Raw genomic sequence first — 65,160 nt, forward strand, 5'->3', positions numbered from 1 at the left:
GGCAATAAATTCTGCTTAGAGCGGAGCGCTGGCTCTGCTCACCCGATGCAGAGTGTGCTATCCGATGCAAAGGGAACAGTCGACACATTCAGTCCAAGCCGTGGATTGGATTGGGTTGAATTGAGGGCGTGACACTAGGCTAGATCGAGTTAGAGCTACTAGGTTTAGTAACAAATGAAAAAGCCGCAGACCCCAATCTGATCCAAGCCTTAAGCCGAAAGTATCCGAAGGTGTGCATCTGGCGCATGGAGAATAGAAGGGGGCATGACGTCAGCTGCATAGCCTCCACAAGCCATGCTCCCTTGACACCTCGCCTCTTTCTCATTTTCCTCCTTACGCTCCTCATTTATCACACTCTATAAAAAGCCCGTGCGTCTGCTTTCCCGCAGAACACAGGAGAGCCAATCAGCGCAACTTACGGAGGCAGCTCAGCGAATGACGATGCCGAAACATATGTTTAGACCAAAAAACAAAAAAAAAAAAAAAAACGTAGTCTGAGTTGTGACATTAAGCAATGCAAGCGTGACGTTTTGCATTGCTTAATGTCACAACTCAAACTGCGTTTTTTTTTTTTTTTTGATCTAAACATATGTTTCGGCATCGTCATTCGCTGAGCTGCCTCCGTAAGTTGTGCTGATTGGCTCTCCGAGTGTTGTGCGGGAAAGCAAGCGCACGGGCTCTTTTTAGAGTGCCCCCCAACATGACCAGATCACGTGACCGTCGCTAGCCTTCGTCTAGCCTTCGATCTGATAAAACCTATCGGACGGAGCGCGCGCAAGCCTGCAAGGAATCCTACAATCAACCATCCATCTCGCACGTGACATATGTCACGCGCACCAATTGCCAGGGAGATCTACGGTCACGCTGGACACACAATCGTTTAAACTTTTTATGACCAGGCTTCGCCAATATTGTATCGTGCCCCCTCGTAGTATGTACTTCTATTCTCCTTGATCTGGCGGCCATGCTGCCATTCTGTTATTGAAGTGTGTGGTTGAGCGTCGTGTTTTCATCGTGTTTCCGGAAGTGGCCTCTTCACTGACGATGTCGGCGGCAAGAAAGTGCTCGTTTAATCCGGACTGGACGAACCCGAATATTTCGGAATATGCAAGTTGGATCGAGCCCCTGAAAATGATCCTCACAGTGCTCAATGCGGTGTGTTGCAATGGTCTTATATATTTAACCGCCTTTACAGAGGTCAGAAAATTTCACCTGAAATTGTCAGGGAAAACCTGGAAAAGTCAGGGATTTTCAAAATAATAATTTGCTAGACACCCTGGCTGTTCCGCCATTGTGCTGTGGTTCTGACCTTCTTATAACTGGCACCTGGCTTTCGCAATGCGTCTATTTTATAATATATTTCGCCTCAAACCTCCCACTTTCTCTTCATTCCTTTTTTTCCGTCGTAGTTTCTCTGCTGGTGTCATCAGGAGGTCATCTAAAAACAAGCGGAAACGCACACTCTACGAACGTTAGAAACTAACACTTGTTAGTTTCCGAACAGCATGCTTGTCTATAACAATATGTTAGCCACTGTTGGCTAAAACTCAATTTAAGACACTTCCACGTGCTTCACAGAAAAACGAACCGACGAAACTTTGTTCAAAAGGTGTTTATTTTTGTATAAACTCATCTGCCACCATCTCTCCGTGACTCCTTCAAAAACAAAAGAAATCCGCTGTACAATAAAAAAAATCATCATGAAAAAAAAAAGCGAAACTATAAACAAAACTGGAAGTATACATGAACAGGACGTCTCGAAGACTTGAGGTAGACGTCCCTTGACACTTCGGAAGCTTTGGCAGAGTATCCATTCAGTCAAACACGCTTCTTATGAGACACTATTACAATCTCAAGCAGAAGATAAAAAAGAAAGTCATCTAGTATATTTCTACATTATCAATCGAAAACTGCGCGTGTGCACTAGGAAAGGTTTCGTTCAATTGCATCTAGTCGGCCCCTTACATGTACTCTCGATTCGCATCTGGAAAGAGGTGCCTTGAGACATCACACAAAAATAGCGGTGCAGCATATGTTACAGGCAGAGCCACCGTCATTTATTGCGAAATGCAAACCTCGCTCCTTGATTACTTTAAAGAAAGCTCGAATTATTAATCCAATATATGAATACTTCCGTAAATGCTCGTGCTTACGATACGACGTGCAAGTTTTCATCTTACAGGGGAGCAATTTTTTGTTTATTTTTGCATATAAATTATTTTTATTTTGAAACAGTTGTGAATATGCGGGACAAGTTCAGGCGTGCTCATATATTATAAACGTGATCAGGTACAAATAAAACTCTGAGAGAGGTCATTTTATATCGTGCCAAATTACACTATCAACAAAGTTCTGCCACACAATTATCGGGGAACGAGGCTACTTTCCCGATCAAAAAGTCAGTGGAGCGCCACGGGGAGGATTAGACGCGAGCACTTCGCTTCATAAACCGTCTCCTCTCCGCGAATGTTCATGCTAAAAACAAAAGCATCATATTCCAGAAAACAACCCCATCGTCTGACCACATCAGGGGTGCGCGTGCCCAGAAACCAGGCTGGCCTGATGTGCAGCATCTGCGCATGCGCCATGCCGACAGCAGCGCCACCCCATGCCGACAGTAGCTCCACCAAAGTGGCTTGACGTCGAAGAGTTGAGTTGGTGTTGGTGCAGAGCTGCGGGCTTTCGCGACTGTGCCTCAAATGGCGCTCGTTGAGCATAACTATAGTGAGAGATATCTTTGACGTTTCTTACGTTAGTGATTTTCGGAACCCCATTCGGAAAGAATAAAGATTTAACGAACGCAAACTGCAGGCAGGGCTTGTTTTAGTCTACCAGATGGAAGTCATGATACGTGTTTTTGGCTGGCCCTCGGTTCGAGAGTAGAGAAGTACACTCTTGACCACAGGACATCAAAGTATTGTTGGATAGCTCACGACAAAGACTGCCGAATCCGTGTTGCTCTTATACAGGATCCGTTTTTAAATCTTTTACTTTCAATCATGGCATTGAACTCTTGGAAACATCTTGTTTCAAAGTACAGAGAAGAAAAGAAGAAGAAAAAAAAAAAAGAGGGGGAAAGCCAGAGACTTTGAGAATACTTCCCAGAGGTTTTCTTTTCATTAAAAATTTCAGTTCATTACTAACACACACAAAAAAAAATCTTTAATATACATATGTGTGTTGTTTTTCTTTTTTTTTTAACAAGCCCTGAATTGCGGGGGATCTAAGTTATATACATATGCATATCAACATTAAAAATGATAGTTGCATTTTTGTGATGAGTGCGATGTTTACCTGAAAGCTACACCCCTGTGACTGAACCTTCACTACCAAAGGCAAGCAAGGGATTTTTTTCTTTTACTTAAACAAACTAAATGATTATGAGAAGTTTTACAATATGCGATGCATTCTATAACAGCGCTACTGAACATTTGTATTTACTAGTTTGATCAGAGCAGCTTTCAAGTCGAAAGGTGCATAGAACATTTTCTTCACACAAATTGAACTCACCTTCTGACATACCATTTAAATGCAATACAACGTTTTCGGGTAAATCACATCGGAGGCTTTTATAGAACTATGTGTGCTGTATAATAGTCATGTCACAGATAGTCAAGATTTTGAAAAGTTTGGTAAACTATTGGAAAGTTTTTTTATATTTGTTTTTAGATCAGACGACATTATTTTAATATTTATAAATGAATCGACTGGCCTTTGAACAACGTAACACTAGGCCACACGCGGTTTGCGAAAATATCTTTAAAGGGGTTCGAGGGCAGTACATTTCTGAGTCTTATCGATGAGCAATACAAAACCTTCAAAAGCAAAAGGTTTCATAATTAACCCAGCAGCAGCTCATTGGCAGTAGAGTGCACTGGAATATTAAAACTGTACCGTTCTGGAATTACAGCCTTACACAATTCTGTTTGGCGCATTCGCTTACATCATCATCGGTTCCTGCACCCTCCCCACCCATCGCTCTAATACTGTGACGGGCAGGACGCGCTCAAGAGATGATGCAGTTCTTGTCCGGATTCTTCTTCTCGGCCGGGCTAGTCCGTGTACGCTGCTTGGCCACAGCGAGGGCATCGCTGCTAACGTACGATATTCTCACACCACCGTAGGCTCGTCGCTGGGGCAACTCGTACGGGAAGTCGTCCGAACTCGAACTAGAACACGTGCTGCAATCGTCGTCTTCCAGCGGGGCCTCAACCACGGGCCGTGAGTTCCGGCTGCAGTGGGGCCGCTCCGGCCTGGACGTGGCACCGCTGTCCGATGACCCTCGAGCAGCTCCTCCGTCTTTGCTCCTTCTCGTCCTGTGAGACTTGGGCTGAGAGTGCACGGTGATCCTCGACGAGGACGGCGTTGGGTCCTCGTAGCCGTCACTGGAACTGGAGTCGTCGTTACGATGCCGCCGAGATCGTCGCGCCCGCTGCATCCGCCTGGAGTCTCCGTCGCTCTCAGCCTGGCCCAGGCTCGGGTCGAAGTGAACGGACAACATCTTGGCTGGTCCCGGTTGCGCGATAGGAGTGCTGCTCGTCAAGGGTGAGTGCGGCAGCCCGCAGGTGTTCTCTTGTCCGCTGCAAGAGGACGACTGCTGGATGTGTGTGTGGCTGAGGGACAGGTCCGGCATCGAGAAGTGCGATCCCGAGAGGCGGTGGCTACTCGTTCGACTAAAAGGACCGTTCTGGATTTCTTCTACGACTTCTACGAAGACCTCGGAACTGGCCAGGAGAGCCCCCAAGCGCAGGTCGGACACGTTGAGTGGCTCGCGTCGTCGACCGCAGGTTGGGGTCGACAAGACGGCGTCGCCACTGGCCGATGTCGTAGAGACATTTCCCTGAGGACGGCACGCGAGCTGGCGATCAGGGCTGTCGCTTCGACGTCCGTGCAAGCTCTCGCCTTGGCTGAGGATGCCGCGAACCATCTGCGTTGGTGACGGCATCGGCGGCATGGGACTTATCCCGGATGGATACCGCCCACAGGGACTTTGAGAGAGGCTTACGTGGGACCCGGATAGGGACGCCGTCCCCTGAAGCCTCGGTCGCACCCTCGGGCTTTCGGATGGCTGAGAAAAAATGGTCTTCTGCCGAGCGCCGTAGATGGAGGATCCAACAGTCGGCGAAGGCGGAGAGAAATTTCGGCCGAGGTTCGGAGACAACAACTGCTTGGGCGGCGTCGTAGGAATACCCAGACCGTACTGCTGACTGGCGGAGCCCTGCAGCGGCGAAACCGTCGATATCGTTCTCCTCACACCGCTGGGAGAATTGGAGAGCAAACCTATGTTTTGCCTCGCCGGTGTGAGACTCGGCGAGGTCGGGAAGAGCTTCGTTCGTAGCTGCGGCGATTCCGATGCCAAACTGGCGGACTTCTTGAGAATCCCTGCCGCCGGCGGTATCCCGTACGCACTCCCATGCGAGCTCCCTTGCACACTTCCTGCAGGCGATGCTGCTCTTGCCTTCGGTGGCGTGAACGAGCTCTGTCGAGATGCCTGGGAGTCCGGGGTTTCGGACCGTACGCCCGAACGCGGCGAATCAGAGCAAACGGTCGCTGTGGTGTCCGAGTTGCCGTGTGACGACGCCGAGTCGAAGGACCGTTGATGAGCGGACTCGACAGGGAACGAGGGGTCGTCTTCGCAGGGTGGTGCTGTCGAGGGTAACGGTGGCGGCGGTCGATCAACGTCGTCGGGCGGGGGAAGAGGCTGCTTTCGAATCAGCAGTGGACTTTGCCGAACGGAGCACTGTTTGCTTGGGGAGTTGGATGCGGTAGTCGTTGTGGTGGTGGGGAGCAGGGCCTTGCTTAATGCGGGAGATGCGGTCCGGTGCGAGGGGGACTTGGAGTCTCCTGCAAGAGAAGAGAGTTCAACTTTGAGCCGAAATACATAAGAAACACTGTGTGAAGATAAATGGCTACTATGATATGATTGTAAGCTAACATCGTGTCTTCTGTCTTTTTTTTTTTTTTTCTGGTACAGTTGATGCCAATTTTTGCAAACAATGAATAAATGACAACACTGAATATCTATTTTGTGTGCACGATTCCCTGGTGTGCTCCCGTGAGTTTTCATTTATTATCGCGCACGCTGTATAATGCTACGAGGAACCGCGACCCGCACACACCTGTAAGTACAGTGCGCCTTAAATTGAACACGCGAGCCATGGCCCAAACGGATATCACCACCACCTAACGATGATGCTACAGAGAATAAAGCGACCCTTGCCGAGACTGTCGCCATTGCCAGATACAAACTGCATGGCTTTCTTTTTTTACTCTGTCGGCCTCACCTTCGATTTTTTTTTTACATCCCTGTTTATTATTATTTTTTTTTTATATATACACCTGCATTTCTGTTATCCTTGATATGACAGTGCGAGCCACAGAAGAAGGTGATGCTTAAATTCGGCACACTTATCGTCGGAATTCTGTCTTTTTCAAAACATTTACCGTGTGATACATAGTCCGGCAGTTGACAACTCTTTTGCGGTACTGTGTTATTTTTTTTTTTTACCCTTTGCAACTGAGAATACATTACAAGAGGACGGCAGCATGAGCTGCCGGGATGTACACCGGTAAATGACGCAGGCAGTCTGTCCGGCCTAGAGCAGCTGTATATTCTCTGCTTGCGGAGCAGAGTATCGCAACGGTCTTTACTTTTTGACTTCAAATATTGAGATAGAAGCGAATTTCACTCTTGCAGGAGACGCGATGGGCACGACGGATCCACAGCGCATGCGCCGTCGTGCATCTCTCGGATTCCTCGTGTCGTCTGCTTGCGCACAACCACTCCGAAAGTGCGCTCGCGTTATAAAAATAACGCAGTTACACATATCTCAGGGGCACACACAATGTTCGAAGGTTTAAGAAGCTCCCTGCTCGTCATACCTCAGTGCAAGATCTACAATTCGCGAGCGCAAAGCGAAACATCTGACTCGCCCCAAAACCCGGCGCTGGTTTAGGCGGCTTCTCCGCAAGCGCCTAAACCCATCATTTGACGCATGGGCCCCCTTCGCCGCCAATGAGGAGTCGGCGGCCGATACTCGGGTGTTATATTTAACGGTTGAACACACTGAGTACATATTTCAAATCAGGTCGCAGTTGAAAGACGGCTGTGAAGCGTGCCTCGGGCGAACGCACCTTTGCTGCACTGGAGGGAGCAGTAGATGAGCCCTTTGCGGGGCAGGAAGGGCCTCCCCAGGAGCGACGTCTGGCAGGCCGAGCAGCGAAAGCAGGCCTCGGTGGCGTGCCAGTGCTGGCCCTCGTGCGACATCTGACCCTGGTCCACGCCCACGGGCTCGCCGCACGTGTCGCAGTACTCGGCGAACATGGCGTCGAAGCAGTGCAGGCAGTACGGCCGCCCGTCCCTCATGATGTAGCGCTGGCCGCCCAGCTGGCGGTCGCACTCGAAGCAGCAGAAGTGCCGCATGTGCCACGCCTGGCCCTCGGCCTCCGTGCACTCGTCGGCGAAGATTATCTGGTGCGGGTACGAAGCAGAAAGTGGATATGAAATCACGACGTACTTTAAATAATAAAAAAAGAGAGAAAACGCTAGACATTTTCTATAGAAAGAAACCAATATATTATTTTCAAAAGGACGCGCCATCTAGCAGCTGCTGCGCCAATTATCCCTCATACATTTTAAATATTTTATGTAAACAATACTAATAAAAAAAAGATTACCCCCTTTCTCTCATATATAAGGCAATTAATTGCAAAGTTCCAAGCGAGCTGGACAACAATGATGAAAATAATCCCTGGAGAAGAGGAACAAGAGGGACAAACATAAATCTCCAAACACAGCTTGGAGATTTGTGTTTGTCCTTCGTCCCCCTTCTCCAGTGATTATTTTCGTCATTCTTGTCCAGCTCGCTTGCAACTTTGCATTTAATTGCATTATAATCATAACCTTAAAATGCAAGCCTTTCACCCTTGTTGGTGTTAAACTGATGGCGGCTGATAAAACCTGTTTGCTCTACTGACGCCTAACCCCTGGTTAGTAGTTGGTAGAGCGCTCCACTGGAAGTGGAGAGGTCCCGGGTTCGATACCCTAACGAGGCGGATTATTCTGGTCGCGCACCAGTCACCAAGCTGTGTTTGGAGATTTGTGTTTGTTCCCCTTCTTCAGAGATTATTCCGTCTTTCTCCCGAAAAGTTTCGACGTACCTGGTACCCTATTAATGTTTGTGAAGTACGTTGCTCGACTAATTGGCGCATTTCGATACAAATAAAATAGCGCATGTGTAACAAGGAGAAGCAAGTATAGTATAGGACAGGCGCCTGTACTATAACTTACACGCTTGTCCTTGTCATATTTGCGCTGATCTGTTTGTATCCAACCCACCTCGTCACAGGCGGCGCATCTGGGCTTGAGGCTTTCGGCGTGGTGTCTCCCGCAGTAGAGCTTTCCGTCGCGGTAGAAGTAGATGAGGTCGACGAGGAGCTCCCCGCAGGTGGAGCACGTGAAGCAGCCAGGATGCCAGCCGCAGTCGGGGCCCGCCCGGGACGCCAGGACGCACATGTCGCCGCCGGACAGGGGCTCCTCGCACTGCGGGGTTCATACTAAGTCTAAATTTCTAGCGTACAACGGGCGTACTGTACAACGGCACATAAGGGGTGGTCGGAATCCTCTCCAACATTTGAGACACACACTTGCCACCGTAGCTGCGTCCGTTGCTTCCGATCGCGTGATGTTCCCGCAACTTTGCCGCGCGCAACATACACCTCCCTGCAACAGCATTGTTGGAGGGAGGTGTATTAATAAGAGAATCGATTGTTGCTTGTCCCGAACGTGCACTTTGTGACATACGAGAACCAACGTGTGGTTACAAAATTTGTAGATGTTCGCATATTGTTTACTACACTAGGTCGCCCGTGGGGTGGCGTCGCTGTCCGATCGGTCGAGAGCTCACTGCTTTCGTCGAAGGGGCTAAAGGTAATGACAGAGCGCTGACTTTGACAATAGTGTAAAGGCCATGGTGACTATACGAGATTCCATCGCATTTCTTACATACGCCATCGAACTAGCCGTCTGCAACCAATAATCGCAATTTAAACGCCGAGACAAGCTAACATAAAAAAAATAAAAAGCGCAACATGATAATTTTTTTTTTTTTTTTTAATATTGGGAAGTATTATACTCTGGTAAGAGTGAAAGGTACACCGCGAAGTGACGCTCGACCTACCGCACATTCACGACTCATACGCACGGGGGGACGACGTGGCGCTGTGTCCTGGCATCCAGTCTTCTCCACGTCGTGACAAAAAAAAACCACCAAAGATTGCCAGTGTCACTACGCGGATCAACGCTGACCGAAGCCGTAGCGCGCAGAAGGTCGGCGCACCGAACACCCACCGAGAGCAACGACGAGTGTGTTTCCGGCTGCGAACATCGAATCGACCCTGTGCCCGAGCCCCAGCCGTGTTTATGAGTCACACGGACAGGGGAGCAGCGGGAGAGCGGAACCCGGGGGTTTTCCCTCTTGTCCTCTTTCCTATTCAACTGCTCCCGTATGCGGAAAGGGAGCAAAGATAGCAAGAGGGACGGGGTTATGAAACGCACTAATGGCGGACGCTATAGCGGCGCCGGCGAGAGCACCACGATAACAGGATTGCAGGGGTCCGATGCCGGAGCCGTAAAATTAAGAGTGGAATGCATTGCCCCGGCGGCAGCGTGGCCCCATATGTTGCAGATATATCGTTCGGGAGGCACTCAGCCCGCCGACGAAATTACGATTTTGTCTTTACGATGGGACCTTCGCTATACGGAGGAACCGTTTCGGATGCGGCTGCAGCGACAGCGCCGTTCTCCGGTGTCCGTTTGAGACGGTCAGAAACGGAATGTTGTTTAATATACCTTCCTAAATTGCGTTTTTTTTTCTCTTTTCCTTAGTGCATTTGCACAATATTTCTAAGGAAACATAGTTATGTTTGAATTTCGTTTGTTTTCCCATCTTTCCGGTTCGGAGGGCGGTCGTCCGTGTGTCGCATTGGTTGCGCGAACACTGCGTATAGCGTGCGATGCGAATGTGGCATTGATTTGAGCTGCAGAGGTACAGCTCGAATCAAACTTTCTCTCTTCCATGCAAGGCCGGTCGAATAGGAACAGAACGACGTGGCATATTGATAGCGCAGTCCAGCGGAGCGCCGTCATAAGGTTCCAAGGGCTAAAATAGTAAGGGTGCAGGCGAGCTGGTGGATGTTAACCATGTTGAATACACCTGAGACTGGGGTAGAAAAGAACATAAAAGTCGAAGAAACAGAAAGGGACAGGACGACGTCTCAATGAGACGTCGTCCTGTCCCTTTCTGGTTTTTCGACTTTTATGTTCTTTTCTACCCCAGTCTCAGGTGTATTCAACATGGTTTCCAAGGGCTGCACGGGGCACACGTCTCGTGCAGTCTTTGGAACCACTAGTAGCGAGAAAACACACCAAACGGGATTCTTTATAACTGATTATACTCTGTTTCATACTTAGCGTGCAACGCTGTCAAAGCTACAAGCGCGAGCTTGGGGCTTGATCTCGTTGATCGTTTGCACGCGTTCTCGCGCAAACAAAACCATAGATGAAGCCACGCGCTCGTGCCAGTAGCTTTGACAGCGTTGCACGCTAAGTATGAAACAGAGTATAGATTCATATCACTGGCCCCATAGGCATTATATGCATTCTTACATGCTAAAAGAAATAACTTTGTGTTGCGTCTTTTGATACTGTTTAAGCCTTCGGAAGATTGATGTAGTCAGGCACCCCGGCGAAGTACGTAAAAAAATGTACCGCCATCCACGAAAAATGTTGCGCAAAAAAGGCAAGCTACAAAGTTCTCGTGCACCTCAGCGCTGAGATAACGCACACTGTCAGCGCAGCATCAACTGTCAGCGGTGACTCAGCGTTGAAATAGAGCTGCAGTGTGTGTATAAGCAAGAAAGAGACGGGGTCATGTGCATCGGGGCGTTGGCACAACGCTGTTATAGCGCAAAGCCAGCGCTTTGTGCGTATAGGCCAGCGCTGCGGTCGGTTCACACATAGATCGTAGCGCTAAATAAACACTATAGGAACAGTGCCGCCGCAGTGCTGATTTGAACACCACTTAGCGCTGATGTGGCACTGCAGCTCTATCTATAGCGTGAATCCAACGCTTAATCAGCAAGGCCAGCGCCGTTTCCAAAGCCGACTAATGGCGCTGAGGTATAGCCAACGTTACTAGAACAACTCAGTCGAAAAACTGCCATAGAGCCCGCTTTAAAATGTGGTTCCGATCCGTACTCGACAACCGAACTAAAGGCAATCGCAACGCCGCCATTCCTCCCGCAGCGGCCACACCGGGAACTGCACGGCTGCACGTTTTGGTTTAGGTTGAGTCGCGCAAGGGCCGGTGGCGCCATCTCGCAGTGCCATTTCGCAGTAGCAATATAAATCAACTTTCATGTTTTGACTCGTCACTAAGCAATCTTAGAAATAGGGGATGTAGTACTCACACCAGGGATGGGCAGTATTTCAAATACAAGTATTTTAAATACGTATTTCAAATACTTTGTGTATTTTGTATTTGTATTTAATTACAAATTGGGTAATGTATTTGATGTGTGTATTTAAATACTAAAATGTGGGTATTTCAAATACAATTGTAATTAAATACAATTTTGTGGGCGAAAATACATCCCTCAAATTTATTGTCACTGTCCAGAGCAGGAAGAAAACTACGTTCTGCACCGAGTGCAGTGTCTCTCAATCAAGCACAAGCGTTTAGTGACTTTCTGATTACGGTGCTACTCCAGGGCAAGAATAGTGAAGAAATCGACGTTCACAGTCAGACTGGCTAAATAAGTGCCTGTGACAACTTGTGATGCTTTCCAGCCTGATTTCCATCCATATTTTTGCCTGGAACATTCTAAATGCACGGGTCGTCCAGATTTTCGTAACTGGTGCGAGTTGCAACAACAACAAAAAAAAATCTCTAGCTAGTGCTGCGCGTCTTGGTCGTCTCAGTTCTTTGTTGGTCTATACCAAAATGTATAATCGACAAAAAAAAAAAAGCTGCTTGCAGCTCTGTACTTATTTCCCTAGTACGTCCAAACTGATTACATTTTTTTGTGATTATATTTCTATTATGTTACTATAGTCGGTTACAGGTTAAGAAAATAGCGGCAAATGCCCCACAAACGGACTCGTATATCCCCCCGCCATCTCCGAATCCAATAGCGTCTCATTGTTTCCGTGACGTTGCGGTCGACGCGCGAGGAGGGTTTTGCCTGCCTGTAAATATTTGCATTATCTTTCGACTTTAACTTAGCATTGTGGAAGCCACAAGAGGGAGATTAGAGTTTTCCCCCTCCGATGAAAACAAATATGACTTTCGGGGACAAGCTTCCCCCTTTGATGGATACAAAGGCTGCTTTCAGGGGCTCGGTTTCCCCTCCAATGAATACGAAGGTCGTTTTCTTAAAAAGTGTGATCGGAGCCAAGTTGGAATCTATTGAAGCGGAACAAGAAGCGTTTCCAGTGAACTCTTTTTTCGACTGCGGAGAGATTTGAAACAAGCGCATGACGCTTGTGGGAGGAGCTTCTCCTACCTTCTTGAACTCCCGAGTGTGCGATGTAAAATTAAAATGAGATACCCAGAAACCCGTTGCAGGTGCCCTGAAGTCGCTGACGCAAATTTCGAGGAATGTATTTGGAAAAGTATTTGGAGGAGACCAAATACATTTGGTTGTATTTGTATCTTGTATTTAAATGCTTTTTCGGAAATGTAATTAGATTTGTAATTAAATACATTTTTGACGAAGTATTTTGTATTTGTATTTTGATACATATTTGCATGTATTTTGCCCATCCCTGACTCACACCCCTTGTCCCGTATATAACACATTCAAAAACTACAATTCGACCTTCAGTTTATTGACGTCGAACAGACGATACCAACTTTCACCAGTGATTTGATAGTCGAGTGATACAACTCATTAAAATAGCTAATGTGCGCATTAAAGACTACAGAAAAAAACTCAAGGTTTTGTTGGCCCTGCTGCAAAACGTCAGTTTCTCTTTTTGGCAGTCTTTGGTACGCAGTACATTAGCTATGTAGTAAGTTATGTCACACGGCTATCAAGCCACTCGTAAAAGTTGATACCTTTCAGTGGACTGAACGCCGAAATGTAGTTTCGGCGTTCAGTCCACATCGGGACAAGGGGTGTAAATCCTACACCCCTTCGCTCTAGTGAAATGCAGCTCCAGGGTCGCCTCGTAGTTGGCGCCAGCGTGCCAGTGAGCGCTCTCGTCGTAAGAGATGACAAGAACTCGGTCGTGAATGCGAACGCAAGTGTGAGGACGTACGTTCTGGCAGAGGACGGGCAGGGCGAGGTTGACGGGTAGCTGCCGGACGGATCCCCTGCCGAGAGCCTCGCGCTTTCGCTGCCCCGAGAAGAGGCGCAGTTCGCGGCGTTCTTCCTCGCAGAGCCCGTTGCAGTAGCGCACCTCGGAGTCGTGGGGCGGCAGCTGGTGCAGCAGCTGCCGAATGCGGTACTTCTCGCCCACGCTGTTCACGTACGGCACCTTGTCCTCGCCCAGCGCCGAGAAGTACAGGTGCACCTGCAAGACGACCGGGAACGTGGTCAGACCGACTCCGCCCGGTGTTTGTACACATTCCTCCGAAACAGGAACGAGAGCTACTTCCTCGTTCGCTCTCAATCTTGGAACGAGTTCCCGTTACGAGTTCCCGTTACGAGTTCCCGTTACGAGTTCCCGTTACGAGTTCCAGTGGCAATTCCAAAGGAACGCGATCCCGTCACGTTGTCAAGATTGGAACTTGTCGTTACATTAACTTCACGTTTACGTATTTTAATGAATTCTAAATAACCAGTAAATTAATTTTAAAAAAAACACGAAAAACAAGAAGCAAGTTGAAATGTTTACATCGAACTACAAGTCGAGTCGCCGCAATCATTCTTTTTTTTTTTTCGATAATTTCTCAGAAACTTTCCCTTCTCTTGAAGTCAGACCTTAGTGTAGCGCTCGAGAAACGATCAACCAAAGTGATCTGCCGCAACGCCGCGTTTTGACAGCCACAGGTATAATCGGGCCCCACGTGGCACTGGAAACCAACTTGGTCAAAGTAAAACAAGTGCCCAAGTGAGGAATATTGGTACTTAACAAACATAAGTTCGTTCAGGGGAATATGTCTCGAAAATAAAGGGTAAAAGAAGACGTTGATATATCGTTATCTCATTGCTACTTTGCTCCTACTCCCCTCAAGGAAAAAAAAAAAAAAAAAAGGAAGACGAGAAAAGAAGAAATGATCCGTGAACTACTAAAGTTTTCTTGGCGGGCCACACCACCAAAGTTCCTTCTCCCTCACTTCCCATTTCTGTATGGACTCGCTCTCCACATCATACCTCCCGCCGGATGCCGATTTCACGTCAAGGAAGCATTATTTTGTATAAAAACAGATGAAAACTTGGAGCTTTTTCTTTTCGATTGGGCCTCTCGATACAGACCCTGACTACAAACACGTTTCTTTTGCGCGCATATTCGTAAAGAGAAATGAAGATGCGCAGTGTTAAGGATGGTCGAGCGGCCTTTGGGTTCCCCCGGCCGTTTTGTTTTTCTTCTGCTGACCGGGCAAGGGGTCATCTCTTTCCTCGTGTGCTTTCCGCCGGCCACGTGTCGGTCGTATGTGTTTTGTTTTTAGTGGCGGGGGTCGTTACATTCCTGCGAGCCCCCTCCGGGGCCGATCATGTTTTCGGCAGTGGCGCCGTGGTGGCGGGGACCAACAGACAGCCGAACCATAGAGTGTCGTCGGTGCTGTCAGCCCGGGTCCGTTGCGGGCTTGACCAATGTCGACATCCACCATTTGTGTGTAAACGTCCAGTGCTCTCGTAAAGGTATAAAACAACTGGTCGCCCTTTGCCCGCGGGCAAGGAGGTCGATGTCCTCAAAAGCTTGTGCCCAGTCGAGGGAGAGAGCGATTTATTGGCTGGGATTTTGACCCCGTAACCGGTCAACCAGAATCCCCCATAATTTGCAGAAAGATATCATATATATATATATATATATATATATATATATATATATATATATATATATACACTGTTTGTGAGAGAAGTGTTTGTGAAAACATGGTGAATCGGTCTTAGGGGTGGGCGATCTGGGCGGTCGCACGGGGAGCCGTGCGACCGTGCGACCGTGCGACCCCCCACCTTTTATTATTGATTAAATTGAATTATTATTATTCTAGAAATATTATTGATTGAATCAGAAACAAACAAAAAATCAATAGTAAAAAATAGGGGGGGGGGGGGGGGGGGGAGGTCGCACGGGGAACCGTGCGGCCTCCCCCCTCCCCCCCCCCCCCCCCCCCCCAAAAAAACCTGTTATTATTGATTTTTTGTTTGTTTGTTTTTGATTTATCTGAACACAGCGCCCGACACGATGCAATGTGCTCGATCGCCGTTCGATTTTGGAATGCGGTTGTCAACTGACAAAGCGCGCATGTAAGCCACTACTCACCTGTTTACTAACGACGTGATGTCGTAACCAGTAAATATGGGAGTATAAAAAGGGAGGGGGTAGGGGGGGGGGGGGGGGGGGGGGGCGACACGGCCGGAGTTCGCCGAGGGCGCTTAATCGTGTAAGGCCGGCCCCGTTTGCACTGTAATACCACGAACTCTCCGTCGCGCTCCTCCCAATCAACGCCGAAGAAGACCGCATCGACCATCGACCCGCAAAACACCGCGGGTACGAGCAACACCATCAGGGGCCCTAAACTCGTCGAACACAAAGTTGGAGCCCAAAGTTAGCGGAGCGCGCTGATTGGACGCCGCCGAAAAAAGTGCCAAGTCATCTTCGGGATCGTCCAATCGGTGCGTTCCGTGAACTTCGGCCCAAACTTTGTGTTCGACGAGTTTAGCACCCCAGCTCTCAACAACAAAATAACCATCTTTAGACGCAGCGTCAAAACAAGCTGCTGTCAAAGCGGTCATTGGGGAAATATCTTTCATGGCGGGCGACTCAGTTTAACGATTGTGTGCGAAAGGATGCCGATTACTGCCCACTGCGATACATTCAACTATACTAAGGTATGGTTATTTTTTAATATATTGCAATGACGATGTGAAAGAGCGAATATTGCCGCAGTCGTCGTCGTTTACTTTGTACTATTAATTATGTCTCTGCGTCTCTGCGCCTGTTCTCTCAAACGGTGTGTTCTTTTGTAAACAAGAGTTGGTATGCATCTAAACTTGAGCGACACAAAGTGTGATGGGCTCCGCTGCGCTGTTGTTAAAAGGGAGTGCTGAATTAGCAACCAATCCCTTTAATTAGTGTTTACCTAATAGGAACGGCGCGACGCGTACAACACGTCAATTGCTTGACTCTGCTTAGATAATGTTACTGTCTTGTTTTGATGTGAAAATACTTTAACACGATGTTCGACAAACATTGAAGCACAAATAAAACGTGGAAGATGAGAAAAAAGAAAGAAAGAAAGAAGCCATCGGCGCCAAAGGGAGCTTCGAACAGTATCCAGGAATCGCTTGTGCAACGAACGACTCCGATATTCCCCCTGGACCCTTATCGGCCGATGGTATCTTCGCTACCTTTCGGCTTTTAAACCCGGCCTGAGCCAACAAAAGCAGCCCGAGAAGCCCACATTAAAGACCCCCGGCACGTCTCCACTTAATAACACGCGCCCGGAGGCGCATCTCCAATCACTACCAGCCATCTTGGACGCCGTGCCTGCATAATTTATATGGGGGAAGGGCTTCGGAACTTTAATAGTGCAGTCCAACGCTATTGGTTCCCACAGCGCCGGGATCAGGAAACAAGCTAATACAGTCGAAGAGAAGAGTTTAAAATCGTCCTTCGAAAATAAGAAAATAAGAAAAAAAAAATCCTGTCAACTTTCTTTACGGTATTCTTGCAGGGATGTAGGACAGACAGCAGCGAAGGCAGCCAGAAAGCGACGGGAGACAACTTAAGAAAGCGTTAATTAAAAAGACAGAAAGAAAAAAGTTCTAGGCTTCGTATGCGATACGAAATAAACAGAAGGCAACCAAGCAAGGGCGGTTGACCGCGCTACACGCCTAAAAAAACGTTTAAAAAAATGCGGCGTAAAAAAAAAAAAAAAAAATTACGCGGCATCCTGCTTTGAGGAGTCGTAAAAGTTTACCCCTCGGCGTACGTGCCCTGAATGTCCTCCCGCTCGCGGCGTCGAAGAGAAATCCGCGCGCGACCGACCGCGCAGACGGAACAAGAAAGAAGCGTCGGGCCAGAAACCGCCAACTTTTTGCGGCGGAACGGCGAATAGAACTCGGACGTTCTTGGCTAAAAGAATACAGAAGGACCGGTGGCCCGATTTGGCTCCCGCTGTCTTAATAAATACCAGCAGTCTCGAGACGTGTACGCCACGGGGCGCCCTGAGCTGCGGCGGCGGCCTTTCCTGATTCGGTATACAGCAGTACGCCCTCTGGCCAGCATACACATTCATCGCTCCCCCTCTGTGTAAGTGTTGGGGAAGTAGCACACTCTTCTGCAGTGCACGCAAGGTATACCGATCCCCCCCGCCTTCCTTACGACTGGGTTATCGGGTTTGTCCAGCGATGAGGCGTGAAACGACTCTGCCTCCAAGGGACCTTTGACGTTCTACCGGTTCTACGTCTTTCTTAGGACCAGGTGCTAACCCCTCTTAGTGCAAACAAACCAGGTAATCAAGAAAATCGTGTTGTGCTTATGACCAGACAGCGAGAAGTGAGTTATCCACGGCTGGGCATCTCTCCTCTGTGGGGTCTTTAAAGGGGTCATGAAATGAATTTTGGACTGGGATAAATTATTTAAGATTGGAATTTTACTATCGCGTATCGTTTAGGATGCCAAAAGGAAGAGGGCGGAAAATCAATTTTCGGTACGAAAATGTGAAAATATAGCGGACCATTTCTTTTTTCCTAATTCCGCCGAAAGCTCTCCGCCTTTTCACTATGATACATCCGCGGTATACCCAAATCGCGTCAGCCGACCCCAGCTTACCCATTGGACATGAGCACTGCGTCTCTCAGACGGACGCGCTCGCCAGCAACCAATCCGTCGACGAATATTTGGATTCGCGTTTGTGGCCAATGAGTGCCGTGAAGGGGCACTTATCATCACTTGCGAACGACAAGTTCCATGGTGTGCTTAAAAAAGCACGGTAAAAGCTTGAGTTCGAGTCATCGTACCAATGCCTAAAGACGTCACGACCAAATAAATTCCCATTTTACTTTTGAAAAAAAGAAAAAATTTATGTGTATACACTCTAGAACTTGGTCTGCATCAACGGGCGACGACTCTCCCAGCTGTAGATGAGAAATTTAGCTAGTGCAGTACAACCGCTAGCCTGGGGTCTTTAACGTGCATCACGCAGTAGTGATACACGACCGCACGCCGGTGCAATGCTCATCCAGATCGAAACGGGCAGGCGTGTGGATTGAACGTATACACATTGAACCTATATACACAAGGCCTGCGCATTTCCTCCTCGAAACGTCATCACTAGTAGATCTCCTCAGCGCCCCCTAGCTAGCACGGGTGAGCTCCATCGTCTGCGACATCTTCTGCTCCATCGCCTGCTTCAGTCGTATGCCCGGTCGCGCTCTAAATCTGCGATCGGGCACTCAATGGCTCCGTCGTCGAACTGCCAGGCTTTGTGGGCATAGAGGAGGCTATGTCCCCCCTCATGCAATGCCGACAGGCCTTTGAGGTATTTTGAATAAATAAATAAACAGATGCTTTTCTAGCGGTATTTTAGCGGATCTTTTTCCGTGCGATGATTTTCGTCAGACAGTATTCCGTAACGCACGGAAATACAATTTGTTAAAAACGTGATTAGTTTTCTTAGGTCTGCCCTGTTCCAAATAAGAGCAAAATCAAAATCGTATCTTTGTGCAAACGCTTCAGACTGTTGCAGACGGCATATTTCAGTCATTCCGTCTGCGTTTGCCATGCGTTCGTCGTCTGCAACAGGCCTTTCGACCCGTGTCGAGGACCGGAAGTTGCCGTGGCAAATATTTCAGAAAAACCCGATTCTCGGCAAACTCGGCAAAGTGCAAGTGTGAAATCTAGGCTTTCTTTATCTTTTATTTTTGAACGTTTAACATCCACGCCCGAATTTTGACCCATCGTTCCATCGGAGCGAAATCCAGTCCCGTGTGTTTGTCCGCACTAACGCCCCTAGCAACGGTTTGTCTGGAGCGGTGACGGCACACATACGCGGTCCATTCAAGCACAAGGAAGCCGATTGTCGCTTTTAAACCTATGGACTGAGAAAGTGATGGGGATGAGAAGACGAGAACACGCGGGCACGTGAGAAAGCCGAGCTCTGGTTGGAATTATTATTGGGTAAACCCTTCGTCTCCAGTGCACCCGTCGAACGTGCTAGAACACGGAATGCCGGCGTCCGGCGTTTGGCTCTCGCATTCGAACGCGTTAGGCGACTACAGTGGAGACAAAGACGGCTAGTTTTAGGTCTACCCACTAATCCTTCCAATCAGAGCTCGGCGTTGTGACGTCCGCGCGCGCTGTCGTCTCCTCCTCCCCCTCAGTTTCTCGGCGCATTGCTAAATTACCCAAGCATCAACGAAAATGCCGGGAACGTATAAGCCTACGCGCCGCACGCGCTCACCTTCCCCGTATGAAAAGATTCGAAGTTAATAAGCAAAATAAGGCGTTGACGAACGCGCGTGCAACGATACTCGCAGTAAGCTCCTCGGTGCTTGGGCAATAACATATAGCCTTCTGTATTGGGCAGGAGATCGAACTATAGGGAGAGCTTTATCGAGCTTGCTGTCCCTACAGCCCGCTGTTTACTAACACAGAATAGCAAAGAAATTGAACCTCGCCATGTACGGTCTGAACACGAGTGCTTCACTCTTACCAGTGCTTTGGTTACACGAGGAGCAGCCATTCGAATCGTCACCATCGATATCGCTGACCAAAAACAAACAAGGAAATTCGGTCTGTTGTCCCCACAGCTGAAACGTGCCGCCAGAGGCGTGACTGTTGGTTCTCCTCCCCAATACTCACAAAGCCTGGCAGATCGCCACAAGAAGCGGCCGCCGAAATGGAAAAGGTGCAGCGGCAGACAATGGATGAGAGGAGAGCCATGTGGCTGGCGCCCCGCTGCGGCGAGACGCGAAAACCCGAATGTGCGTTTCGAGTCCTCGCCGCTGCAAAAGCTCTGCGCTGACGTCCAGGTTCCCCGAGAAATCAATTGTTGATGCTCTGTGCTACCAGATCCTCGCGCTCCAAATCTGCGACCGGGCACTTATGGCTCCGTCGTCTAACTGCCAGGATTTGTGAGTATTGGCGATGTGAGCGATCAGAAGCGTTGCAGCGGTCGGCGTGTCACGATCGGCCGAATACTGACTATGACATCAGCAAAGGTTTTCTTATCGACGGAAAGAAGAGTAACTTGATAACTTCAGTTTTGATGGAGGCGGCAGTGATGGTTTTAGTGCGCAGTGATTTCAAGCTTCCACCTTGTTCTTGTTCTTGAACTTGTTCTTCGCAAGTTAAGTACGTCAGGAGAGGAAAACGTTGGAGGGCGCCACTAGGACATCTCGTCGCGCATAGAGGAGGCTATGGTAATATTTACAAGCCCTCAGCCCAGCGTGCGATCTCCTCAGCCCAGCACGTGCATGTTCGTCGCTTCGGAAAGCGATAAATTTACGCGCCATACTCACGAACGAACACTGAAAATGGAACTGGCCGGGAGCCCTTTTTCTTTTGGAAAAGGTCTATTGCGAGGTTTTCCTCGCAACTTTTGACAACTACAAAGGAAGAAAGAGGGGGGGGGGGGGGGGGATTGGTGGCCGAGTGGGCTAGCGCACACTAAAGTTACTGGATCCAGTACGATGATGCCTCATGGTGATCTTGGCGCGACTGGTTTAGAACGACCCTCTGGAAGCTTCGAAGCTTTGAATGGACCGAGATATGCCGATTTCCATGGCAACGTAGACAGATGAGCCAATCGCGTTGCGAAGTTTTGGTCGTCTGTATGCTCGTATCTGTTTGTGTCCGGCTAGCAGGTAGGGAAGGCAATGGCGTATACTTTCCCAGGATCCGCTCACTTTTGGCACACACTTGCTCGGAGCACGTGGAGCGAAAGCTTGCGCTGCAGAACCCAGAGATCCTGAGTTCAATCCCACACCTAGTGCCACTAAATAAGCTACGCTTCAGAGTAACGACACTTACCCATCTTGTGGCTTAATATCATGATTGCCAGTTACCTGAAGCTTTATCTGAAATCACATGAAACTCTGTTCCGTACTCCGCAAATGTTTAAACAGTCTGCGACAGAGCAAAGCAATATTACATGAGCTTCATAACACCGAATCAAAGGCTGAGGAAGTCGCACTTTTGAATCATGACGATCGGCAGTTCCGTCTGCTCTGCACAAGCACCAAAATGGCGGCGCCCACAACAATGTCGGGGAACGGAGTGCCGATACTCTAAGCGCAGCTCATTTAGTGGTCCTACCCACACCTGCCCGTTTCAATCAGAGTGAGCACCGTACCGACGTACGGTCGTGGATCACTACTGCCTGATAAACGTTAGGGACCCCAGGCTAGAGGTTGTACCGCACTGCCTAAATTTCTCATCTACAGTGGGCAGTGGCGTACGCAGGATTTCATTTCGCGGGGGGCCGGACCAACGAGAGTAAAGGGGGACAAGATAAAAAGAAAAGAAAGTCCAAGAGAAAATAAAAGCATGTTCATTTTTTTTTCTAATAACTATGCATTCTTCTATTAAGTAATTAAAATAAAGTTGTCATATTGATCTTGGGATGATTATGATACATAAAAATGATGCCCCGGAAATTCCCCACCAGGAAGGCATTTGCATCTTACTTTTTGTTTATTTACAAGTCACGTCAAAAGGAGGCACCAGAGTAAGCAGAAAACAAGAGTCATAAAAACAAATATTTTATGAAGCACGACTCCAATGCACAAAGCCTCCAGTCATCGGGGCTGATAAAACAATTATGCATAAGTAGAAACGCGGAACATCTTGATGGATAGACGATAAGCACTGGAAAGCTGCTCCACCATAAAGTACTCCCTATCTTAACCTGATCTAACCAACAAAAAGCTCACGTGATTTGTTCGTTGGTGTCGATTTCTAAGGTTTCCGAAGTCCGCTCACAAAAGAAAGTCAAGGAAGTCACACAACGCAACAAAGGGACTATGTAAAATGGTTTGTACACTCACATATTGCACTTGGCTCTCGTCCTGAGGCAGCAGGTTGCGGACTCGCGCCCCTATCTCGCGCGGTTCTCAAACTGCCGATGAGAACTTCCGTACTCGAACCTTGAACCGCAAATCCCGCGTCTTTAGGCGCCTATATTCCCTTTTCTAAGACCTTTCCCGGCATCCGAAAAATCAATCAGATATAGCTCTTTTTAGACCAATAGGAGCCACGCGGTACAAAACAAACACATGCAATACAAAATCCAATTAAGAAAGGACACGTGCATAGACCCCCGAAAACTCCTAAAAACCTTCGACCTAACTGTCGACCGTCAGCCGGACACCGCTTCAAGGAAAAACCCCTGGTCGGGGTGCCCAAGACGCTTCTTCTCAAAATAAAAAAAGGCTACAAAACATCGAGGGGCCCCGTTGCGCTCGAGCGAGGCACAGCGCATGGTACGCACCCAGAGCGGGGTCCTCGAGGAACAATGAAGACAGGGGACACGGGGGCCGCTCTGTGGCGACGACAAACCAGCCCTGGCGGCTCCGCGAGAGGGACATGGGGCACTCGCGAAACAATAAAAGTAGAAAGAAAAAAAGATATTCATTAATTGATTAGTTTCCAGTCATATTAAATAAAAGACGTTAAAACTACACGTTTTTGTATTATTTTTACTATGTCATAAATGGCATATTGCATTTCCTTCCTTTTTTATTTCCTTTTTTTTACAACTTCTCCACGAAGTTTGATATTCATAAACACGAGAGTCAGTAACCTCGCTAACTCCCCCCCCCCCCCCCCCCCCCCTCGGAAATTTCGGAGGGGGCCGCGGCCCCTTCGGCCCCCCCCTGTGTACGCCACTGACAGTGGGTAACAATGTCGCCATTGTTCTGACAGACCAACCTCGCGCTGTATAAACAACTAAAGACTAATTACTGTTTTAAAAAATAAAAAGGAAAAATACAGCAAATTTAGAAAGTCGAGCTTTACGTCGGCACAGATTGATTTCGGGACTAGAACTTAGGGTGCCCTAGAGTACTGCAACGATCCACAGTGTATAAGGACACCAGGCAACATCAAGCGGACAAAATAAGGACACGGCAAAGAAACCAGTCCGAGACGCGTGCCGGGGACCGTACCGTACATATCTTGGGCAAGGGCTTCAAGTATATTTAGCGGTTCAGATCTGAAAAAAAAGTCGCTATGATGAACACCCAAATTGACCACGGGGTGATTCAAACGGCTGTAAAATAACGAGGAAAAAAAAAATGATAGCTTGGTATGAAAGGTTACGACGGGGTCGGCCTCCCAACTTCCCGAAAATAATCGATTGCCTTCAACTTCGCAGTTATCGCGCAATAAATGCGGGTCAACATTCCCAGTCGCCAAGTTCATATCTTCGCAAGTTCATAGCAGGCAGCGCGCCCAATCTCGCGGCCAACCGTATCGAGGAGGGCACCAGAACGCACGCGGATGAACCAACAACAACAACAAAGCACGAGGTACGTACAAAGCGGGCCCTTATTTCCCTTTTTTTTTTTCGTCCGTCCCCCGCTGCAAAAGCAAAGCCCGCGCAAAAAGGACCACCGACACGGCACCGACTTCTACGCAGGACGGCCCGATAAGTCCCCACCATCCATCACACCTCGGCCCGGGCTGACCTCCGCCACGCTTTGGCCGCCGTGTATACGCGGTCCTTCAGAATCACGACTTGGGGGCCGAGAGATAAATGTTCGGCGCCGGCCGGAGCGCAAAGGGTTCTCGGTCGAGGTGTCGTGAACCCCATGGTGACACGCGCGAGTGGGTCTGGGTAATACAACCTAGAAGACAAGGCTTCGCCTCTCAGTCCCTATTTGCGTCATCACTAGTTGGTCCACGCAGTGCCGCCTGTACGGAGCGCAAGTTCGTCTGCTTCTTTTGCGGGGGTTGTGGTGACGTCAGAACGCCGAGCTCTCATTGGCTCTGATTGAAGGATAGTGGGTAGACATGAAAGGAAGCTGCCTTGAGGTCTACCCCCTATCCTTCAATCACAGCCAATCAGAGCTCGGCATTCTGACGTCACCACAACCCCTGCAAAAGAAGCAGACGAACTTGCGCTCCGCGTAGCTTGCATCAGTATCGCCTCCAGCGCGTCTATACAGCGTCTCAGAACGGACGCGACGCTAGCACGCTGCAACGCCAAGACGAACGCGTGTTTGCAGCCTAAGGTGGGAAAGGGGGGGGGGGGGGGGGAGGGTTCACTAACGATGACGTCAAGCGTAGGCCTTGTCTTCCAAATGGTATTCGGGTCTGGGCCGGGCGATACGGCGGGGACCGTAACTCACCTCTATGAGATATGAGGCACCCTCGACACGCTTTCGCGAAGGGGTCAGTATTTGCTCTTCCAACGGCGCCGAGATCAAAAGCAAAAAGCGAGGAGACTGAGACCAACGATTGTCTGACGGCGCCTCCCACGCGGTGTGGTCGGTGTGCGTGTGTGTGTGTGGCGTGCTGTGTGGAAGTGATATGAGACGAGGGTCAGTACCGTCCAGGAACTTCCATGAAATGCCGAAGCTTAGAGATGACTAATGTGACGTCATCAGGTGGATAAAAAAACGACGCAGGAATAGACGAGGTCAAAAGTAAGAACGCCATTACATTGTCCGTCTAGTTCAAGGATGCGGCTTGTGCAGGGCAGTGGCTTCAAATTTGTTCTCTCTACCATAGTCAATAGATTTATAGAAAAGGTATAGTAGTGTGCATCTTCACGGTCCTCACAATTTGGGTTGTGATGTGCTGCTTAAAGTTCTGGCATATCGTCCAGCTTCATTGCGTTTGGCTGCGATTTTGAATTTTATTTGGATTGGGTTCTGTTTCATCTGAAGTTCGATCAAGTGTCAATAAAGTGGCAGACGTCACTCTTGTCGCGTTGACGAGGATAAAAGTCGTTTTTTTTTTTCTTAATAAGATATAGATTATGGTGGCCTGCAGTGCTTTCTGGCCGTCACCAAGAGTCACTTGAGCGTTCCGTACAGGCAGATGCAGTTTCCTGTGCTTTGTGCCCGTGCTTTAGTGCGGAACAAAATAATAAAGCTAGATTAAACAAACGCGCCTAACATAGGGTAGTGGGCATTTTGACATGTTTATTTCCCATTCGAAAACGGCCGACCTTCCCGTAATTGTAGCTAAAAATAGTAAAAAAAAAAAAAAAGCAGAACTGTTAAGTTATAACACCCAGTTAGCCTTTTGTTGAGATATAATGCCTTTAACACTGCGGGGAAGACAAAAAAAGTGGAATAGCGCAAAATCAAATATATAATAGAATGGTGCAAAAAAAGCCCAACAAAATCAAACATTAGAATGTAAATGATCATCCTTGCGATTCAGCAACACGCCATTTGGTGGGACCGTATTGCCAGTCGTGTATTGGCTAGACCACTCAGCGAGGCGAAATTTATCTTTTATTCGCGGTTCGGTTCAAAGACGGATTGATCCAGATTGAGAATAAACGACGACATCTAAGCTCCGTTTACATTAACCCGTCCTCAACGGGCTTTGCCTGGGAATTTTTATATATGAAAGAAACATCCCTCACACGTCGATTCACATTATTAATGGTTTCTGGTCATACTTTTTGACATTTTTAGTATGATCGGGAAGTGATTCAAACTTCAAGCAAAACATTCCCTGCTTTCCTATAGGTTTCGGCAGGGTTGAGAGGAGTCGAGTCAATAATATATATGCCTGACAGACTAGAGCTCAGCAAAGTAGGCTAAACATTTTTTTACGTATTTTTGTTCTGCATTCCGGCACCGAGGGAAACAAACAAAGTGACGTCCGTCAAGACCACCGAGAGACGACCAACAAACGCTGAAGATGGACACTCAAACATAAGTCCTAGGCAGGGCTAAATAAACCGAATGCATAAAAAATGAGAAGGCCCATCTCTCACGAGGCCTATTGACCTTTCTCGCGACCGTAATATACGCGCACGAATAAAAATTGACAACCCCAATTCATCGATCACAGCGCACATATTCCTAGCCGGCCCGGCCACCCTGCCAGGTTCAGGTGCATGCATAATCCCCTTTCCGCATTGAAAACCTGTATTTCCTTTTTCTTTTTTTAGAAAGAGCACCAACTTGGCGTTTGAGCATAACTTAGCAAACGGGGAAAGCTACGGCTCCTCCAGTGAGCCAATCAGTGCTGAGCTGTCACGTACTTGGCTCCGTCACTCTGATTCGACTGGATGCATATATGAGAGCCACTCATGACGTTTAACAAGCTCACGTTACGCGTCCCAGTTAGCATGCCGTGACCGTGCTGCTAAGTACAACGTTCACTTTTAGATGCAGGACTATTTTTTTTCTCGGCCCGTTTAATTCATTTGGCTCTCTATGATGATCGCATTCAATGTCTCTCCCAGTCTTCTTTGAGGAGAAAGCGACAAAACAGATAGGACCTCGCGCGTCGAGTCGGACTGCGCCGACCGAGGAGAGGCAAACATGCTACGTCGCAGAACTCTACTCAGTTTAATTTCACGGTGGAACGCAGACAACGCCATGAGCCTGCAGCGGTAAAACGATAACCGCAGGCATGTCTATCGCACAAAGACATGTCACAGGGATGTATTGCACGGTGACGTGGTCCCGCATACCGGACCACGAGCACTGCCTCTGCCCGAACAGTGCGTGACTGACTGGCAGGGAACGCAGCGGCAACAGCTATATAGGACGGTCTTCGGACGCTCCTATTGTTTAGTTCATTTTGACTGTCGTGATAAAGATTGATAAAGATTAGTAGTTCTTTTTTAACCTGCAAACGTATTTCAGTCGCTACAAATGTTCCACTTGGATCCGGTGATAAGCTTTCACTATATCTATTTGTGAAAAGATAGTTGTCCATTCCAACAATGCAGCGAAATCCGTGATGTGTGGTGGAGCATATTGGTCTAGAACGGGGGAGTTGTTCAGGGAGCGGTGGTCACCGTAAATTTACCAATCCCCTGGGGATTTCTTTTGCACCATACGGAGGGGTGATGCCCGTGGACTTGACGAAAGTCTGATGATTCCGAACTCAAGCATATGCTGAAACTCAGCCTTCGCGATCTTCAACCGATCTTCCTGAAGTCGTCGAGGGCGAGAGCGAGGGGTCGTCGAGGGTGAGTGACGTCATGTTCCACTAGCTGCAGAAAGTTGGCAGGACGTCTGAGCGTAAGGAACCGTTGGAGCAGATCTTCTAACTATGTGGGGGATGGAGTGCAGCGTTCCGGGAGTGATGAGGTGGATGCCATGCCAATTGGACTTCAAAGTTAGTCGTTGTATCCACAAGGCGCAGCCGCTGCATGTCCACTAGGAGTTGAAGTGGAGAAGAAAATCTGCTCCTAGGATTGGATGCGTCACGTCGGCAGCCAAGAGAGCACCCATCTCAGAGGTCGTCTCAAGCCAATGTTTAATGCGAGCGCTCGTTCGCCGTAGGTTGCAATAGGCCAATAGCGGACTTGTTGGCCGCTTGCAGGGTGACGTTGGAGCGATCTGGCTTGATGGAGATGGACGTTACCGTAAGAATACTCACTTCGGCGCCGGTATCGACCAGGAACCGTAAACCAGAATTCATGTATGATACAAAAAAGAAAAAAAAAAAAGAGACGGCTTGTTTTAGAAACGGCACCACTCGCCGGCTCTAGTGGTGGGTACAGCGACTTCTATGACGGAGTCCGCGAGCCTTGCCGTCTCTTTCTTTCTTGTTTCAGACAAGAATTCTGGTTTTAGGTTCCTGTGGTTATCGTTTGACCGTTATAAACCGCTAAAGCCAAATCCAGGCAGCGAGTTTGTGTGACATGTGACGCACAAACATGTGACACTGTAAGCATACCACATGATATGCTTACAGCTCTGGATTGGCTATGATAACTCATCTGCGGTCCATCGTAAGGTGAAACGGAAATTAGTCGCATTTTTGTTTCCGCGTAGTCCAGCTGCCTCGAACCAATCAAGAACGTATACAAGAAGACGACTTTTGTGCGCGTGAGGTTCGCGTTCCTTGCCGTAAAGTTCCATCACCTTAATCGTCCTCAAGATGAAATCAAGTACACATATACACTAATTCTGTTAAAAAAAAAAAATCTTTAAATCCCCGGAAAAGTTGTTTCGAATTCGTCTCTTCCTCGCATTCCAATGCTCGGCGGTTTATCACGGTAAAAAAAAATAAAAAAATAAAAAAAAACAGCAACAACAACGTAAAATTGGCCTCTTGTGCGGCCCCTTGTCGGCTTAACCCTGCGGGAGACTCGTCAGAGGAGAGTGGCCGATTTGGACACGGTGCCCGCGACCGGAGGCACCGGCGCCGTATCTCTTCGTCCAAGAATGAAGCTCGGAGCGCCGTCGAAGAAGAGGCATTTACGAGCGAAGCCTCTCGAATAACTCAGGGGAGACGGCTCATGACCGCTATCCAGGATTTCGGCCTTGTTTGCCGTGGGAAACGAACGAGACGGCCCCCGGATGCCAAGTCTATACGTACGCTCTCGCATGGCCGCGGCGTCGGGAACGAGGCAAATGGGGAGCGGTAGCAGCGAGACGTTTTCTTTTTCACAGGCTGAAAAGCGACCTTTTACGTAACAGAAATTGGGGTTATCACCGTATCTCTCATTTAAGCGCCCCTTTTTCTTGGAAACGCGTGCCGCCACTTATGATAACAATTAAGGGTGAGTGTGCGCCCTCCAGGCGACTGATGGCCGCTGAGGAAACCCGCCTGGTCAGGGATTCAATCCGGGGACCTCTCCAAAAGAGGTCCCCGGATTGTCCCTGGGCTGTATCAACTAACTAGACTAACCAGGAGCTAGCAGTCAGCAGAGCAGAAGGATGTTAACAGTTCCCCCCAGTTGATCATAACCGCAAAAAGGGTGAGGTCAGACGTTAATGATCGATATAATTTTAGGGGAGGTCACCTGGGCGGAGAAGGTATACGTAATAATAAATTGGCTTCTTCTCCACCTTGGGAACGTCCTTAGAATTATTATATCAATCGGTTTGGAGCATTCACAAGGCCAGCATATGGGTACCTTTGACGTGGTTCCCTTTACAATCGGCGAAACAGCTTGCGCTCTTGGAGTATACATGCGCGAAGCATCGCAGACTGATTGGCCATCAACCTTAAAGGACCATTAGCTAAAGGGACCTTTATGATCGTGTTGGATAGGGTATTGAATAGCGACCGATTTCCTATCTACCCGTGGCGTTGCTGCATTTCATGATCCTTGTAATATATGTCAGTGAGCGACAGGCTAAAATAGTGGCAAACAATACGAGCATATCACTTGAAAAAAAAAATATTAATCGGGAATTTAGGCCGCTAGTTTCGTCGTGAAACGTACTAAACCGACGTGAGCGAATTTTATATTTTACACCGCACTTCCTACCGCGAAATATAATTATCTCTTATCTGCAAGTTTATGTAATACACGGAGCAATCAAGGTTGTGGCTGGTGTTACAGTTTGTAACCAGGTGAAATTCAACAATAGTTTTCGTGATTTTGTTAGAACAGAATCTGCGAATATGGCAACGTTATCGCTCAACCACGGATGCAAGAATAAGAAAGGGAAATTTGTAGGCTCTAATTTCTTTAATGTGCTCGACGTTTCGAAGCCGGCTCGGCTCCTTGTTCACGGGTATGTGGGCCCAAAAGTAGCCTTTAATAAAGCCTAAAATAAACCGGCTCGAAAGTTTACCGCTTCCATAGTACGGGGTTTGGCCTCTAGTCTGTCTGAGGATGACATGACGATCCACTTAACGAATTGACAAAGCCGCGAAGCTAAATCGTAGCTTAAGTATGCATTGCCACGCTCATGCGCAAGTCACAAAAATACAAACGCCTGAGAAAACACCAGCCGCTAGAAGAGTGGTGGTTCAGAAGCGGTCATCTTAACCGCTTATATCACGCAGTCCTACTTAGGCAAAAACTTGTGAAAAAAAAAAAAAAAAAAAAGTGACCGGGAGCAAGAAAACAAGAGCATATAAAAAATAAGGGCACCGAAACAGTAAACAACTAAGCAAATAATAATGATCATAATAATAAAGAAGCGAGGCGCAAGGGCCATCATGCGAAGGCTCGAAGACCTCAAACTCGGTCGAAAACAACCGGAAATGATAAGAGAAAGCAAAGCAGACAAACAGACAAGCAAAAAAACAAGAGCAGAAAAGAAACCACAAATGAGAGTTGACTTCCGAGGAACAATTTTACGCTCCCGTGAACTCTGTGGGGAACTCTCTCTATCTCTGCAAGGGCGCGGTGATTCTCATTACACTATTGTTTTCTTTTTTTGTTCTTTCCGATAACTCGGTGCATGCGAGAGTCCTTTGAAATGCCAATAAATGAGGCAGGTCATCTAAAACAGAAATAAAAGCGTTCGACTTTTTTTTATAAGGGCACGACGTGTTATATTTTTCTTAGAGGAGGTAAGCGGTATGTTTACTGCAATGTTTCTTAAAATGTTTACGCAGTACGACCAGTATAATAATGAGTATAAATGGCGCTAAACAAGCGCAGTGGGGAATTGAGGCAGCGGGAATCCGAAAGCATGACGCACGCGCTAGGCACAGCTTTAGACAGGCGTCGGGGAAGCGCGTGCTCGTCTCGCACCCCGGAGGCACGGGTTCCACTCCCACCCAGACCAAAATGTTCGAATTTTTTTTTTTCAAAGCCACTCATTTACTTCGTTTACAGGAACCTCCCTGACAAATTTTTCGCAGCCAATGGGAATTCAGGTGCCGTTTCGCTGCTACAGACAATGCCCCGCCAATGGGAATTTAGTTGCCGTTTTGGCCGGCTTCGCTCAATGAGACAGTTAATTATTTCGCATTAAAATATAGCGTAGTCCTTTTCTATGCGCTGCGCTAAATCTACGTAAAAAGAAAAATGCAAACGCACGCTAAGCAAAATAAAATGGCTATAGGTTCTCAGCATAACGAAATAAGTCGAGCTTTAAGGTGTTTCAAGGGGATGAAGTAACTTTCTCTACTTGTTGCGGGATCTAAGTAGGGATCGTTCGATTACCCAAGGGTATGCGGGTTATGAATACAAAGCTAGAATAAAGAACCCGTAATTTAGTCTCGTATAATAAACATCTGCAGCAAACACACACAAAATATAACTGTCAATTTCTAAGAAAAAATTTGTCGGAGAAAACGAAGTGATGAAAGATTCGCCCTCCTTTTCCCCTCGTCTTCGACTCGGTAATTTTAAATAAATGAGAGAAAAAAAAGAGGAACGCTTGAAATGATTGGAAAACAACAACCATTCCAAAGAAGCGAAGCAACCCCCTTGCAGAGAGGAAGCATAAATTAATTTTACGCATTTCGCGCAATCTACGATTGGTACCCTAACGTGAACTCGGAGCGAGTCGAGACAGGTGGCGGGCTGCAGGACTCTTATCTCCCTTCGTCAATCGACGAGCAAGTTCGCTTAACCACTGAGCAGACATAACCTTACGGAGGGGTGGGAGAGGGGAGTCGGAATTTTTTAGATACCAGCAAGAACATGCTGGTTAACAAAAGATAAAATTAAAACTGTCGATGAAGAAGAAGCAGCTCCAGATAAATGAGACACAAACAAAAAATCTCCAAAATGCGCAAAAAAAAAAAAAGGATCTTTATATACAGGGTGTTTTTTTTTAGGCTTAACAGAATGTTTAAAAAGAAACTATGAAAGCTAGGTTAATGCGGTCTGCGCAGGTGAGTTATACGGCCAGGGGGACATAGTATGAGGGGCTAATTGTAACGATCAGTCGGCTAATTAGTTAAAACTCGTTAATTAAATTTTTAATTAATGAAAATAGACAGATAGTTCCAATTAGAAACTTGCTCAGCGTCATCGAAAACCACTAAATCAGTCATTTTCAGAAATACTTTGAGCGCGCGAGAAGCGTAGTAGTGCACTAAAGTTACCGCTCGTGGAGCAGGTACAAGGCTGGGGCTAGATAAGAGACGGAAAAATTGCGCGGGCGCCTTATCACAACCCCTAGCTTTGTACGTGCTCCACAAGTGGTAACTTTAGTGCACTACTACGCTTCTCACGCGCTCCAAGTCTTTCTGAAAATTACTGATTTAGGGGTTTTCGATGACGCCCAGCAAGTTTCTAATTGAAACTCTATGTCTATTTTCATTAAATAAAAAAGTTCATTAACGAATTTTAACTAATTAGCCGACTGATCGTTACGATTAGCCTCCTATATTATGTCCCCCTGGCCGTATAACTCACCTGCGCAGACCGCATTAATCTAGCTTTCATGGTTTTTGAAAAAAAAAAAAAAATCTGTTAAGCTTAAAAAAAAAAAAACACCCTGTATATATATATATATATATATATATATATATATATATATATATATATATATAAAGTAATTCCACTCGTTCTTTCTATCTTTTTATATATATATATATATATATATATATATATATATATATAAAGTAATTGTTCTTTCTATCTTTTTTTTTTTTTTGACTGGATTTAGGAAGGCAGGTTGTGCGATTTTGGGTTTCGCATGGGGTCATTGGCGGCGGGTAGGTGACCTTATAATCGAGCGCTAATTAATTGTGAGATGGGCAGCGGGCAACATCGTTTTGGGGAGAGGGGGAATGGATTGTACGCTCTTCGTACTCAGCCCTAGGGGAGTGGGAGGGGAAGGGGGGGGGGGGGGGGGTGGAGGGCACCGCCTGACAGGCGAAAGTGAACACAGGGCGGAGGAGCAAATACCGTCTAGAAGACAAGGCCTGCTGCAACCTTTCCCCCGCACACGTCACCACTAGTGGATCGACGCAGCGCCGCCCATACCTCGTGTCAGCATCATCGACAGCGCGTCTCGCAGCGCCTCACAACGAGCGCGATGCTAGCAGGTGGCGAGTTTCGCGTGTGCGCCGCTTGGGGCGGGTCGAGGATCGACTAGCAATGACGTCATAAGCGGGCCTTGTCTTCCAGCTGGTATTGGCGGAGCGGGGCTTGAGGGCAAAAGCGACAGATCCACGACGTAGACGAACGAAAACCGATAAGTAGAGCACAGAAGCGCGCGAGACACGGCGCAAGTACACGGAAGATATTCGCTCATGGTTACCGCGTGTTTATAGGTTGGCCGAAAACCATTCATTCTGTGGCGTTAAATTCGTACCATTATTAAAGAGGAAATTATTATTCGGGCAAGTTATGCATACAGCAAGGCGGTCCGTGGGCTGCTCTCACATTTATTCGACGAGTTTAAGAAAGCGTTTCCGTGTTGAATGTACTGAATGTTACTTATCCTCAACTAACTCAAAACTATAACGTAAAAAAAAAAAAAATTACGAAAATTGTTTTAAGTGGCACACACGATCCCCCGAAGGTCATTCCGGTGATATCCCACACCGCCTGGTGATAGTTACAAAAATGTTGTGGGGAAGTAAATTGGCTTACGAGGGCGAAAGGAGGGATCCTACTTTTGCTTTCGTTTTTTTATAGTTCTTAGGCTAGATGGCGCAAGCTACCGCCCGTTATAATTTATAAACGGTACATCCGTTGGCATCCATCCATCCATCCGCAGTTTTATAGCCACCGACAACTCAAGGAACGCTAGGGCGTGGCTCATAATGTTCACGCTTCGCGATTGGTTCTTCGGTGTTCGTAACGGTTAATGCCGCACTCTCATTGGCCAAGGAGGGATAATGAGGTGCTCAGAAAAGACACGGTGCTCAGTGCAAGCATGACAACGAGATTCTCTGGGAACAAGCCTCAAGCACGTTCCAAGCGTGCTTGTTTCATACATAAGCTTGTTCGGACATATCTGCACACAGTCTTTTGTACGATGTAACGGCAGTGCGACCGCGGCTTTCGGTTCATAGCCTGGACGCCCGCGATATTCGTAGCGATGCACGCCGAACTGCAGCGATGAATTACTCTTTGGTAGAGCAAAGCGCGTACCTCTACTCGTGGGTGAAAGCTCGAATAGAGCGGGAAGCTGCACTGCGCATTCCAACGCCAGAAAGTTCCGGTTCATGTTCTTTCGTCCGCTTCCAGATTCGAAGGAGAAAAAAATAATAATAATTCGGGCACCTATACGCGATGTACGGCGGCGACGCCTCGAAGATTCGGCGAGCATTCTTTCGCTGCGCGCTGCTTCGCCTCGCCTTGTCGGGTCCGGCGTCTCGGTCAAGGATCCTCGCACGGTTCATGGAGCACGCTGGCCCACCATGCATCACCGTTGATCACGCGAAGGCGGAAAAGCCGGGCGGCGCGGCAAGCGGCAGGATTCATCGACAAGCTTCGGTGCGTAAGCACAACTGCGCGCTGCAGGAGCTCCGATTAGGCCGCCATGATTCGTTTCAATCGACAATCGCTCTGAGGTCGAGGCTACGACGCGGAGATGCTTAACGCTGCCGGCGAGAAACCAACTTGGATTTCTCGTACCTCCTGGGGCGCCCAGAAGATGTGCCGTTGAAGACACGTGCAAACATTGCATCGATGCACGCGAGGAAAGTTGCATGTATGTACAGCATCTGGAGGCACTCCTTGGGAGAATAATCGTGCCACGGCAACTGGATCACTGTGCAACCGCTGTACACGATCCATAGGTCGTCCTCGTGCAGATCAAGCGCAAGTATACCACTCGTGCTACGGTGTGTTGCGAGCGTGTTCGTGTGAGGACATAAGCATGGAATTCTCGAGAGATCTCTTTCTTCTGCCCGGTCGTATACTGCAATGACTAAATTGCTTAAGCGTGAACCAGTGTCGCGATACCTCAAAGGCAGACCGACCTCCTTTCTTTGTCTGAACATTTGTTTATCTTCTGCTTTACCTATTTTCCGCTGCGTGAATCGCAAAAGGCCTCAACATGTCTGTGCTAATTGGTACACGCGGCCACAAGCTCCGAGACGCGAGTTTACGCTAGGGTGCCCTAATTTGCACAGTTTGCGCGAGTAAAACTACATGTGCACGTGGGTATCCTCTAGTTTGGCAGATGAAGGGTTTGAACGTAAAATTGTTGGCACTTGATAGATATCCCCACCGAAAAACCCAGTATAATGTTCCACAATCTGGATTATGGAACAGAAAATCTAGCTGGAATTTTTTATAGGTTTCCAGCTCCATAATCCAGATAGCGAAAAGTTATACTGGCTTTTTCGGTACGGATTGCTCACTTATTCAAGTTTTATTGGCCGCTCGTAGAAAGATGTACAGCCTGACAGGTACGACCGACGAAAGTATAATGACAGGAACCAAATTAAAACAACTTCCAGCGGCGAAAAAACCAAAACGTTTTTCAACCGTACTGTTACGTCCTATACATATGTGGCGACGATGGCGTCGATGACGTCAACTTGTGCACTTTCCCTTACATCTGCGCAATGTTGTCTGCTTCTTGTCTTTTCTTATTTTGTTTCTGGAACTTGTTAGATGGGTTGGTGGAACGTCCGCACAAAAATGAAAAAAATTCCAATTTCTTACGAGGAAAAAAAATTGAAATAATGCATGTCTTTAAGAGAGAGCCACACAGGTCCAAAAACCAAATCGAGTACGCAAAATGTCGCCAGCCCCCGGCAACCCGTAACAGTATTACGTATATGTTTGTATTAGCGATATGGTAACGTATTATTTGCAAGCCCCCGGCGCGCTCCATTTCTTTATAATTGCCGGCCCATAAAACAAGATGGACGCAAGTACTTCCCGCAGCCGCCGTGGTCAAGATTTACGACAAAATGAGGGAAAACGGACGTGCTCAGACATCTCGTCGGCAAGGTACTTGTTTGGGTCCCACACTCCTGCCAAGGGACGACCGCCCTACGTATGCTCCGCTCACCCCTTTGCTGACAGTACGCTGGAAGCTACACGTTCCCCAGACCAATCAGCCGCTTCCCATTCATCGCCTGACTCCGCTTTCTAGCTACGCGTGGATATATGTGCGGGAGCGCGATCACGTGGTGTAAAATCGACGAATGATTGGTCAGACGAGCATGTAGCTTCCACCGCACTGTCTAGCTCTGGGGCGGACGAAGTACGGTTGATGCGCTATAATTCCCAGATCGCTTCGTACGGCGGGGCGCTTAATGACGCAACGATCGGTCGAGAAATCGTCCCGAGGCAACGATTAACCTTTTAAGAAGACTGCACTGTATACGTTTACATCGCTTTCTATAGGTTGCATGTTTATATTGCGCTTTCTTCCTCGAGTCTTCGAATGGTGTTTCTTCTCTAGGGAATCATTCGGGCTCATCTAAACGGGTCGCTACAAAAACAACTTGGGCGCTAAAATCGGGCGCAAGTATGGCGCTTGACCGACGCGAACCCTGCTTGAAGGTATAATGCAAAAAAATGCAAAGGTGCAAGCGAGCTGGACAAGAACGATGAAAATAAACCCTGGAGAAGGGGAACAAGAGGGACAAAGGACAAATATAAAACTCCAAACACAGCTAGGTGGCTGGTGAGCGACCGAAAAAATCCGCCTGGTCCGGGTATCGAACCCGGGTTCGATACCCGGACCAGGCGGATTTTTTCGGTCGTTCACTAGCCACCTAGCTGTGTTTGGAGTTTTATGTTTTTCCATTGTCCCCTTGTTCCCCTTCTCCAGGGTTTATTTTCCTCCTGCTTAAAGGATCGCAAAGTCACCTGCGGACACGCTGTCCAACTTCATTCGCCATTTCCAATTTTTGGGTTCAACGAGATCGTTTAGTGGCATCATATCGCATGCTCCAGAAGGAAACCGGAATATCGGATGTACCGTCGAAACTTTATATTCTTCGATTTGCATTCTCGTCGACATCAAGTGCCGGTTCATTTTTGGCTCGGATAATAACAGCTGACATTGGAAGAAATCGCGCACCAGCCGATTCTCCTTTTATCACTGCGGAGACTCAAACTGGCACAGCCAATTATGACGCAAAGGAACGTTGCCTGAGCCGGAAAATAGTGGCGCGTGCATCTTTATGACCCTAAAGCAATTGCTCACTAACGTGTACTCTCGCAATTTCGTTCCCAAACTAAATTATTAAAAAAAAATTACGTAGTTTACAATGGTATAGGACCAACGTGTTCTTATTGTGTGCGTGGTGTCATTCTTTGTCCTATCCGCTAAAGTCTGCTTACATTTTCCAAAAATTCTCACTACGATGGAGAAATAAATTTACACCAAAATTGGCTTTTCCTCTATCTTCCCAAGCGCCCAAAGAAAAGAAAAAAAGAATTAACATAACGTGACGTGAAGGTGGGGAGGAAGACGAGGGGGGAAGGGGGGTATTTTGACAATTTCTTGTTCGGAGCGTAGCATAGAAAGAGAACGCGATTCTCTTTTCATTTGCTTAAGAGACTCGGACGAATTTTTATTAGGTAAATATTTTCTGGAGTGTCTCCGACTCGTTATAATAAACAAAATAGCGCAACTATATCTGCATGACAAACGAATCTTTCTCTATAACACTTAATAGGATGAATGAACTTGAATGCCTGAACTTATCCTAATACCCCATGCCCTTGTATAGAACTTCTTATTTTTTTTTTCTGACCTCTGTTTCCTCTTGTTTAGAACCGCTGGAAATAGTATTTAATTTATTTATTTATGAGGACTTTTTCGTTACCCTGTTCCTCATTCCTAAATAAACAGAATCAATTTCCAAAGGCGCTTCTCGCGTTACTGCAAAACTTTAGGAACAAGCACAGGTGGAAAGACATTCAAAAAATCTACGCCTGAAAACAAGGCTACCTTTTTGTTTGCTTGCTGTCGTCGTGGTCGGTAGACCGCCCGACTCGACGTCGTTGCAGACAGGCCCAAACGCAAGACATTTTCTTAGCAGCCCTTCCAAATCACCTTGTGCGTGAAGCGCTTTCGTTTCGGAGCGTTAGCCTTCACTGCGCGAACGAGGCCAAACACCGAAGCGAACAAACATGGCGGTTGAAGCACACCGTAAAGGGCGTGCACCGACTTTCCTTCCCGGCCCAACGATCGGATGCAACCGCGCCACTTACCTTCCAAAACGTTAAAGTAGAAAAAAGAAAAAAGAAAAGGCGCGCCAGCCAAGACGGTGTTCGTCAACGGAAGTCGGGCGGTGGTGGCGGTGGCGGTCGCGGCTGATGGTTGCATGAGAGCCCGCCACCGCTCCCTACTTTAATGGTTGGCGGGGTCGTCGTCAGGGGACGCGACGCTCGGAGCCATTGTTGCCAGCACACGCGTGGTGGTCGAGACAAGAACGCGCCCGCTTTTGTGTTGCCGTGCTTAGTTTTCAAGCCGGGAACTGTTATTGCAGTTTAGATTCCCCTCCCTCTCCAGGGCGTCTTGCGTGAAAGAAGTGTCCGACTCGAGACATGCCACCAGAGATGCTAAAAGCCACCTGCCCCCGGGGATCGGAATGGTTCAGCCCGAGATGGTGGGAGCACCTGCTCTTGCCGCGGAGATGTAAAGAAAAGAACGGTGTAGAAAACCTTGCTGCATTAAAAGCGAGCGCTGACATACTCAAACCTTTCAATATTTTGACCACCTTTTTTGTTTTGTTTACATAATGATTGCAATTAAAAAGAAAAAAAAGAAACAAATCAGCTAAGGTTTCTTTTTGTGAACACGTGTCGGTGAGTTTTGTGCCCGAATTTAATACGTATAGTTTTGAAGATGCTATAGCATGAATATTGAAGTGCGCACAGACCAACCCCAGTAATATATTGTAAAAATAAATCTAGAAGGTAAATGGCAGGCAAGCCCATCTAGCATTGTTACATGATCCTAAAGAACGCGTTCATGCACCGTCGCATACTTCCCGAAGCCGAGCTTCTCCACATTACACGCCTTATTCTCTCTAGCAGTTATTCGCTTGGCGGCATCTTCTGAGTGGTTCTTGATTCCGTGGAAAATTCTCACCATGCCCCCTACAAGCCATAATGTATAAAAAAACAACTTTAAATTACTGTTTGATTTTTCGTGAAGAAATCGGTTTTGGGGGACCTACGTACACCAAACCAGTAAAGGGTGTCTGACACGCCTCAGCGAAAGACTTAAGATTCGTTTCTACTACCCGGGAATCTTTTGTGACGTGCAACCGAAAGCTCAGCTACGCGCCACCTCCTCAATATAGGACTTTGCCGAATTGCGTGTATACCTTTTCAGGTACTCTAGCACTTTATTCTGTGCTTATTTCATAATGTTCATGCTAAAATCTGGTATATTGCAAGGAAGTGAATTGTGATGACTGTGGGCCCGGCAAAGCGATCACACGGGTGGATAGCATCATAGCATATTCTCCACCGACTCTAAGAGGGCTCGCCAATCACGTTTGCTACAATCTAGAAATTTATGCATTAAGTACAGAGCAGTAACGAAGTGATAGAAGTTTACACATAAAAAACCCTGACGCTGTTTTTTTTTGTTTTTTTTAGTATGTTTTACGGTGGAATACGTGATGGCTGCAAGGAGGACGTGATGGATGCAAGGAGGACTAATACCGTTAGGCGGAACAGTCGCAGAGGTCTGAAACCAAAGACGTGCGTGAAAATTGCCTCGTAAGCTGTGTCGTCGGAACGGCGAACAATGAGCGATGAGACAATATTAAAAGGAGGAACCGACGCAGAGCCCGTTTTCTATAATAGAAATAGAAGAACGTAAAAAAAAGACAGGAGCGATGATGGATCAGTGGTCATAACGGAAGCTGTGCCCATAAGCCGTAACGAGGTATAGGTACGTGATGTCATCCTCGGTTGGATTCCCATGATGGGGCATTTAAGCTTTACTGGGCTCTCAGTTGCTAGCCCGGCGAGTTCGACTTTCTCGCAATGCTCCGCGCTAGTGCGGGGAAGTGTAGCGACGGTACAGTCTGGTGCCTCCCCTGAATGTGCCCAGAAGCGATATTTTTAATGACGCATAAATAGTACTTTCTGGACCGATATATTTCGTTAAAATAAATCAAACCCTTCTATTATTAATTGGAACATCATGATGTGCGCCAGCGACGCGCTATGTGTGTTACACGTCGCGGGACCAAGTTACTATCAATATCGCACAGCTCTTGCCCCCTAATATTCCACGTCGCACGCAAACACCGCTTAATTCTCTTTAAACACCATCATGAAAGTGTATACAAGTGGTGTCCGGCTGTGTGGTTGCGGATACCGCGGTCGTGCTGTTTCTCTGATCATTTACCAGATGGGCGGGGAAGCGTCTAGAATCCTTTAAAAGGATTCGTCGAAGTTCCTTAAAATAACGAGCTCAACGAGAACATGTATGCTAACATCGTAGTCCACAGCCTTTACCCGATGTGCGCTGGATTAGCAGATATAAAAAAACTATAACACGCGCCGAAAAGCATTTTTTTAAATTATTATCGTCTAATGGCGGCTAGAAAGCTTGTTTTAGGCACGCCAACGTGCCAAATGTTTGGCGCCTGCAAGAAGCGTGCCCTCGCTCGCACCCTCTCCCAATCAATTTCGACGCTCGATCGACTTGCCCGACGTGCTCTCCCTCGCATATCAACGACGTTCCGATCCATCTAAAGCACCGGGACCTCGGCTACCGCGCGCGACTCTTTTCAAGGAACCGTGCGCACGCCTGCGTATACCGCGCGCGCTCTCGCTCATTTCTCGCTTTTGCCGAACCGAAAGTCATTTCCAAGCCATCCATCTTTTCCAGTGAGAGCTGACGGCGCGAGGTACAGCTTCAAGGTCCTCCTTCCGCCTCAACGCCTCAAACGGCGGTGGTCTTTTCCCGTCACGTTCCTGAGAAAGAAGCGATGACCTCATTGTGCGGTAAGGTATTGAACCGCAATCTTCGCAGTCAGGCGGGATCTTCTGATGCAAGGAGCGGAAAAGTTCCCACGTTCATTGACTATTATAATGATGTGAACACAGCACGGCACTTGTTTCGTTTTTCTTTTTACTCCCGCGCATCTCAGTATCACTAAGCAACCAATCAGATCGCGGCTTTTGTTAATACTTCGTCCGAGTAAAATGCAGTAAAGCGCCGATGTCGTGTTCGCGCTAACAGGGTTGCGCAGTGTGTACTATACATGCTGTGCGAAGAAAAGAATCGGTGTGTTTTCGTCTTCGCTTGCTATAGTGAGTATTTTGCGCTGAGCTTATGCATAGCGCCTCTAAGGAATGAAACAGAAAGGCCCGCGTGAGAGTTGGGAACGAATCTAGGAACGAATGTAGGGAAGTCGAAGATCGCCGGAGTCAGTTGATTCATGTTCGGCTAGACCGATGACATGAGTTGCATCGACGCGAGAAATTTCTCCTCGCAGACCTTGCACTTTTGACGTGTATGTTGATAAAAAAACTACGGATAGCAAATGAATGGTAGCTCGTCTAACATAACAGTGTGGTATGGCCATTGAAAGATAGCCGTACAGAACAAGACCTTAGAAAGAAAAGGTACACCAAATTATTATCTCTAGGGCTAACCCTTACGCAAAATAATAATGGCATTAAATAGATTCGCGCGCTAAAATTTTCAGATAACAATGAAGCGTAAAAAAAGCGATCAATGATTTCACATGTACATAAGAAACATGCCCCTCTCAGCTTTGGTTTGGATGAGCAACTATTGCACTGGCGCGTTTGTACGAGGGTAGATTGAAAAGTTTACGGAATGAAAATGAAAATAATATAAATCTAATTGAAGCCTTTACTTTATTGTTTGACATAATTCCCCCGAAGCGCGACAAACTTGGTCCAGCGTTTCTCCAGCTTTTCAATTCCCTCCCGAAAGTAACTTTCTTCAAGATCCCCAAAATAACTGTTTCACTGCCTCCATAACCTCTTCATTCGACAGAAATCTCTTTCCAGCCAGGAAGGTTTTGAGCTTCTAGAATAGGCGGAAATTCGAGGGAGTCAAAGCAGGTGAATACGGTGGTTGCGGAAGGATTTCGAACTTCAGTTCTGTCAGTTTTTGCTGAGTGACTGCACCTGAATGGGCGGGTGCATTGTCGCGGTGAAACAACACCTGTTTCTTTCCCATTCCTGGGCGTTTTTCTTGAATTACTTGTTTCAGCTTATCCAGAAGTGTTATGTATAGCTTGTACAAAAGGCCAGCAATAGTCTTTTTTCCCTTTTTCAGGCAAAGTTCCTTTGGCGCATAAAAAAAACTGATGCCATCACCTTGCCAGCCGACTGAATGAATGGTCTTCGCCTTCTTCGGTGCCGATTCACCCGCGGCCCAGTCGATTGTTTCGATTGGCGTTTTGTTTTTGGCATGAAATGGTGGACCCAGGTCTCGTACCTAGTTACAAATCGTCGCTTGAAATCCGTTGGATTTGCCTGAAACACTTGCAAATTGTCAGCTGAAGTTCTTGCTCGAATGAAGTTTTGCTCCGGATGGAGCAAGGTGGTGCACCCATCTTGCAGAATGTTTTTTTTTTTTTGACCCCAAGTAAAATATGAACAACTCGTTCAGAAGAGATGCCCGCAGCTTCCTCAATTTCACTCACTTTTATGCGGCGGTCTTCCAAAACCAAGTCATGAGTTTTTTGCACAATTTCTGGTCTGGTAGCTGTTTTTAGACGTCCTGAACGTGGTTCATCACTTGTGTCCGTACGACCACGCTGGAATTCGGAAACCCAAAAACCTCACAGTAACAAACAAAGGTGATGAGTTTTTAAGAATTGCATTCAACCTGGATTTGATTTCCGCCGCAGGTTTTCACTCCAAATTGAAAAACAAAAAAATTGATGACCGCTCATATTTCGTTTCTATCCATCATTGAAAATGTTCATGGTTGCTCAACTAGCATGCTTGTCCAAGCCAGAGTTTTTGAGATATCAATTCGACATTTACGCTCATGTCATACGGAACGGTTGCCAACACAGCGACGTAAAGATAGTTTGAAGGAAAAAACCCTCCAGCGGCGGTTTCGGAAACTTCTGTCTAACCTGGTAGTGACATGAAATCCACTTTTATATGCTTACTGTTCGCAACACATAGGATATGTATGGCTAAGGATTTCATTGGAAAAAGCTGTAGTTTTGAAGAGAAGAGAAATACCATTTTAAACAACACGCGCGTCACTGGGCAAGGTCCTCGAAATCCAGTACAAGCAGCTCACTTTCCTTTTTTTTTCTTTTCAATTCAGAGTGCGACGCTGGAGATCTGTAAACTTGTGAGCCATATTGTGAGAGTGCATTGAATACGCTGTGAACACTCCGTGTGTACATTGTAAGGATTGAATCACCACTAATTCCCATTAACATCATTCGATAACACAGCGGATGTTTCCCTATAATGAAGCAGCTTGATTCCAGAGCAAGCCCCGCGTCTTTGTTAACTCACCCTCCTAATAAAAATAACAAAAATGTTATTGGTATCGCTTAGAAAAAGTGTTATTATTAGCACACACACATAAACACACACAAATGCAATAAGTAGTGCTGAAAGTTCAATCGGTCTGCTCAGGTTAAACAAATTGCTTAACAAGTAACGAGTAATGCCACCCCCCTCCCCCCTCCCCCTCCCCCCCTCCCCTCCCCCCCCCCCCCCCCGCACACACACACACAAATCTACAATGTCCGGAAGACAGGTCAAAAATACTTCCTCCCCTGCACGAGCAAGAGCGCCACCCGAAACTACGAGCCTGCAATGCATGCAATCTGTATATATAGTCTCCTGGAGCTGCGTCCTTCATGCGATATAGTATATGCATTCTTTCGACGTTAACTATAAAATATCCGGTATCCAAATTCTAGAACCCGACGTTGCCGTGATGCCCCCGAACCGAAACCAAAGAGACATCGCCCGGGATAACGCCTCTGCGCTCTCCCGCGCGGCAGGCACTGCCGACGGCGGCGTCCGTGGACTCGGAACGTTGGGAAACCGGTTGAATCAACTTTCGCCTCCCGAGAAACCTTTTGCGCAGCGCGAGTGTGTGCCCGAGGCATCCATTGTCCCGGACAGCTCCAAGGATCAAGTGCGTGTGCCCGGAGAGCAAAGCGTGGGCCCCGGGAAAACAAACCGCCTACCGCTATACCGCAGAGCGATACACACGCTGAGTGGTGTGCACAGCAAGGTGGAAATGATCGCTCGCTTCGATGGCTTCGACGTGTACCGAGGATATTAAGTGGAGACGGATACGACAGTGCCGAGGCAGCCATATTATGTATGCGAGTTTTCGTTCTTATTCTCACCGACAGCTGCAGAAACGCCGGGCGTTGCTTATTATATTAACGCTGCTTTCTTCGTTATTTGTTCTTGGTCGTTTCGCTAATATTACCATATCATTGGCTGAGGAGCGATAACAAGATGGTCAGCTGACTCGGCGCATTCAGGATTTTTTTCAGCTGACTATTAATGCGAAAGCCTTAACTGCTAATTCAGCGAAGCCGGCGTTGTCTGTAGCAGCAAAAAACGGCACCTAAATTTCCATTGGCTAAGCGAAAGAGCACCTAAATTATTCCCATTGGACAGAAGCACAGCAACGCAGATACTTCGTCACGGATGCCGGCGGGGGGCTCAAGGTCAAAGCGGACGCGCCTCGGAAATAAAACACCAAGAAAAGCAGAGCAACGCAGATGCATCGTCACGGAAGCCGTGGAGCCGGCGGGGTTCGCCACGCCTGCGCAGTGGGGGAGCGCGATGTCACCGCCGGAGCGCCATGTGCGATAGGAAGACGGGGCGCGCCTCTTGTAGGAATGCGCTGCGTGTAAGAATGGTTTCGCATTCCTACACGTAAGTAGTCTTAAGTGTTTCGCTTTAAGCTAAACAACGATGAACATAGCTCGCTCAGTCCGCTGTCATTATTCCCGCTGGCATGTCAGAATATATATATATATATAATATTAGATAGTACGAGTAACTATGAGACCTGCCCATCGGTTCCGTCAGTTAGTAATGAAACAATGAGCCACGTTTCTTGGCATGCGCATGATGCCCCGTTCATGCAGAGCTGTACAGAAATCTGTTCTGTAAAGCCGGGGTTACACTGCCTATTCATCACACAAAAGAGAGTCTGCAAATACAAGTCACCGTAATATCCATAGTTAGAATGCCGCGTGTCAACTATTTTTTTTAATTTAATTACCATGCGGCATTCGAAGCACAGATCTCGTGGTGACTTAAGTTCGAATCTGTTCGCAGACTGTCTTTTGTATGATGCGACCCCGGCTTAATGTTTTGAACTAGTTTTATGATAATTTTTTAACGTATAGTTTCGGGTGTTTTTATATGGAAAAAATGCCGGTGCTCATGGTATTTGGTGTGTATGCCACAGAAGCAGAAATCAAGAAGACAAGAACTCGAAGGTCTTTGCAAGAGATCTTGAAAGTATAAACCGCGTGGCTGATTAATGAGAGGGGAGAAAAATCGAACGTAAATTCTGAAGAATTCTAAAACGTTATTCTTAAGAAGACATTATCAACCTGTGGAGAAGTATGCATGCACTATACCGACACGAAATGTTAAGTCACGAAATTCCCAAGCACCTGACGCGCTTCCTTTCGAATTTACTTTATCGAAAAAAGAAGATAACACGGTTTTCTTAAAAGAAAATTAAAATTTCTTAAGATTTGTTTTTTGGCAAACGTGAAAAATGACTTGGAGATAATTGAAAATTGATCTTTTTTACCTCTTCCTAGAAAAAACAGACGTGTCACTTAATTGAAACAAAACCGCAGAATATCGCTACGCGAATTCGAAACTTCAAAGAAAAACGCGAAGCTAAAAGACCCACTTAGCTTAAAAACGTCACTCGCAGAGAACTTCATTCGCATCTTAAATCTACGAACAATCAATTGGTGAAAGAATCTAATAAAAAATAATTTTCGTAATTTGACGTGGTCTCCTACAAGAAAACATTCGAAATATGCAGATGACCGTACTAATCGAAAGGGACAAATGTTACAAAGCCGCAGAATCCTACTCAATCATTATGGCTTATTAATCTGCATACTTCAACTAATACTACAGAAGATGCGCAATAGTGTTTGAAATCCTCACACGGCAAGGAGTGAAAATTCCAAGTACACTTCATACTGGACGGTTTTGCGCCTCAGCAAAAGTTAGGGCCGGGGGGAGAGAGAGATGGGCAGAAGCCTTTGTATTGACTGCAACACACACACTTCAAACCTTCGTGTGAATCAGCGTCCCGAAATCCTCGCATCTTTTTCCTTTTATCTTTTCGCCGTGGGTGGGCGTTCTTTCGGGTTTTCAAACGCTTTTCGAGCCAGGCACTCCGTTGTACCGAGTCATGAGGTGCGTCTATGGCCCGGCAGTCAATTCCACACAGTTGAGGCACGCGCGGACACGCACCTGTTCGGGCTTGAGACCCGGAGGTACCCAGGTGTACTCCTCGAGCGCGCAGCCGCTGTCGTCGTCCGAGTGGGACTGCCGCTGGGCGGCCTCGTTGCCGCTGTTCCCGCCCGTGTGGTTCGGGTGCTGGGACGGGAAGGGCGGCGGCGTGGCCTTCTGCAGCAGCCGGTCCACTTCCGCCTGGTTGGCCGCCAGGGGTCCGTCCTGGTGCTCCTCGCGGGGACACTTGCAGTTCCGGCATACTTTCCTGCGACCGCACAGAGACAAAACAACCGACCTGAGAAACCAGAAACCTCTGGAGTTTGAGAGATTGTCTACCTATTACCTGTCCCTGACAGGATGACAAGGGCACTTTCTTGAATGCACAAAGACCGAGAAAAAAAAGCCAGCAGCCTCTGGAGTTTCTGAGGTGGTCGCTTTCATACCGTAGCCACAGACAGGATGGGAACAACAGGGAGGTCTTTTTGTTGTCCCGTCCCTAGCGCGAGCGTCCTATACCTTCGATCTTCGACAACATTTGCGCATTTCCTCAGCTTCCAGTGCGCACGCGCGCAGCCAAAGGACGGTAGGTAACGAGCGCGTGCAGGAGGCCGTGTATCTGAAAGAGGTGCCCTGCCTTTCTCATTCTGCCACTGACTATATTTGTTCTCAGCCTATACTAGAAACAAGAAATGAACCCGCGATACTATCCCGTCTTGAGTGATATTTCTGTTCAGTCATACTTCACGCGCAGAAACACGTTGAGTGGAAGTTCTGCTTTGGTCGGATGCCTCTTCAGTATTCAGCAGTTCAGCTCTGGTTCTGGCTCTCCAGATTCCAGTTCCTTTCGAAGGTTACACACCCGGTCTAGTGACGTCACGGAGTAGCTATGTTGTATCAATAGACATCGAAGTATTGGATGCAATAAACGGATAAAGCCGAAACAAAGATCAATAGAAAAAATAAAAAAAGAACACCTGAGATCGGCAGCCTCCGATAGCACACTGTCGGCCTCCGACGCATTTTCGCCGATGTCGATGTCGCGGAGCACCCACGTAGAGAACGTGGTAGGGGACACAACGCACACGGGACTCGCGGCAGAGTGCGAACACATGTAAGTACGGCGCCGAGTCAACGTACACAATGTGGGGAGGGAGATGCTCGACAGAAAAGCCTCTCGGATAACTAGACCGCGAGTTATGTAGCTGACACGTGACCCCGGGTCACGTGCCGGGTGTCCCCCGCGCGATCTAGTTAATGCGTCCCGCTTTAGCGGACACTTCGCAAGACGGCAAGGAGAAAATGTTCGTGTTTTCGTAGCTGTTGTGCAGGTTTTTTCGGTAAAGCCGGTTTTGAAACAAGTTCACCGTCCGCACCAAAAGAGACTGTGGACTCTATTAAGGCACGCGTTGCTGCGGCACTCTTTATAAACGAAGCAAAACGGTCAACATAGTGTGCGCGTCTGTAACGTCCAGGGGAAACGCAAAGTACCTTCGAGCGAACCATAATGCAGGTTGAGCCAGCAACCCTTCTATAGGCTTTGACCTTTCGCGGGTATGTACACCGCAAGCACGACTCACTAAACCGATCCCGTTCATTTCAGGCAATGCATTCGACGACCGTAACTTTTGCTTGTGTATGCGGAACGTATCATGGTTAAGAATAAAGTGCAGAATGTGCCCAAGTGACTGAGAGCGTAAAGCGGCGCTGGTCACACCGCCAATGTACACCATACAAAAGACAGCCTGTCGACACTGTCTGGGGCGTATTTCTTCATCGTATGACGGTCAGATTGGTCATGCAAAAGCTGTCTGCAGACATGTTCACATCATGTGCATGAAGAAAACATGCTTCTTCGAAGCATGTTTTCTTCAGATATTTGCGTAATCATGTCAACAGTGAACTGCGTGTGGTTTGTAATCTACAGGGGAGGCTCAGCGAATGACAAAACTAAAAATACGTTTATATATATAAAAAAAATGCGTTGTGACATTGAGCATGGCGTTTTATGTGCTTACGTCACGCCGAGTGTCACACAGCGCAGGCCTTTCTTGGTATGTCTAAAAGCATTTCCAGGCCTGTCATTAACCGAACTTCGTCTGTAGATTGCAGCGATTTGCTCTCCCGAGTGGTTTGCGGGAAAGTAGACGCAGTGGAATTTTGTTGAACAAGCCACAGACGAAACAACAGATGCACTTCCGTAGTTGTTCTCTACGTAAAGGGGGTGGTTTGTATCGGTGCATTTCTTGCGTGATTTTTTTTATTATTATTCAATTGGCGTCCACGCCAACAGGCGTGGACGCCAATTACACGCGGTACACGCGCTACGGCACGTCCGTACTCGGCGTTCACAAAGGCATAAGCAGGCTCATGGGAACATCACGGAGTCACCCGGGGAGGCACCCGTGTATAATCGCGAAATTGTGAATTAAGGACGCCTTCCCCGCGTCTTCCTCCGACTAGCCGCCGCCGATCCCAATTGCCAGGTTGCCCTTACACGCGTCTTCTCGGCGCGACTGCATGCCACTCGCGATGAATAATTCATGGCCGCACACACAAACGCCCAGGCTTCCCCGCGGGAGATCGCATCCGCCAGTGAGCGAGGCACGGCGTGCCGTCGTCGACCAACTGCTGCTGCTGCCGGTGCCGCCCGTGCGTTGTTTACCTCTGGAGTTTGTTTGCTCGTTTGTTCGTTGTCGTTTGTCGTTTATCGGGACCATCGCGTTTGGCGATAAAATTAGACGGGGACGGAACCAGGACGGGTGACTGCCTGTTTAGCATTTTACGGTCCTGATAGAAGTATCAACGGGGGTCGCTCGCTCCCGCTGGTGCCGTAAATGGGGAAACTAGGGGCTCCGAGCACTCGCGGAGGACCGAACTCCTGCGCACGGCTATTACCTGTCGATAGATAGGTTTTGGCTTGGAAATTTGGGACTGGCGCCGAGGCAGCGGTGCTCGGGCGTCTCGCTACGCTGCAATGCCTCGATGGCAACACGTCAGGCCATGATCTAGACTTCATAGAGGAATGTAAAATAACAACTCGCCATGACACACAAACGAGTGAAACTCTCCGTTTTTTCTCTCCATTGCTGCCATACTCCACGAACGTTTCATGGAGAGTGTTGAAGTCATTTCGTTCGTAAGCAGCGTCGCAAAAAAGATTTTCAGTCATTTTTTTTTTTGCCTTCAAATGCTTACTGCTTCTTTTTTTCTTTTTTTTTTTTTAGAAGGCAAGTAACCCTTTTCATGTACTGACGGTAACTGTAAGTACCTTGTTGTTTGCGACAGACGAACAATCTTAGCTACACTTTTCCGCGTCTCGGAGGTGTTATGTAGCCTGAGATAGGTAAATAACAAGACATCGTTTTCGAGCTTCTGGCTCGGTCGGTTTTTAACTCAAGAGACCCGCCCCCAGCTCTCGTGACAAAACATGGCCGCGCTCTTATGTCCGGTGTGCCGACCGGTTGTTGGAAGTTACACCACAGAAAGCATTTTGAGTGTTCCCTACTTTGTGTCCTTTAATGTTCACGAATGTTGTTTCCAAGCCACCATGCCCCTTACATAAGAGCTGATATATTCAATAAGCGCGGGAACTAAGGTTAAAATGTCTTATTGTTTCACCCGTTCTAGTCTTATTCCTCAGTCTCATTGCCAGACTAAACGTATACCTACCACATAGGTGCCTCTTCCATAGTTCAATAAGCCAACGACACGCGCAGAGTTGCCGAAACGTATTTTCAAGGATAGCAACTCTAGCTATCCTTAAGTATAGGAGGTGCCTATAGACATATACCTAAGTATCGGTACGTTTAAAATGGCCATTCAATATAAGTGTTAGGATGGGGTTATCTGGACATTGTGTCACACGATACTTTTCCTTTGCTTCAATTCTATACTCGGCGTCAACTATCTTCTGCAACGTTGTCGAGGCGATACCTTCCGCAGTGCTACGACTTAGTCTAAAGTAGTTGCGCGAAAGCTTGCGAATGAGACGTAAAACGAAGACTCGTACTCTCGTAGCAGTACGGGCTGCAGCACTAAGGAAGCTACGCTACGCTTTGACAATGCAGCAGAACACCTCGTCACACGCTATCTCCTCGTACTCGGCGGACACCTGCTGTCGGCAAGTGGTATGCTACGAAGAGTGAAGACACCTTATGGCCTTCTTTTCAGAAAGACTGCATCCAGTTCCGAGATTCGGAAGCAGCTGTTCGCGTGCGTCCCGCAGAAAACAGGAACGTTGGCCGGAGAAGGTCCAGCTGGTAAGCAAGAGGGGTGAAATAGGACAACGTCCCCTTCTTTCGTGCGCGACCGAACGAGCGGAAAACCGGCGGTTAATAGTGCCAGCGCACTTGCTTCCTCAGTTAATCGCTCGCGTGCAACATGCTGACCCGTGCCGACCCCGACTCCTCTCGCTGCGGCGTCTTTAGCCGAGGCAGCGCCGCAGCGTAAATAGAATCGTCGTGTGAATAGCAGATGAGGCCGGTTTTCACGCCTTCCCTTTCGTTCGGAGCATTTAGCTTCGCAACTAATTTCGTTGGGGCTCTTTTTTATTTATTTGCGCTTATTGGGGTACGGTGGTGAAGGGAGTGAATGAGAAATAATAGCATTTGGAGTGCGGCAGCTGGAATGCGCGAGTCGTGTCTTATCTGAAAGCCGTTGCGACAACAGACGGTACGTTACGCGGTCAGTATACTGCGGCGTTCGTTACTTTGTTAGTTACTGTGAGGGGTCACGCTCCGAAAGAGCTCGTCGCGGGTTCTTGGGCGCAGCTTCCGCACCTGTCGAATGTTTAGTCTGAGCGTGCTGTATACGAAATAGTGCGTCTATACGTGTAATGCACCGTCTCGTTCGCGAATGACACCCTTTACCCCGTTGTTTTCTTGTTTTTTTTTGGGGGGCTTTAGGCGACAATGTCGAGCGCGAGAAAACCAAGTGGGCGACTTAGTGTTAATAACGCTTGGTCGCCTTCAACTACCTTCAATTATCAGAGCAAAACGGCTTCCGATTGAGCGCTATTCGGTTTTCACGCCTATTGCCCTCACCATCGTGTCTAATTAGCCGAAAACACGCCAGCTTGCCAAAGCCTAGGCGCCTATCCCTTTGAAAGATTTGCCCGATAACCGGCTTTTTACTCTCGAGCTTATTCAACGAGTGGGCGAAAAAAAAATAACAGAGGCGCTATCTCTCTTTTGATTTCTAAACGAGCGCTAATTTCGTGTCAATATGCGTTTGCGTGCGCACGCCTGAAGACGTTGTCCTTGTGAACAAGAGGGGATTTGCGATAAAGATAACATCTCTTAATAAAAGAGCAGAAACCGTCCCACGACAGTTCTTGTGTGCTCGTCATTTGAAGTTTGCATGGACGAAGCTATACTAATCTATACTCCGTGTACAGCTGAGCTGACAAGGTGGTGGAAGCTACATGCTTGCTGGACCAATCAATAGTCGGTCTTGGACCACGTGATCACGCCCTTCGCAGATACGTGGCACGTTCTTTAGATTACATAGCATACTGAGATTCGTCTTTCGCTGACGTCTTCCTATTGTTTGCCTCGATTGGCTTTTTTTTTTTTTGTGTTCGGCAGGAAAGTAAATTCACAAGAGTATTTTTTTAATTTTTTTATTGCAGGATTCATCACCCTCCCAGTTTAGCGGCGAACGGACTAGTATAGCGACGATATAGACATGAGTTTCTGTATAAAATGTTTCGCACCTGAAAATATAAATTAGCGCAAAAGTTGCTCACTTAGCTACAGGTAAGTTGTTTGTACGCGGAGATAACTGGACGTAAACTATTCGCACAAATTCGGAGAAGAGTAAAAGTATTTACTATTGGTCTCTAAACTCTTCCCCACGACTATCTAAAAAAAAAAAAAAAAAACTACAACTTTAAGCAGGCGAGTTCTCGAGAGCTTCTGAATTTTTTTTTTCTCTAAAATACAGTCCACAGATTTCTTGGAAAGGTAATAAACTATGCTTCGTTTAAAATTTATTCGACGATATTTTGTTCTTAATGTAATTGTCAAAAGCGTGGCAGTGTCTATCCGATAGCTGGAACCACTGCAAAAATTTCCGCTCTCGTTTACTTGCCACGGGGGACAAAATGGTGGCTGTGCCACCTTTCTATACTTGTTCGGAGGTAGGCAAAAGAATGATCTGCGTGCTCACTTCAACAAACTGTCACAAAAGAAACGGAGGCGCACTTGTCAACGCCAGCACGCGGAATATATAAATTAAGAACGCCTACAAACTTAAAAAAAAAAAAAAACGTACGATTAATTTCGTAAGTGCTAAACGAAATGTACAAAAAAAATGCTGCAAAAAAAAAAAAAATCCGTTCCGTACTTGTTACATATTAAGCAACCATAATATGCAAGAAAAAAAAAAACGGAAAAAAAAAACGAGAACACCAACAACAACAAAAAAAGAGCAAGAAAATATAGGGAAATGAAGTGGCAGTACACGTACAATTTGGGTCGGCGCCACAAAGTTCGGCCGTCCTATGCACCGAAGGAGAATGTATTTTCCTCCCATTAATCAAAGGCATTTTCGACGCAATTCCTGCCCCTCTCTACCAACGGCCGCGAACCGAAGCTTTTCCAGCAATGGAAACACCCTCCCCGCCTGAGAGGAGGTAATTACTGTACTGCGCTCCCCACTAGTTGCAACTTCTCAAAATTGAGTCAGCCATCGCGCTTACCATTTTCTAAACGTTGTCTTCCATTATTATTTTTTTTTTATCTGCTAGCATCATTTTTTAAAGGCGTGGAAATGGAGCGCGATGGAAGTTTGAGGCGGAAAAAGTCGTGACTGTCGAGCCCGCTCCTCTGTTACGCAAAAACTACTACCAACGAAAATGAAGGCACGACCATGTAGTTCAGGCGGGAAGAGGGAACAAGTGGGAAGGGGGAGGGAGGTATACGATAAACATCGCCACTGGTGTGTGGAAGCGTTCGGCTTTCGCAGATTCTTGATTGCCTTCTCAAACAATATTTCAGCGGGGACTAGAAAATAATCGGTCATTTTCGATTATCAGGAAGTTGCCGCATGTCGACGGGCGCCTGGGACTTCCGAACGCGCGTGCATGCGTGCGTGTGTGCGTGCGTTGGCGCGATGCGCGCACGCGTATGTTATTCTTCATCGGGAAGCCGTACTCGACGTGAGCTCGAGAAAAAAAGAAAAGGCAAGTCCTGAGCACAGTTCGTGCGCCGAGAAAAGTTGCGCCAAAGATGTATAGTAAATAACTTTTTCCGTGTTCATTTAGAGTTATGTCACACCCTCTAAAAAAATGTCAATCTCTGCGATCTAGGAAATCAGCCCATTGAATGCTGAAGCGGAACATCCGTTTAGACCTAAAAATGAAGTCTGCGCTGTAGCATTACGCAATGAAAAGCGTCATGCTTGCATCGTGTAATGCAACGGCGCAGACTTAATTTTAAGATCTAAACAGATGTTCCGCCTTATTATTCGCTGAGCTGATTTCGTAGATCGCAGAGATTGGCTCTTTGAGTGTTCTGCGAGTAAGCAGACGCGCAGGAATCTTTTAGAGTGCACCGGTAGCAACCACATGACCTCCAATAATGTGAAATACAACCCGTATCAAGCTAATGTCGTAACCAGACTCGATAATATGGGATTAAAAGACCCGGTCAATGATTGATACGGACAGCTGTATTGATTATAATTAGTCCAAGCTTCCGTCCCACTTACAGTATAGGGGAAAAGCGGAGCTTGACAAAACTGCTAATTTTTTCTTTGTATTCGCGGAAGTTTTATAATCATAAAAATGCTTACGCCTTCAAAAATGCCAAAAGGTCAAACCGAGCGCAAGAAAACAGGGACAAAGGAAAAAAAGCGCCCACAGAAAAGGAGCTGGTCCTGTGTTTCCTTCTTTCACTTTGTCCTAGTTTTTTGCGCGCCGTTTGCCCTTTTAACATCATGAACCAACTAGCACAGATCGTCACCCTAATTAAAAAAAAAATGTCAACATGTATATGCCAATAACATATCCCCCATTAACCAGGTCAGCCAGTGACGACGATAATCAGTATCGCGCTAAACGACAATGCATTCTCAGTGACGAAAAGCGAGAGATACATTTTTTTGCCATTCAGCAGGCAGTCTTGGTCTGCCCGATCCGTGTAAAGCAGTACCTCTAATGGCATAACTGCGCATACTCCAACCTCAATATTTGATATAGAGGGTGTCGGAAAAAACATTTTTACGAATTTAAAGGAACGTAGATAACTAAATGTGCAAGTTCGATCTACGATCAATACACAATTTCAAACCTCCAGCCTGCAAGAGCTGCTATAGCACAAATCGATGTGGACGTGCCGATCCGCACGCGACAGGAGCTGCAACATAGCCACGGACTAGAGCCACCCAATGAGCTACGCTTAGAGTATCGGCAATCCGTTCCCCGATCTGCTAGTGGGCACCGCCATCTTGGTGCTCAGCACAGAGCAGAAGGAACTGTAAATTGTCACAACTCGAAAATGCGACTTTGTCGGTCTTATATACGGTGTTAGGGATCGATTTCGGGTGATATTGTCTTGGATACATGGTTTTGCGGTAAAAAAGACGGATACAAGAGAGAGAAACAAACACGAGCGTAAAACCATGTATCCAGACGTTCACCAACTCACCCAACAACAAACTATTTTACGATATTGTCCTGCTCTGTCGCGAACTGTTTTACCATTTATGGAGGACGGAAAAGCGTTTCCTGCAATTTCAGACAAAGATTCAGATAACTGGCAACCATGATTTTAAGCACCGAGACAACTGAGGCGTCGTTACTTTGAAAGGCAGCTTATTTAGAGGCTCTAGCTTAGACATTTTACGAGCCTCTGGTTCGTCGAGTCTATTTATGTGATTTTACTTTGATTGCGAATCTAGCAAGCGGAGTAAATTGTCTATGCCCACTCAAACTTGTAAAGATTTTTTTTTATTGAATACCCAGTGTACCTTGGGAAGAACGTAATCTTACACTGTCATCGTCGATTAGTGTGGCGCAGCACAGCTTTCGCAAATGGCGAAAGGAAGAGCTGCAGCGCTTCAAAGAACACTCAGGAGGATCATGTTTCTTGTCGTCCGCTCAGAGTCCTGTCCACCGACTATCCGAGAAAAAGGCAGTCAGTCACTCATAAAGACCGAGGGACGCGTTATGTTAGACGGGGGAATCGGTTATAACTTTTTCAAACTTTTTGGAATAACCAAACCCTTCAAACTTTTTAAACTTTTTTGGAATAACCAAATCCTGCGAACGACCCCCTCTTTCTCCGTGGAACTTCAAATCACAGTCGAATGGCGCCAACTCAGTAATTGGACCCGAGCCTTATGCCGAGCGTCCTTCGACGCGTTGATTGGACGCGAGGCTCAGCCGAGCACTGACGCATCACTCGGAACCAATCTGCGTCTTCGCTCGATTTCGCTCCGATGACGTCAAAATTCCGGCGCACAGGTGACAGGCTTCGGTTATTCTAGGCGTGTTAGTTTAACCAAGATCACATAGTTCCTCTCGCGCATCACAGAAACGCATGGGCTCGGCAGCTCTGCGAATGTAGCGCGCCACTATAGACGCTTTACTTACGCGCCAGATTGCAGCCGCCATTGCTGACCTTCTCTTGTCTTACCGAGATGTCAAGCCACTGAGGCGGGTGTTGACGAGCCTCCACAAAGGTCAATGCTGGGGAGAAGGACATTATAGAATTTAAGATGGCAAAAACCTGGTCTGTTGTAGTAATGACCAAGTGAAGTGAACGGAATAAGAGGAAACAAAAACTGAAGGTCGGTTATGGCGGCGCCCACGCACAACCGCTGCAAAACGTCTATAGAGTTGAATAAGCCGGTCCTATCGTCATTCTTTTCTCTCTCTCTCTCTTCATAAGTGTATAATCAAGCAAGGCTTCCAACACGCGCGCCTACATTTCCCATTAATGTAATTACACGTATCGCAAACTATATGTTTCCTTCGGGTACTGCCGGCTAAGGTTGTTTCTGCGACAACCCGATACACTTTCGCTAACACCGATTTGAAATATAGAGTCCGTCCGCAGACAGCACAACTAGGGTGAGATTACCTTCCAGGTTTTGTTTTTGTGCGGGATGCAATACTCGGTTTCCCCTTCGGATGAACCGCGGTGGACGCTAGGGGTCACCGGGGCCAATCCGAATCCGCGTGAGCGTCACCTGACTTTCGGAAGGAAGGACGCAGCGACGAGCGGGGCGCGTAGCCACGCCATGCGTTTCACAGCTCTGGATTGGCCGAGATGGATCGTAGCCTTCGTCGCGGTTCATCGTGTAACGTTAAACGGGGTATCGTCCCTCGGCAGAGATGGGCCAGAGCGGCGCGTGTTGCGCAATGATAATTGCGCGTGTCGTGTCGCGTCTCCCGGAGGGACGAATGCTCGCAACCTAATTGCGCCGGCGTCAAGCAGCGCGCCATTAGGCCCAGAGCAACATTCCAAACTCGAGCGAAAATCTGGGAGGTCGGACCAGCCGCTGCAACCAGATCCGAAGAAAATGGAAAGGCGTGATTGCGCTCCCGCGGGCTTCGCCATCCCTCATATTTATTCGCAACGCGATGGCTCGCCGGTTTTCTTTTGTGTTTATTTGCCAAACTGGACGCACGAAAGTAAATAAAAACCTTCGCGCAACGGTTTGCATGCCTACGTGTTCGCTGGCCCCAGAGTCGGGTTTCTCAATGCGTACAAACACGAAGGGGCCCGCGAACTTGCGTGTTTTGTTGTTCGTTGTACACTTCGACAACCTGTACGCGCGAAACGTGTGGCTCGGAGGAGTTAAAGCGTGGCATTTTTGTGTTTCTCGACTGAACTCAATAGGCGTTTGCGTAATATGTTTCGAATTTGACCAGAACAATGGTTGGCGGTAACCATTTCCTTTTTCTTCTTTTCTTCCGTGCGACAGTAAAGGAAAAAGTGCAAGTCGAAAGAATGGACTGGGAAAAGCGAGTTGTTAAATTAATACCTTCAGCAAGAAAAGAAATCAATAAAGACAGTTGGGAACAAATGAGGTTTAGGAGCTTGTAGATAATCGGTTCTTGGCTTCCCATACTCAGTTGCAGTAGAGGGAAAAGGCCGGAAAAGAATTTACATAGGCGGTGCGCAGAGAAATTAAGCGGAGAAAATGCAAAGGTGCTCCCATTCAAATGAGTTTGCGACAAGAGCAATATCAGTCAAACGCCGTAGTCCCTACACGCACAGAACGATTGCTATAGATACGATGGCAAGACAAGAAACCAGTGGAAAGCTCTGGTCAGCTCTCCTTGTTCCAGTGTTTACACGGTGTGTGTCGTTCTTTGTAACCAGAGGACACGGAGCGAGTGTGGTACGGGGTAGAGTCACTGGTAAAGTCATATATATATATATATCAGTGTGTCGAACCGAAAAAACTACGGGTTCGGTTACGGTTCAGGTTCAGGTAAATTTATTTTGTTCCGGTTCAGTTCCGGTTCGATTAATTCGATCCGCGAACCGGTTCGCGAACCGGTTCGGGGCGCTGAACCGGTTCGCGAACCGGTTCGGAAATTATAAATGACAAATTGCAACATCAAAATAAATTACAAATAAAACATCTGAAATCAGCACATACGAAACGGGATACATCGTAGTGTAAGGCTCAGGGATTTCTAATAGGAATGGTTTCTTTATGTGCACTCAAAGGTTATCTCACCGACGTTTACGCATTTGAACTTCATCTAATTGGGTCCGACGCTGTAGCTGTAAAATCCGCGACTTCCTTACAAACCCACTTACAAGTAGAACTCGCTAACTATCCCGCCACCTCGGCGTGTAAGCAATTGAAGGAACAGTGGGGAGAAAATACAGCTTTCTTTATTTGAACTAGCCTTCGGTAACTCAAATTAGACCTTTAAAGAAGTTTTCATTAAACAAGATACGGAATATGAAAAATACTTCACCGAACGCAACGCCAGAAGGACGTAATAGGATAAATATTAAAATAGAAGAGTTAGCTGTCTCACAAATATGTTAGCTTCTAAGTGCCTATACGAAACCGGATGCATTATTATCAAACTCCACAGCCTTTTCTTTTCTTATTCCGATGGAAGCAAGCTTCAAGAACTCGCGCGTTCTAGAAACGTGCTATGAAATGAGCACACAGCAGCATTTAGGATTTACGAGAATGTGGGAAAATAAAATCCCGTGACGCGACTTTTTTTTTTTTTCTTTTTTTTTTTTTTGCACAGCCTTTCAATTCTTTTTCTTCCGTGCAAGCCGCGACCAGCGCAATACTGGTTCCTATGTCAAGATTCATGGATGCAGCGTTTGTCAAGATTCATGGATGCAGCGTTTATATTCCTAAGACTGAGTGGAGAAGACAAATATGTAAGCGAGGTGTGTGTCAGTTGACGGCACTTAGAAAACAAATGGCATTGATAGCACATTCATTGTCAACAGCGCGTGGCCGAACCGTTTTGACATGAGCCGGTAACCGTTATTTCTTTCCGGTTCAGTTCCGGTTCGGGTTCATCGCGATAACAATATAATGGTTCGGGTTCAGGTTCAGTTCCGGAAAAAATACTGGTTCGGTTCCGGTTTTCAGTTCGGTTCGGTTCGGTTAGGTTAGGTTAGAGAGAGAGAAATAAGGAAAAGAAAAGAGGGCATTGAAAGAAGACGGGCGAGAGGGCTAAAAAGAAGGTAGTTTGAGCTCCAGTCTGATGCGTGGCATCTAATAACCTCCGTTATGATGACCCAGCAGGGTGGACGGTGTCATTATTTTTCAGTCACCCTTCCTTCGGACGTGCTCATCCAAGCCGCCTGCCACCACCAATGATATGCCGCTGCGCCAGATTCCAGGAAGGAACGGTTTCTTGGCAGCTGTCTGGCCACCTGTGCGTCGTTCGTTAACCTCCCACCTGGGCGAGAGACGACGACGTGTACGCGAGCCGCCGCAATAATCTCGCCGATGGAGCACGACCCGTGGTCACGCACAAACGTGTTAACGTCGCCATCCAAGATCGATAGTTTCGGCGAACCGAGAACAAAGCGGTCGCTGCGACCACGACGGAACCGCCGTTCTGCGAGTGCGTTTACACCTGCGCGTTCACACCTGCGCGTTGATCTCTTCGCATTTCCAGCAACCGCCACTCTCACGTTGGATACTGTTTATATCCACACGGGAAAGTCTATGCGCCGAGAAACTGAGGGAGAGCTAGGAGGAGATGAGAGCGCTCGGGGAGGTGAGAACGCTGAGCTCTGATTGGAACGATTAGTGGGTAGACCGAAAGCCAGCGGCCTTTGTCTGCAGTTCTCTCGTCGAACGCGTTTGGATGAGACGTTCTAACGCGTTCGTCGAGTGCAGTAAATACTAAGTATTATATATATATATATATATATAGATTTTTTTTTTAAATCCTGATAATGGCGTGGGTGAAGTATATTCGTGTCCTCCAAAGTAAGTATAAGTGATATTTTTTTTTTAATTTGTCACCTAAATACACAGTACAAAGCGGATCATAAAAGAAAACAAAAGCAACATAGAGTTTCTTAGGCCTAAACATTCTCCACGATCTAACTGTGCTTCAAAGATCCGAACAATCAATTCTCCATTCAGACTCCACGACCTCTTCTGCTCTTCTCTCTGTCTCTCTCTCTCTCTCACACACACACACACACACACACACACACACACACACACACACACACACACACACACACACACACACACACACACACACACACACACACACACACACACACACACACACACACACACACACACACACACACACACACACACACACACACACACACACACACACACACACACACACACACACACACACACACACACACACACACACACATATATATATATATATACATATAATAAAAGTGCGCGTACGCGGCAATTTATAGACAGAACTCCCCCCAATTAACTTGTTACACTTTTTCTTGCGATCGAAATGTGCGGAGGTCAGATAGCCTTAATAAGATGATCGAAACCAGATAACGGTATGTCTTAATTACTTTCACGAAGCTGGAATGATGTCATCTTGTTAGGAAAGAATTGACTCTGGGACGTGGGGGCAAAATCATATAAATCTTTTACAATTATAGTCTTAACCCCCGTAATAACAAACGCACTGCTCGATAGACTAGAGTACTAACAACTAGTAAACCGATTAACCTCGATACCTGCTGTCATCATTTACTGGCTGGTCCAGCCCTACGGGAAAGACTAGTAAGTGAATTTATTACCCTACTCAGGTAGTCATTATTTTTTTTTATAAAGTGACCTAATGATGTCCAAGCTGTCTTAAGACAAGATAATTGTGTATCAATGTAACAGGCTAAGGAGCAATCGACCAGTTACTATTCCACCACGGTGCGTACATAACAGAAATCGCCTTGCAGATTTTGATTAACCTGAAAACCAGCACATCACGCTAATAATTTGGCCCGGATTCGTAGTAACTGACTGATACCAGCGAACACACCCTCTTGTATAAATGAACGTATATCAGCAACTCAAAGATCCCACGAAGTAACCATCTCGCAGTTCATCAAAATATTAAGGAGAAAAAAATCAGTGATCTTAAATATAATATCTTCTGTCCTAAGAACGCATTTTTGTTTGATTTCGAAGATGCGTTGGGGTAATTTGCAGCGGGCCCGCCCTTGGCATCTTTGATGTAGTACGTTACCAAAAGATGCGATGAAGGGGCTTTTATCCGCAGTTCCTCCTCGAGAACAAAGAGAAACATTGAATGTCTTTCTCTGGAATCTTTAAAATATTTTCTACCATAAGACAGAAATGTCAGCCGTCTTACAGGATACATTTAACCCTCTAAAAACACTGTAGTTAAAAAAAAAAAGACGGTTCAGCGTTTTTGGAAAGATTTTCACGGTGAAATGATCGAGATAATCATTAGATTAATTGTCATCTGAGGCACTTAGCAGCATTGTTGGCAACATTAGAAAAAGTTTGATGGGTTTAGTTTATATACCCAAATGTCCGCGCAGTGCGTGAGAAAAACAACAACTACTACTACTAGATACTATGTTGGGAAAAACGGTTTATTTCTAACGTAAAGGATTGTTCACACATTTCTGTCCGTTGCGCTCACAACGACCAAAACAACAGCAATGGCCAGAGCACCGGGACGGTGGTAACTTATGACTGCTTTATAGGCTGTTTTTTGCATAGTTTGCCACGTTCCATATAGGAAACAGTTGTCTCGGTGACGTTTTTCGTTTCTGTAGTTTTGGTTGTCCTGAACGCAACCCACGCAACTATCTAGACCAGGCTCGCTCAACGAACCTTCAAAGTCTTCCGATCGCTAAATACCGTAGCCTGCTCTAGTTTGCACAACGATTTCCAGCAGCGGGAGCATGTTAGAGAAGCTCATCACGACTTCACTACCAAGAAAACAACAATAACAACAATAACAACAAAAAGTTGTTGCGAGCAAAGATGGTTTGCGATAAATCTTTTACGAGGGGCGAACGTCATAAATTGCCGGCACGAGCACCATAAAGAAACGGGAGCGATGTAAATGAGGACGTATTCGATGAGTGCCCATGGCTACGGCCCCGGCCTTGTTTCTCAAGAATGAAAGAGACAGAGCACGGCATATATACTCCAATCCCCCTAAGCTGAAAGGGACCAATCAGCGTTCACCGTTTGCAAGCGTCTCGACTTTTCCACCCGCTTTCTTTCTCGCAAGACGACAACGCGACGCTTTAATGGCGGCTCAGACGGCGTCCGCCATTAAATTGCAAACACTCCCGATACTTTAAGTTGCTCCCTCTCTTAAATCTAGGCTCCGTACACAACGAGCGCGTGCAGGCGCGCCACGACGACCAGAGCCTCGTATGTCCACGCTGAATGGAAGGTCGTTCACGGGCGAGACCCCCTGGACGGACCCCGAAGCGAATAATCGAAGCGTCGGCGTCGTGACCGGTGAATCTCGCACGCTCGGCCCGCAGCCGCCGCTTTCCGTCCATCGCGGCTCGATTAAGAGCGCGGGACTGCGAACGAGGAAACGAGAAGAAGAGAAATCATATGTCGTGAGCCCGCGACCGGAAAACAAGACCGCCCGTTGTTTCTGCGAACGCCCCCCGCACGAGAACGTAAGCGGGTGCATCGCTTCTTCTTCTTCCCTCTTCCCAAACAATGAGTTCTTTCTGCGGCTCTTCCTGCGTGGGAGGGGGTGTATGTGTTTTCTTTTCTTAAAAAAATTAGGGGCAACGGAGTCAAGGTTGTTTTCGAGGTTGCAACGAATGCCCTCGAGTTTTATTCGATCTGGTCGCTTCGTATATATGATTGTACGACACCTGCCTTTTTAAACGATACTCCAGAGCAGCGAGGATGTGTCGGCACTCGATCTTTCGTATTGCCGGGTCCTGAGTTCCTCCCTGTAAAGTATTTTACTACGATGATATCTTGTCTCCTAAACCGCAATCGCCATCACTACTTGGACAACATACCCGTGCGCAACAGAAGATCAGAGCAGAGGCTGTCTCTAGACTCTACAGATATGTAGTCGTGATTCTGATTCGTCACTTGCAAGGAAATTGTATTAATCTCAATAAAGAAAAGAAAATAAAAGCAGGGGACTACGCCTTTTTCTTTCTTTTAGTCCAAGGAAGGCCGATTAATTTTATGGTCGCTTCTGGCGGGTCCGCCTTCTAGGTCAAAGCTGACATCTTGTTCTCGACCTTGTTTCTCCCGCTCAGCGTACGAAAAGCGGTGAGCATCTCCTTTTGCGATACCGCGTGAACTTGTTTCTGCGAAATTCAGTTTTCGGATGCTTTTTATTTTTTTTTTTATTTGGGGCCGCAGTTTTGTTTTAACTACCAAAATATTTATGCTGCCTTCAGGCTTTTCTTTTCCTCTTTCTCTCTTTTTTCAACTTTTATTTATTTTTTTTTATTTTGATCTTTTCGATTGCCGGTATGTGGTTTTGCAACATTTGGGTTTTCCTGTTTTATACAATCTTTATTAGCCAGTTTCTTAAATTTTATATTACCAAAAACAGCAACAACAATAACAACAACATAAGTGTGAGCCTTGTCGCGCGTGCATTTCAGAGGTCATCAGGTCAAAGTCAGAAAATCAGTGAACAAGTGCTCGGGGAAAAACATAAAAAAGGCGAAACGCCAGGATCTTAAGATACTTCGCCCATTTTCTCACTGATTCAACATGCAGACCCTCCAGCGTAATTACAGATACACGAAATTATCCATGCGTACAATCACCAACACAGGGGCCCCCGCTACCTTTATGAAAAGTACATATTAATAGTTTTCAGAGTAATACGCCTCTGCGTCAATGTTTAAAGGGGCGGTGCAACGATATTCAATTGGAATGTTTTTCACTTTACACGAGCTTACTGGCACTAATGGGACTCAAGGATACTCGCACGCAACGGCACTGACCAAGAAACTCCTTTGTTGCGCTGTAATTTCGAGGACAAAACCGAGCGTTTTCATTCAATCTCTCCTTTGCAAAATTTGATGACGTAACGTGGGGATCGTAGAACACCCAAGTGACGATATTTGAATGCGGTTCATAGATTGGACCCGAGCCCTGTGTGGGCACTCGATTTGGGCTCGTGATAATCGACAGTTCGGGAAGCATTCGGGTAGTGTCCTGTGTCCAATCACTGCAATGACGACAACAGCCGAACCATAACAATGTCTGGAACGCAGCGCGTGTCCTGTGCCTCGCCAACCCCAGCGCGTGGCTATTGATCAACATTGGCGGCATATAATCGGCTCCAGATCACGTGGCGGCTTGTTCTGGTGGCGAGTTGAGGGGATGACCTCTGCTCGTTTTTCTTTATTTCTTTCTGTGATTTCGATTGCGTGTGGTGAAAAACAAACGGGTATTTCACAGGTCATTAACGTCAGGGATCCGTTCTAAGCGGTATTTGCGCAAAATACAAAAATCGTTGCATCGACCCTTTAAAGGAGCAGTGCAACGATATTCAATTGGAATGTTTTTCACTTTACACGAGCTTACTGGCACTAGTGGGACTCAAGGATACTCGCACGTAACGCCACTAGCAAGAAAACCCCTTTGTTGGGATGTAAATTCAAGTACAAATGCGATCATTTTTCATTCAATCTCTCCTATGCAAAATTTGATGACGTAACGTGGGGATCGCAGTACACCCCGATGACGATATTTGAATGCCGTTCATTGATTGAACCCGAGCATTGCGTGGGCTCTCGATTTGGGCTCATGATAATTACTAGCTCGAGAAGCATTCGGGTAGTGGCCCGTGTCCAATCGCTGCAACGACGACAACAGCCGAGCCATAACATTGTCTGGGAACTCAGCGCGTGTCCTGTGCTTTGCCAACCCCAAGCGCGTGGCTATGATCAACATTGGCGGCAGATAATCGGCTCCAGATCACGTGGTCGCTTGTTCTGGCTGCGAGTTGAGGGGATGAACGCTGATCGTTTATCTTTAATTTTTTTCTGGATCTTCTATTGCGTGGGGTGAAAAACGAACGCGTGATTCATAGGTCATTAACGTAAGGGATCGTTCTAAGCGGTAATTGCGCAAAGTACAAAAATTGTTCCATCGCCCCCTTTAAATGCCACATACTAATTAAAACCTTGGTTAGGGCTAGTTCGATTAAATTGGCGCTTGCCCTTGTCGTACGTGTGTCTTTTTCGTCCTGTTCCAGTTCGCGCCTCCAACCTTTCAAACATGTTCACAAAGCGAAGCCCTGCCAACAACCACTCTTCCTCTCTCTCCATCAGGCACG

At 47.1% G+C, this 65,160-nt stretch overlaps 1 protein-coding gene across 1 annotated transcript; it reads right to left on the minus strand.

Moving 5' to 3' along the window:
• Positions 1-1,642: 1,642 nt before the first annotated feature.
• LOC8023390 (protein prickle) lies at positions 1,643-46,652 on the minus strand. The gene is made up of 5 exons (XM_040500101.2): positions 46,410-46,652; positions 13,322-13,576; positions 8,339-8,542; positions 7,135-7,471; positions 1,643-5,844 (listed from the first exon to the last, which is right to left on the minus strand). The coding sequence occupies exons 3-5, from the start codon at positions 8,513-8,515 to the stop codon at positions 4,007-4,009; spliced, it is 2,352 nt and encodes a 783-aa protein (XP_040356035.2). The 5' UTR covers positions 8,516-8,542; positions 13,322-13,576; positions 46,410-46,652; the 3' UTR covers positions 1,643-4,006.
• Between the last annotated feature and the right edge of the window lie 18,508 nt (positions 46,653-65,160).

This window comes from Ixodes scapularis, unplaced genomic scaffold (assembly GCF_016920785.2).
Source record: "Ixodes scapularis isolate PalLabHiFi unplaced genomic scaffold, ASM1692078v2 PGA_scaffold2__306_contigs__length_199485367, whole genome shotgun sequence".
Taxonomy (NCBI): Eukaryota; Metazoa; Arthropoda; class Arachnida; order Ixodida; family Ixodidae; genus Ixodes; species Ixodes scapularis.

Bases quoted from the DNA above. Each gene is read 5' to 3' on its own strand.
- LOC8023390 (XM_040500101.2), bottom strand. From the start codon at position 8,515: ATGTGCGTCCTGGCGTCCCGGGCGGGCCCCGACTGCGGCTGGCATCCT. The intron at 7,472-8,338 runs GTGGGTTGGATA...TACCCGCACCAG, and splicing joins GATGCGCCGCCTGTGACGAG to ATAATCTTCGCCGACGAGTG. The intron at 5,845-7,134 runs GTGCGTTCGCCC...CTTCTCTTGCAG, and splicing joins CTCCCTCCAGTGCAGCAAAG to GAGACTCCAAGTCCCCCTCG.